Source organism: Mercurialis annua, linkage group LG7 (genome assembly GCF_937616625.2).
Source record: "Mercurialis annua linkage group LG7, ddMerAnnu1.2, whole genome shotgun sequence".
In the NCBI taxonomy this organism is placed as follows: Eukaryota; Viridiplantae; Streptophyta; class Magnoliopsida; order Malpighiales; family Euphorbiaceae; genus Mercurialis; species Mercurialis annua.
The window spans coordinates 11,686,769-11,758,857 of NC_065576.1; the positions used below are offsets into that span (position 1 = coordinate 11,686,769).

General features: G+C 32.5%; 3 protein-coding genes and 1 long non-coding RNA gene across 6 annotated transcripts in view; 2 read left to right on the forward strand and 2 right to left on the reverse strand.

The window, feature by feature from the left end:
* Positions 1-344: 344 nt before the first annotated feature.
* LOC130014816 (uncharacterized) lies at positions 345-2,303 on the reverse strand. The gene is made up of 6 exons (XM_056103755.1): positions 2,286-2,303; positions 1,389-1,647; positions 1,256-1,297; positions 891-1,163; positions 708-844; positions 345-593 (listed from the first exon to the last, which is right to left on the reverse strand). The coding sequence occupies exons 1-6, from the start codon at positions 2,301-2,303 to the stop codon at positions 345-347; spliced, it is 978 nt and encodes a 325-aa protein (XP_055959730.1).
* Positions 2,304-5,235: 2,932 nt separating this feature from the next.
* On the forward strand, positions 5,236-5,995 carry LOC126655096 (uncharacterized). Its single transcript, XR_007632892.1, has 2 exons — positions 5,236-5,287; positions 5,773-5,995. It is a non-coding gene; the product is annotated as an uncharacterized LOC126655096 (long non-coding RNA).
* Positions 5,996-31,566: 25,571 nt separating this feature from the next.
* LOC126656160 (UDP-rhamnose/UDP-galactose transporter 6) lies at positions 31,567-39,445 on the reverse strand. 2 transcript variants are annotated; one of them, XM_050350659.2, is made up of 6 exons: positions 39,252-39,445; positions 38,497-38,726; positions 35,103-35,287; positions 34,824-35,024; positions 34,295-34,456; positions 31,567-32,070 (listed from the first exon to the last, which is right to left on the reverse strand). In XM_050350659.2, the coding sequence occupies exons 2-6, from the start codon at positions 38,624-38,626 to the stop codon at positions 31,741-31,743; spliced, it is 1,008 nt and encodes a 335-aa protein (XP_050206616.1). In that variant the 5' UTR covers positions 38,627-38,726; positions 39,252-39,445; the 3' UTR covers positions 31,567-31,740. The 2 variants fall into 2 exon arrangements, with proteins under 2 accessions (XP_050206616.1, XP_050206617.1); XM_050350660.2 differs by having other exon boundaries at positions 39,248-39,445.
* A 28,870-nt stretch (positions 39,446-68,315) lies between these two features.
* Positions 68,316-72,089, forward strand: part of LOC126657497 (TSL-kinase interacting protein 1) — a 4,289-nt gene continuing 515 nt past the window's right edge. The window contains exons 1-8 of one of the 2 annotated variants that reach the window (XM_050352195.2): positions 68,316-68,490; positions 68,884-69,017; positions 69,321-69,526; positions 69,615-69,850; positions 69,944-70,187; positions 70,805-71,212; positions 71,810-71,929; positions 72,021-72,089. The exon at positions 72,021-72,089 is cut by the window's right edge and continues 515 nt beyond it. In XM_050352195.2, the coding sequence (XP_050208152.1) occupies positions 68,900-69,017; positions 69,321-69,526; positions 69,615-69,850; positions 69,944-70,187; positions 70,805-71,212; positions 71,810-71,929; positions 72,021-72,089 (1,401 nt within the window). In that variant the 5' untranslated portion in view covers positions 68,316-68,490; positions 68,884-68,899. The remainder of the gene's footprint in view (positions 68,491-68,883; positions 69,018-69,320; positions 69,527-69,614; positions 69,851-69,943; positions 70,188-70,804; positions 71,213-71,809; positions 71,930-72,020) is intronic. The other variant, XM_050352196.2, reaches the window with a different exon arrangement.

A 72,089-nucleotide genomic window follows, 5' to 3' on the forward strand; every position in this document is an offset into this window, starting at 1 on the left:
TGAAACCTGAAAAAACACAAAATCACCAACCTGAAACCCAATATCCTTCTACATAGGATCAGCATAACTCTTATTCCAACTAAAAGTAGTCTTCAATATCCGTTTACTCAACGATACCTTTTACAAGGTAATATCAATGATTTCTGCTTCACGCTCACCAACCTCCTCCAAATAAAATAAGAGACCAACAAAGACTCGGAAAGTGCCATCTCATACTAGCATGGTAACTGTTGTTGTAAGAAAATTCAATCAACGGAAAATGAGTATCCCAGCTACCCTAAAACTCAATCACACACTTCCTAAGCATATCCTCCAAGGTCTGAATCGTCCGCTTAGACTGACTATTAGTCTAAAGATGAAAAAGTGGTACTAAAATCCAACCGTGAACCCAAAGATTCATGTAACGACTTCCAAAACCTAGAGGTAAAAAGCGAACCTCTATCCGAAACAATCGACACTGGTACAATATGAAGGGTGACAATCTTATCGATGTACAATTGTGCCAATCTCGAAGCTAAATATGAAATCTTAATCGGAAGAAAATGAGCTGACTTGGTCGTACTGTCGACTATCACCCAAATAGAATCATTACCCTGCCGGTCACGTGGTAAACCAACCACAAAATTCATAGCAATTTGTTCCCACTTCCACTCCGGTATAGGTACTGGTTACAAATAGCCAAACGGTCTCTAGTGTTTCAACTTCACCTGCAGGCAAGTCAAACACTTAGAAACAAACGCTGCAATGTCCTTTTTCATTCCGCTCCACCAATACGTACCCTTAAAATCATGGTGCAACTTGGTAGAATTCGGATGAACACTGTAAGTTGACCTGTATGCTTCCTCTAGAATTTGAACACTCCAACTGTTATGCAAAATCTAGAACCATACTTGAGAACCCATCAACATTCACAAAATCAGAATTCCCATTTTGAAGAACCTCATCCATAATTTGTTTCAATTGTGGATCTTGAACTTGTGAAACTGTAATTTGATCAATGAAAACAGGTTGCACATGCAAATGAGCTAACAAGTTGCCACCCTGAGAAATCTGAGAACAATGATCTGTATCCAAAATATTATGCCATCCGTGAATTATAGGCATACGACCAACCTCAGAAATATGAGCCAAATTTTCTGAAGGCTTTCGACTCAAAGCATCGGCTACCACATTAGCCTTACCGAATGGTACTGAATAGTACAATCATAGTCCTTCAGTAACTCCAATCATCTCCTCAGTCTCAAATTAAACTCACGTTGATCAAAGATATACTTCAAAATCTGGTGATCAGTAAAAACTTCGCAAGTTGCACCATACAAGTAATGCCTCCAAATTTTTAAGGCAAAACTCATAGTTGCCAACTCAATATCATGAGTAGGATAATTTACCTCGGGCTTCATAACTAACAAGAAGCATAGGACCACTTAGAAGTAGATTTTTCTTGGACCATTTAGAAATGCCTTGCTTTGAACGGTCATGAATAGTCTGGTAGCGCTTAGCAAACGAATATAGAAAGTCATTGAAACTAGTGAACCTCTTAAGGGGAGTGCGAGCATGAGGAGGATTCATCAAATCATGGGTGGAACCCAATGAAGGAGGAATTGTCTTACATGAGTGTGGAGGAATTGCCGCAGTTAGAGGAGAAACCTGATAGGAGTTAAATACTCATATGTATTGAGTTGTTTTCCGCATGCTTTTACTATGTTTAATCGTGATTTTCTAGTATTTTGTATACCTTACAGCATATGTGAGTGTTTCAAGGATTGAAGCAAAGAGACGATGAAATCACATTTGAGAATCTGACCCGCTGCACTATTTCGCAATTTTGAAATAGTTAGAGACTTCTAACGAGTTTGTGTTCTTCATAAGACATAAAGTAGACATCCTGAGCATTTCAGGGGTTCAAGAACCAACTCATTTGGAAATATCTACACCGAATTATGAAATTTTGAAGTTAGTAGTTGTGCAGTAGACAAGGTGTCTCGGATCAAGACACCCCTCTTTGGTTTGTGTCTCGATCCAAGACACACTGGCTTTAGTTGGTGTCTCGGATCGAGACAAGGTAAAAAAAGAGGCTTTTCATGTTTCAAACATAGGAGACAAGACTTGGGACCGATCCCACTTTTGGCTAGACACAACTTGTACTTGGTATCATTGTTTCCCATTTTGTAAGCCTTATATAACGCACATTATCTCCAAATTAGGAATACACTTTATATAGAATATTTCATCTTGTTTTAGTTGTCGTATTCAGTTAGGAGTAGAGTAGTTTTAGAATTTTATGCCTCCATCTTTTCCACCATTTTTGTGGTTTTGAAGCTTTTATGGTTGTAAGACTAAGATTTCTATTATTGAATGCAAGCTTTATTAGTTGAATCTTCATTATCTTGTCTATGATTCATCGATCTACATTTCTACTCAAGGTAATTATTTGTACTTTTGCTATGTTATTCCATTGTTACTTTGTAGTTAATGTCAATTTAGTTATGGTTGGCTAAGTTCCTAGTTTAGGGGTTGTTTATGATTGCCATGTATGATGTTTAGGTGAATAGGTTGGGTTTTGGATTAGAGTTTTGTTGTGTTTCTTGGATCTAATGTCTAGATTAAGTTAATCCCTTAATCATTGATTTGTGTTTGATTAATAGAACGAGAGTAATCTAATTAAACGAATCTAGTTAAGCACAAACTTAAGACTTAAATGCACTAGGGTGATTTAGGGTTTAAGTGGTTGTTTGGTTGCGAATTAATCGTGTTGATTAGTATAATCGAAGTCTAAATGCGTTAGGGTGATTTAGATTTCTCTAGGATAGCTTGACCCGAACTAATGTCTATATACTCAACTCAATTAGCTAGGATTCGCTTTGGCATGATTAACAATCTCTAGGTGCCTTTTATCTCTTGTTTTAATTTGTGTTTAGTTAATCGTTGTTCAATTAGTCTTCTAAATTATAATTCAATAGTTGTTTAATTTTAGTTGTTTGCTTATTGAAAACAAAACAAATGCCATCTTTGTGCTAAACGAATTAAATAACATTTAAGTTCATTCTCATCATTGCTTCTATCACTCTTTGTGGGATCAACCTCGTTTTTATCGAATACTACTAGTTGTGTAATAACCCGTATTTTTTTATAACTTGTTTTGGTGGTTGGTTGTCCGTTTAAAGTTTGGTTTGTGATGGACTTTGGTTGTGTTTTAACTTCGACTTGTGCTCGTTGTGCTTCCGGCTTGTTTTCGGATTGATTTATGTGCGAATTAGCATATGTGGTACCTTGGTTGTGTCATGTTGAATGACTTATGTGTACCCCTTGAACCTTTAAGTATTTGATGTTGAATTGATTTATTTCCGGATTGTTATCGAAACAATGTTTGCATGTTTTCCAAATCTGCTATGCTCTAGTAAAACGTCCATATCTCCCAATTTAACCGTCGGATCGGGCTGCCCTTTGGATATGTTGTACCTAAGAGGATTATCTTTCATTCGACCGTTCGGATCGTCGTTTTGACCTCTTTTCGGGTCAACCGGACCTATAACCGGACCTGCTGGGTTGAACCGGTCGTAGGTCCGGTCCACTCTGATTTCTGCATTGGCAGTGAGTCAACCGGTTCAATAACCGGTTCTGCTGGACAGAACCGGCCGTAGAACCGGTTCATTACGAGTTTGCTTATAAAAACTTCGTTTCTCGACCAAATCAGCCCCCACTCGTTCCCACAAACCCTAAACTGATTTCTAAACATTTATAGACAATTCCCAATCACATTTTGGTGCCTCAAGACACTTGGTAAGTGTTCTAACATCCTTTCCATCATTCAATTCATAGTTTACGTAATCGAATTGTTTGGGTATTCATTGGTCCTTCGGTTTTTCATTGTTGTAGCCATTATTCCACTATTTTTCTGAGTTTTCCTTGCTCTTTTGGATTGCTAAGGTAATTAATCCTTCCTTTACCCTTTTAATTCGAATCGTTGGTGTGATGGTTGTTAGATTTCAATTTTAAATGTTAGTTTTGTGGCATGTAATTATATGGGCTGTTTTGATTTGGTTTTCTTATTATTGTATCAAATTCATTGGCAATACTTGTTGGGCATTTATTGTAGTCGTTTATGCTCTCTAGAATTCGGTTCGTTCATGCGTTGTATGGATTTCTTAAAAGGGGAATGTTAGGGCTGTCCATAATTTCATTGCCATGATGTTGTTGTTTAAAGAATTAGATTGCTATAAATTGTTTTAGTTTGATTTTGTTATAGGGCTGTAAATAATTGAATTAACCTGTGTTTGGTGATTAAAAATCAAATTGACAGAGTTGGATTAGTTTGGTTTGAGCATATCAAATTGTTTGTTATTTGGCTTGATAATCATGATCAATTGATATGTTTTGGTTAGAGGTTTTGAAACTGAAAATGTAATTGGTTTAAGCTTTTGAGATGAATTGGATTCATTAAAGTGTCATGGCATGGTTGTTTTGAGGTTGGCCTGTTTTGCCGATTTTGGCTAAATGTTGAATTTGTTGTCATGTAATGTTTTGATTGTTTAAATAAGTTAGTTGGGTTGTTTAACATTATTGATTAATATTGGATTGTTGTTAACATGTTAGTATGATGTATAAATTATTGTAAATCTTGATTGGGCATGTTTAATGTTAGAGGGCATGCTAAGGTGATTGTATATTTTATGTTGGCCGTTTGAACATGTTTGCCCATTGAGAACTTTTGTCGAGAACCTTATGAGCGTTATGATATTTTGGTTATTGAGTTCTTATTGAGTTCCTTGTTTTCAAAATGGATTTCATAGTTTATCAAAAGATGACCTAAATATTAAACTCTGGTTTTACTCTGGTTGGATTTTGGTTCGGGTTAGACTTGGGTCGCCCGATTTGTGAGAAGATGCCTTGCAATTGTTGTAACTTGGCTGACTCACCATGTTGGTTTTAAACTTGGTTTATGGATTTAACTAAGTTATCTGAAATGGATTTTCGGATCATGTTTTCAAAGTGGGAACTCAATTTGACTTAACTGATTGTATGACTCTGGTGACAGTCCGAGTAAGTATGATTATTCCACGTTGGTTTATGCTTTGGCATTTTGACTATATATGTATAATGGCGTTATGATGGTTTATATGTTGGCTTGATTGATATATGTGCTAGTCGTATGTGGTGTCTAGTACTCTTTAGAGTTAGGAGATGATATTAATTATTATATATATTTTCTTAGACCCGTCGACTGCTCGTGCTTCAGAGTCGGATCAGGTTTAGTTGCTTGTCAAGTTTTCACGTGGATTTGCAAGCAGTGAGTTTGTACTTACTATTTACCGCTTTATTAAGTAAATTGTTATTTTAATATTAAATATATATACTGTGCGTATATTTCGAACTGTTTTTATATTATGGCTTCTAGTTGGAACATGCTACCTAATGGGCATCATTAGGACTGCGTGCGCACCGGTAATGATCTGGGAAAGGTAATTATGGTAATGTGGTAACTCGGTGTGAGCATAGCTCTCGGGACCAAGTAGAGTAACTCGGTGTAGCTCAGCTCTCGGGACTCTGGTATAAGTGTGGTCAGTGGTAACTCGGTGTAGCTCAGCTCTCGGGACCAGACCTGTTGGATTATGTTTATTATTTAGAATTGTGGATTAGGGTTCCAACTATTATTCGTAATATCGTTATTAAATGTTTTAAACGGTTTTAAAAGGTTTTCCACTTAATAAATGTAGATAGTGGTATAAACTCATCTCAGTATATCTGACCCCGTTGTTTTCCCAATTTTCCCAGGGTTATGATCTGAGAGAGTCTGGTGATCTCCGCATTTACTTTTCTTCGGAGGTTCCATTTATTTTTGATAAACTGTAAAACTGTTTTATTCTTAGACCGCAGTAGTAACTAGACGTCTTTATTATTACTGTATATTTTGTCGGATTGGTTCAACTGGTTATATTGCTTTGGCATGATTATAATATTTACATTGATTTATGATAAATCTATATTAGTCTCGGAATTGACTAAGCATGTTACATTAATTGTGGAATATTATAACTGCTAGATTTAGGCTGAAGTCTCGGTTGCCCCCGAGCATTGGTTTCTTGCAGGCTTATGTATTTGTTGGTTATCCGCAAGGCTTGCTACGGGTTTTGGTACAACCATACCCATACCCTAGCGCCGGTCGCGATTCATGAAAATGGGTCGTGACAAACTTGGTATCAGAGCTTTGGTTTCAAACCAAGGCCTTATGCATGTTATGTATTATGTGTTTTGGCATGATAAGTTGATGTCGTGTCATAGGAACTACTGCGGAATTAGGATTCGTGTCTTGTCTTTTAAAATGTCGTCTTTTATTTTCAAACTTTCAGCCTACATCCTATAGGTGATGTCTGTCAGTCTTTATTTGGTGTTGATGTTATGATTGACAATTAATTTCACTTGGATGTTACTTGCTGTGTTTTATCATGTTGAGATTATTTAACTTGGGTAATTATAATTGCTTTCAATTTCTCGGGAAATCATAGGTTGGTAAATTTTTCTAAACTCATACTTGGGTATGATGTTGTTTGATAAATTTTGGCGTTTATGCCTGATGCGATTTAAAAAAATATGGTACGGATACGGTTATTTTGCATGATGCGTTGCACTGCTTTTGCCTTATTAATAAAGTACATCTTGTCTTTGGCCTCGATTGTTGATTTTAAATGTGATCGTATGTTGGGCGTTAGCCTTGTTTTTTTTTTCCTATTAAAGAGATAAAACGTGTTTGATGGTCATGCATTGTTTGACCACATGTTGATTTAAAGATTTTCATTGACAATATTGTTTTATCCAATTTGTGTTTCAACACAAAATCATAAGAGAAGTTTGATTTTAAATTCTTAAAAAGTTTGATTTTTGGTTGAGCTACCAGTAAAAAGAAATTCCTGTATTTTGAAATATTATGTTTGGTTTGGTGTTAACAAGGGATGATTTCAAAATGATATTTTATGAGATGAACCATTGTTTTAAGAATTTAACGTTGAAGTTATTTTATCATGTTGTAGTATGTCAACATTTTAAATTTTTTTTGGATTTACGGAATAGATGTTTGAAATCAAAGATTTCTCATTTGAGTTTTAAATTACCGTTTAGCGGTTGGTTTAAGTTGAGCTCCCAAATTTGGAAGGATGGAGATTTTATTAATATATTTTTCCGGATTTACAAATATTTTAAATACGTCTTATAAACGATTGGTTTGGGTTCGACTTGGGTCACCCTAATTTAGGAGTTGAGCTTGGCAGTTGTAATGACTCGGCCAACTCGATGATTTTATTGTTTGAGATACTTGGGTATCCATTTTAAAGCAACTGATTAATTAGAAGAGACTTTTACAAATTGTGATTCTGTTCTAACCTTGGGGCTCAGCAAAATTTGGAAGTTTTCGTATTTGATTTTAATTTCAAAACGAATTTTGGAACGTACTATTAAAGGATGATATAATTACATGGTAATGAGATTTCAAAAAAAAAATGTGTTGTGGCATGTCCTGATTTGTCTTTTAAGTATGTTTAGGGTTAATTGTGTTCAATGGCATACTTGGGTGAATTACGGTTCATAGAATTCGTAATATGTTGGTAATAAAAATTAGTTGTATAATTCGCTTGTCTGTTGGACTAAGTTGATCGTGTTTGTTGTCTCTACGTGTGGAGTAGCACGTGAGATGATTTACTCACGTGGTCAAGGTTGGTTTACCTTGATGTATGATTCTAAGATCGAAATCTTTGGGTTTCGATATCGAGGAAGACGAGGGAAATACTCCCTTGGATTGGCTGATGATTTCGGGTTATCCTAGAACGGATATTAGAAACTCTGAACCGAGAAGATAGACCATTGTATTAATACACTGGTGTTTCCATCAAGTCTGAAGATGCGATGCAGGAGCTGGCGGTAAATTTTTATAGGAACGTATTTTATGTGCTATTTTCTTTGGATATGCTCAGTCATGATTGAGATTAGTTAGATACTTTTTCTAGTAGAGGTGTAATGAAGTTATGAGGAGGAGTTGTTGTATAGCATCGAATTTTGGTAGGTTGCAAGTACGGAGTTTAAGAAATATTTTGAGGTTATCAAGTGCACATCTCACAGAGTGTAACGTCTAGCAAATGTTTTATTGTGAAATGAATTTCACAGGTTGATTTTTTAAAATATTTGAAATACTTTTAACACGTAATTGTGCCCAGACATATCATGAACGTGCATTTTAAAGGTTACGAACAGGATTGCATTAAGCATTGAGTATGTTCACTAAATAAAAGATAAATTAATAATTGATACATGCATCACGTGCATAGAAATGATTAGGGTTGGATGCAACTCTTTGGGGATGAGAGATGTCATCACCCTGGCGCACAGTTATGTAAAATGGATTTTGTCAATAAAGTGTTTTGAGGAAAGTATTTTGAATCAAACTCGCGAGTCCCTTTGGGGTAAATGTATCTTATAAAGTTATGGAATTTCAAATGATTTTGAACTGTTGCCGAGAGAAAGCTAGACAAATACTCTGTGATGATGGTGTTAAATTATGGTCGATGACATTGTTAGGGATCGGTCGGTGTTTTCAGAATCTTGTGCTTCATAGAAAGTAAGAATGATTTTGAGGTTGCGCTCGAGATATAGTTATGCTAAGTGCGGTATAGTGTAGTTTAGAATAGAAAGCTTTCGTGATAATTAAGGATTTTTGGATTAAGGATGTTGGTTATACTCCATGTGTGCGTATACACTATATTTTTGTTTTAAACGAAACTTTATTTTTCCAGATTTGAATTGTCCAAAGTATTTTGGTGTATTGATATAAAGGTATGTTTATAAACAAGAGATTTACATTGTTGATTTTACCTTTTTGAGGAAAGGAAGAAATTTTGTCAAATTGATTGAAAAGGGATAATAAATTTTTCGCTTGAGCGATTTCTTCAAATTGTGTTTTTGTTTGAGAAAATTTAAAAGCGACTTAAATTTTGAATGTTTGAAACATCAATGTGCATTTTGAATATGGGGAATCTTGCCACAGTTTGACTTTTACGAGAAAAGTATAAACTATTTAAAAAGTGTTTTAAAAAGTTTGAATTAAAGAGAACATAAATTTTGTCAGTTGAACTGATTTACAAATTTGCAAATGTATTAGAAAATAAAAAGAAATTTCGGATTTAAAATGTGAATATTTTGAAAATTTTCAAGGGTTTGCAAAATCGATGGTTTTTCAACTTAAAGGTATTTCGATTTTGAATGAAAAAGGAGGTGTAAGACGTAGACTCTTTTAAACATGGTGGAAAATTTTGTATATAAAATATTTTATACCCACAGGGGTTGGTTTTGAGCATAGCTGACAATCCGGTCGCAGTAAAATGGTCGTATTGATCTTTCGTTGTATACGAGATTATAGTCAATTGATTGAATAATTCTGAGAGTTTGAGTTCGATTTGGTTATGTGAGATAATTGATTCAGAATCGGGAATCGCGGTTAATAGGTTTCGACAACCATGATCGGTTGATCGATTTTGTTAATTAATGGTATTATTGTAATGTTTGTATATTGTTTTGAGCATGGTTGAACACTTGTTGTAAGAGAAATTTTTTTTAAGTTGTCTGATGCAGTCAATGTTCAGTGTAGTCATGGCGCTATGTTTTTGAGTGATTGGGAGAATCATTTTGATGGATATTGTTTGTCACTAATATAGAAATATTTGTTATCACAAAAGAGGTCCGCTTTTCTTTGAATTGCGATATGAGTTATTATGTTTTATGATTCACAAGTTAATTGCATTATCGAGTTGGTACTAAATCGTTTGGATTAAAGGATTATTATAATGTTAATTTTGGAACTGGAACATTATCAGAAGCTTATTGGGTTTTGTTATCGATAATTTTGATGTAGAGATGCTATAAGTGGAAGTAAGTAAGTGTTTTTAGAACGATAGATTTTATCAGCTATGTTTACAGTGTTATTGTTTTATCCGAGGCAAAAGATTTTGGTATTATAGAATTAGAGTTGAGCTTAGCGCTTAATCTTGTATTTGACATTGAGGATTTTATAATAGATGAGTTTCGAGGTGGTTCTGGAAGCCACTTTGGTATAGAGTAATTGTGACTCTCAGTTGAATAATTGTTTATTATTCACATTGTGTTGATCGAGTGATTGTTGAAGCACTGAGTTGATAGAATAGAAATTTGTGCATATGTGTGTTGTGACCATTTGAGTTGTTGATTTATATGAGTGGTGGTTTTGAGTTATCATTCGAGGAGCAACCTGTTAAGTTTGTGGTTACGCAAGTGCGTCGGTTGATGAATAACAGAATTCCTACGATTACAGTTTCAATTGGTTACTTGGTGGAGGAATGTTCTTGAGAGATAAAGTTTGTTATGCAAATTTGTTATTATGCTTTCCTTAATTCCTTTGGGTATCATGATTATGTGATCTTACGTTGGTCATGTACGTTTTGTATGGCTTGCTATGTAGTTTTATGTTATGTTTTACGTCGGTTGTTTTTGTGTTAAAATCGAGGACGATTTTGTTTTTAAGTTGGGGAGAATGTAATAACCCGTATTTTTTTATAACTTGTTTTGGTGGTTGGTTGTCCGTTTAAAGTTTGGTTTGTGATGGACTTTGGTTGTGTTTTAACTTCGACTTGTGCTCGTTGTGCTTCCGGCTTGTTTTCGGATTGATTTATGTGCGAATTAGCATATGTGGTACCTTGGTTGTGTCATGTTGAATGACTTATGTGTACCCCTTGAACCTTTAAGTATTTGATGTTGAATTGATTTATTTCCGGATTGTTATCGAAACAATGTTTGCATGTTTTCCAAATCTGCTATGCTCTAGTAAAACGTCCATATCTCCTAATTTAACCGTCGGATCGGGCTGCCCTTTGGATATGTTGTACCTAAGAGGATTATCTTTCATTCGACCGTTCGGATCGTCGTTTTGACCTCTTTTCGGGTCAACCGGACCTATAACCGGACCTGCTGGGTTGAACCGGTCGTAGGTCCGGTCCACTCTGATTTCTGCATTGGCAGTGAGTCAACCGGTGCAATAACCGGTTCTGCTGGACAGAACCGGCCGTAGAACCGGTTCATTACGAGTTTGCTTATAAAAACTTCGTTTCTCGACCAAATCAGCCCCCACTCGTTCCCACAAACCCTAAACTGATTTCTAAACATTTATAGACAATTCCCAATCACATTTTGGTGCCTCAAGACACTTGGTAAGTGTTCTAACATCCTTTCCATCATTCAATTCATAGTTTACGTAATCGAATTGTTTGGGTATTCATTGGTCCTTCGGTTTTTCATTGTTGTAGCCATTATTCCACTATTTTTCTGAGTTTTCCTTGCTCTTTTGGATTGCTAAGGTAATTAATCCTTCCTTTACCCTTTTAATTCGAATCGTTGGTGTGATGGTTGTTAGATTTCAATTTTAAATGTTAGTTTTGTGGCATGTAATTATATGGGCTGTTTTGATTTGGTTTTCTTATTATTGTATCAAATTCATTGGCAATACTTGTTGGGCATTTATTGTAGTCGTTTATGCTCTCTAGAATTCGGTTCGTTCATGCGTTGTATGGATTTCTTAAAAGGGGAATGTTAGGGCTGTCCATAATTTCATTGCCATGATGTTGTTGTTTAAAGAATTAGATTGCTATAAATTGTTTTAGTTTGATTTTGTTATAGGGCTGTAAATAATTGAATTAACCTGTGTTTGGTGATTAAAAATCAAATTGACAGAGTTGGATTAGTTTGGTTTGAGCATATCAAATTGTTTGTTATTTGGCTTGATAATCATGATCAATTGATATGTTTTGGTTAGAGGTTTTGAAACTGAAAATGTAATTGGTTTAAGCTTTTGAGATGAATTGGATTCATTAAAGTGTCATGGCATGGTTGTTTTGAGGTTGGCCTGTTTTGCCGATTTTGGCTAAATGTTGAATTTGTTGTCATGTAATGTTTTGATTGTTTAAATAAGTTAGTTGGGTTGTTTAACATTATTGATTAATATTGGATTGTTGTTAACATGTTAGTATGATGTATAAATTATTGTAAATCTTGATTGGGCATGTTTAATGTTAGAGGGCATGCTAAGGTGATTGTATATTTTATGTTGGCCGTTTGAACATGTTTGCCCATTGAGGACTTTTGTCGAGAACCTTATGAGCGTTATGATATTTTGGTTATTGAGTTCTTATTGAGTTCCTTGTTTTCAAAATGGATTTCATAGTTTATCAAAAGATGACCTAAATATTAAACTCTGGTTTTACTCTGGTTGGATTTTGGTTCGGGTTAGACTTGGGTCGCCCGATTTGTGAGAAGATGCCTTGCAATTGTTGTAACTTGGCTGACTCACCATGTTGGTTTTAAACTTGGTTTATGGATTCAACTAAGTTATCTGAAATGGATTTTCGGATCATGTTTTCAAAGTGGAAACTCAATTTGACTTAACTGATTGTATGACTCTGGTGACAGTCCGAGTAAGTATGATTATTCCACGTTGGTTTATGCTTTGGCATTTTGACTATATATGTATAATGGCGTTATGATGGTTTATATGTTGGCTTGATTGATATATGTGCTAGTCGTATGTGGTGTCTAGTACTCTTTAGAGTTAGGAGATGATATTAATTATTATATATATTTTCTTAGACCCGTCGACTGCTCGTGCTTCAGAGTCGGATCAGGTTTAGTTGCTTGTCAAGTTTTCACGTGGATTTGCAAGCAGTGAGTTTGTACTTACTATTTACCGCTTTATTAAGTAAATTGTTATTTTAATATTAAATATATATACTGTGCGTATATTTCGAACTGTTTTTATATTATGGCTTCTAGTTGGAACATGCTACCTAATGGGCATCATTAGGACTGCGTGCGCACCGGTAATGATCTGGGAAAGGTAATTATGGTAATGTGGTAACTCGGTGTGAGCATAGCTCTCGGGACCAAGTAGAGTAACTCGGTGTAGTTCAGCTCTCGGGACTCTGGTATAAGTGTGGTCAGTGGTAACTCGGTGTAGCTCAGCTCTCGGGACCAGACCTGTTGGATTATGTTTATTATTTAGAATTGTGGATTAGGGTTCCAACTATTATTCGTAATATCGTTATTAAATGTTTTAAACGGTTTTAAAAGGTTTTCCACTTAATAAATGTAGATAGTGGTATAAACTCATCTCAGTATATCTGACCCCGTTGTTTTCCCAATTTTCCCAGGGTTATGATCTGAGAGAGTCTGGTGATCTCCGCATTTACTTTTCTTCGGAGGTTCCATTTATTTTGATAAACTGTAAAACTGTTTTATTCTTAGACCGCAGTAGTAACTAGACGTCTTTATTATTACTGTATATTTTGTCGGATTGGTTCAACTGGTTATATTTCTTTGGCATGATTATAATATTTACATTGATTTATGATAAATCTATATTAGTCTCGGAATTGACTAAGCATGTTATATTAATTGTGGAATATTATAACTGCTAGATTTAGGCTGAAGTCTCGGTTGCCCCCGAGCATTGGTTTCTTGCAGGCTTATGTATTTGTTGGTTATCCGCAAGGCTTGCTACGGGTTTTGGTACAACCATACCCATACCCTAGCGCCGGTCGCGATTCATGAAAATGGGTCGTGACAAGTTGCGATACCGTATATTTACGGTAAAGGATCAATAAAATCACACCAACAAACATGTTCGTCAATGTCCTTCAAATTATATTGTAATCCACTTAAGATATTCATCTCTAAAAAAGCACAACATAGCAAACAAAATCACAAAGAGGAAAGTTCATACACTCAAGTGAGATCTCAAATGAAAGAATACCTTAAAAATGAATCAACAAAAGAATAAGAAGGAGAGGAGGAGCAAAATTGAGAATCAGAATTCTTAGAAAGAGTTTCATCAAAGTCAGGAGAAAGAAGGGAAATGTTAGAATACACACAATTCAAATAACGGAAAATAATAGTAGAGATATTTTCCAAATTAGCACGACAAACAACTATCAAATCATGAATTTTATCCACGTTGGCAGATTTAAGGCCACGAACATCAATCTCAGTAGGTCGGTACAACCAATTGACAAGGAAAGCTAAGTCACACCTGAATGATTATTCGGTTATAATAATTCATATCCCATTAAAATATGAATTCATTTAAGGATTAATGTCATAAATATTAACCAAATTTACATGTTTTCTCATTTTAATCACGCAGTTTAAATTTTCACATTTTTATGCACGAACTACCACTTTTTCTCAAATTCATGCACGGTGCTGAGGTGTCACGGCTCTATTGGTGTAATTCACTGAGGTGGAGGTCATTTTATACCAATTAATGAGTGCAACTTCAGCACCGTGCATGAATTTGGAAAAAAAATGATAGTTCGTGCATGAAAATGATAAAATTTAAATTGTGTGATTAAAATGAAGAAAACGTGTAAAATTCGTGATTGTTTTTGACATTAACCCTTCATTTCAAGATGTATATCAAATAATACTAGAATCATGCTACAATAGGAATACTAAATGAAAAACACCTATAAATAAACTAATGTGTACAATAACCATAATTTTACTCATACTTATTCATCGTCTTCTAAATACCCGATCACTAATTTAAGTATCATATTTTTATTGGACTCCCGGTCCGATTCACTCTAATCGTTTTAGGATTGCAGGTTTAAATAAAAAAAATTATCCAACGTAGTTAAAACCATCAGGACTTATTAAAAAGATCAGAGTTTAATTTGGTTTTTAATATTATATTTTTAATATGTATAAATGCAAATTATACTATTATAAAATTTAATGACTTAATGGATTCAATTCAAATATCAACAGTCCACCGGTAAATAGTGAATATAGCACATGTTGACCGAGTTGTTGATCAGTGGTGACCTCCATTGACCATCACCATTTGTAAATTCTCCAGTGAGAAACATGCTATTTTTTTCTGGTATTTTTTTAAATATAGATATTTGTAAATTAAATTAAGATAATGTTAAACTTTTAAATTTTAAAGTAGTGTGTAACTTTTAAAATTTATAGCTCTTTTATAAATAAATTTGAAAAAATAGTAAATGGTGTAGTTTATTTTTGTTTTATCCTATTTTTGAAAAATTTATTCAATAGTAATATTTTTTTTAATAAATAGAACAAAGTGATAAAACTTTGACAAACTGCAAGTTTATCTCTTTGTAATCGCCGATTTAATTTTTAGTTTTTTCTGCTAAATTAAAGGAGTGATATAAGCTTTTAGAAAATTTAGAAATGAAGGGGTGGTACACCACACGTGCACTAACACGCGTATAAAATTATTGATCGGTCCCACTTCAATATGGAGCCTTTTATGAGAACCAACACACCAAATAATATTATTGGATTATATGATATTGAAGACATATCTATTTTTTTTAATATAAGATAGATCTATTTTAATTTAGTTGTTAGTGGAGGTTAGCGGGAGTTAGTATGCGTTTTCTAAATATTAAACAAGTAAATCACGGCCTGTAAAGAGAGGCAAAATCGAACTCCTGACCTCTCCATGTACAGTTGAGAGACCTATGGAAGATTTTTTTATTTTTCTATATAATTATAGTAATAAATTAATGAACCATATTTTTTTATAAATTGTTTAGCTCAGTTCTTAAATTTTGTTGCTATAGTGAATTTGATATCCTTAGAGTAAATTTGGTTCTAATGAATTTTGTAATTTTAAAGAATTAATTTGAATTTGCATAGAATAAGTTATTTTTAATTCACATTATAAAAATTCAATGAAATTTAAAAATGAATTATAAGAAGTGAAATATATTTTTCTATGATAAAAGAAAATACCTTAAGTAATTTTAATAAACATATTAAATTTTAATAGAATTTATATTTGTCTTAAATACTCTTAAAATATCCATAAATTTTAGAGAGATTCATTATAAATTTTAATGAGAAAAGTTTTAGAGATAATCATTTGGAGAATGAACATTTATAATTTTTAGAGAGCTAAAAGTTTAAAAAGAGATAATTTAAATTTATAAATATAAAAGATAAGGTACTATGAGGGAGTGGGCGTCGATGCTCGCCCAGACCTATGGCTGGTCCCGGTCTGGTTAGTTTTAAAACAATGGAGTCGCCGCCTATCTCAGTTAGGAAATGTTTTCAATATTAACTAGATAACTTCACGTGCCTATGGATGAGATTATCGCGCATCAGACCAAAAGACTCAGGTTTGTGGACACAACAAATCTCTTAACTTGGCTTATTGATTTTATCAATTTGTTATCAAAGCAGTAAATCCAAATAACATCATACTGAAAAATAAATGGCTGGAAATGTAAATAGCTAAAAAATAAAGGATTGGAAAGTAAATACGGAAATGTAAACATGCATTATATTTGAGACACGCATATGATTCGATATGAAATTACATGGTGGACAACTAACAAACACTCCTAAACAAGCATAAAACCTTGAAAACATGTAATAGACAAAAGTGAATTTTATTCCATTTGCATGCATAAAAACCTAAACCGTATGTAAAATTAAAGTTTATTTTATTAATTACCGTCTTGAATACATATACAACCATTAATTACAGTTTCATGGTAGTCCTAGGATTTCAACGTGATTAGATTAGCTTTAAATTAAGTTAACGCGGTCATCTGATTAAGCCTGTTAAATAATGGATTTTGACATACTTTTAAAGTGTTAAACAATATAAACATACCTAATTACAGGTGTTATACATATAAGGTTAAATATATTTTTAAACCTCTTTCTTAAGTGTATGGCAGTTGTTTGATGTTTGTTTGTCAATATAGCCGGAGTCAATATCTTGTCAAAATATGAAAGTTTCTCCTCTAGTCAATACGAGTCCATTGGTCCAAATTGGAGTTGATTACGGGTCCAAACGAATCGAGAATCTTTACTTGAAGTTGTTGGGCTGGCGATTGGGCTTCAAAGCCCGTGATGACATGGCACGTGACGCCATTGCTTACTTGGATGAGAAATTTTGACTGCGATGGGTCTGGGTAATTACAAAAATAAAGCCTACAATAAATTACAAGCCCGTGGCTCAAACAAAGCTAAATTTCGAGTCCAAACAAGATCGGAAACACAAAAACTAAAAACGGGTCAGAACAGCTAGAGGAGATAGGTACGAAGAATGATAACTCTAGATAAAGCGTCGGCTGCGCCAATAGAAGTGGTGGCAGCACCCCTCCACATCGACGGCATCGCCAGAGAAAACTGGCAGCGGCACCAAACAGGCAGGGAACTCCTGAGTTCAAATTTCATATAAAAATATGCAAAACATGATTGAAACGTTCAATTAAACAGCTGGAATTTAAAAGTAATAAAAATAAAAATATGAAAACCAATAAAAACATTCTAAACATAAATCTAGAGTGACAATCATGGCAAATCATAGCAGTTTATACAATGATGATAATTTATGGCAAGAACGATAAAAGCCGCTCGACATGTATCCTAGTAATCATAAATGAACCAACATGTATAGAAAATGAAAAAAAAGTGTTTGGAATTGAAATTGAGTCCTACGAAGTACCGTTTTGAGTCCAGATGTTGTTTTCTGCTGATCCAGATGTAGAATCCAACTCCTGACCGAAGTGCAGCATTTTCTTAATTGATTAAAGAGTATAAGCTTGATTTGATATATTAAAATTGGCTGGGTTTGAGTGTGTGGGTATGGTATTGTTCGGCTAGGGCATATATTTTTCTAGGGTTTTTGTCCTTTAATACTGTGTTTGATTAATTGCCAAATGCCCCCCCCCCCCCCCCCCCCCTCCTCTAATTAGGATTTATAAAGTGGTATAAATAATGGTACATTAGAGTTTAGGGTTAGTTCAATGTTTAGGTTAGCTTCAAAATGTATTGTTAGGTGTCAAGGTTAAGTTAAAGGTTTATCTTAAGTATTTATTTAAATTTTTTGGAATTGAAAGTATATGTCGTGAAAAAGGTGGCAAAAGGACTATTTTACTCAATGGATTCAAAAACTAAAAATTGGCAAATGTTTGACAAGAATTTTGGTTTTGGGCAATTTAGTCCGTCAAATCTACAAATTGACCCATAAACTTTTAAGGCATTGTAATTAGTCCAACTTCTTAGACTTCTATCACAATCCCTTTGGATTTTAATGGGCTATTTATGGCAAATTACGCTTCAATCCTTTAAGTTTTTTGTTGCGCATTGATCTAGTCTGTTTAAATTCTAACATGCGGATCGCCAGCTCGTCACACGTATGGGTGTCTCATTAGATCATCCACTACTAGAAAATAGGAAACTAGCTACGGGTTTTTCCGTTACTAATCTCCTTTAATCCATCTCTAATCATGACTAGCGACTAACATGCTCTAGTGCTAATCAATTGGTCGCAAAAACTAATTGCGACGCCATCTTTTTTCTTTTGCTAATTTAGAGACGTAATTCTGTTGCCAAATTTTAAAATCCGTCGCAGAAAAGTCAATCCAGGACACTAAAATGGAGACAAATTTGCAACAGAAATTTGTGTTTAGCGACGGAAATTGTCCGTCGCCAAAAAAAAAAAACAATTAGCGACGGACAATTTTTGTCGCTAATTAGTTTCTTTAGCGATGGAATATTATGTCGCTAAAAACAATGTTCTGTCGTAAAACGCCAGTTTTTTCGGAAGACTTTTCCATTTTCTAGTGTTTTTTCTATTTTTTTCAGTCGATTTAAACTGATAATACAATATTTATAAATCATTTACGAAACTTAATTAAAGGACATTAAACCCTGAATATACACACACACACACACACACACACACACACACACACACACACACACACACACACACACACACACACACACACACACACACACACACACACACACACATATATATATATATATATATATATATATATATATATATATATATATATATACATACACAAAGAAACTGTTTGAAAATAAAACATAAAAGAAACTATAAAGTTATAGCGTTATCATTGTCTGGCAAGGCTTAATACCTCGTACTTTTAAAAGCACTAAGTTCAGTGCCACGTGATATAATTGCGAGAATTTAAATCGATGACGTTGGATCAAGTTAAAATAATAAGGACTTAAAACAAAGAGGGTCTATTTAAATTGTCGTGAAATAATAATTTAAATTTGAAAATTAATAGTCAAGACAGAATTTCACGGGATTAAGAAAGATTCATAAATTAAAATAAAGATTTAGGCCAAGGAAGTTCTATTCTAATTATCGGGAATTGATAAGTTAAATTGAAAGTTTAACTTGGTTACGAGCGGAATTAACAGACTAAAGAAAAATCAGAAATAAAAATAAATAAATTAAGGATCCTGGATAACTTTTAATATGCCAAAGTCCGTTAATTATTATTAAGAAAGTATCTTCAAAGTTTCGTTTAATTACGAAATTATTTTGGATCGAAGTGTAAGAAAAGTTGAGGTTTGAAGTTGATTCAAGATTGATTTTAAGGCATTTGCATATGCTTTTTGCCAACTTAGCCTTGCTTATAAATAGACCCATCGACTTCATCTTCCTCATTTCATTTTCAGATTTCAATTTAAACCCTAAAACCCCAAAAACTCTCAATTTCCGCTTCCCATATTCCATCACCATCAACTCACCCTTTTTCTTAGAACTACAAGGACGGAAGTCTAGAGAAAAGTACTGAGAAGAAAGAAGCTGATCTGGAAGGAGTTAAGGGATATGAGGAGAAGGATGGTGTAGATCAGGTGTCTGGAAGAGCTGATCCGATGTTTGAAAAAGCTAATGATGTGTCAGTTGAAGCTGTACATATGTCTGTAGGAGCTAGTCCTAGTGAAGTTAAGGAGTATGTGGAAGCTACTCCTAGTGAAGCCAATATCATTTCTTCTGAGGCTAAAATTCGAGCTCTACTTGATGATAAATTTCAGCTGATTGACAAAGTTGCAAAAGAGAGCATGGATTTATGGCTCTCTGATATGAAGAAAGATATTATAAATCTGATGCTGCCAACCACCTCTCATGTTGCTTTATCTCTATTGAAGCAAGTTGAGAAATAATCAAAATGGAATGATGTTGTAAAGGGAAATTTTGGAGTTAATCCTGAAACCACTGAGCCTTTGTAAATTGATTTTTCATCTCCTTCTAAAGCTGTTCAGTCCACCATACCCCCTTCTATTTCTAAAAGAGCCACCCGTTCTACCACTAAATTTGCAACCTCAAAGATCTCACCTGGTGAAATAGGTTCTAAAGACAAACCTGATGTTCTAGAAGATTAAGTCTAGTTGCTTTAAGTTCTTTAGGAATCTTTTTATCTTTGAACTTCTATCTTTATGTTTTGATGTAATTAATGTTTGCTGTTGTTTTCTGATCATGCTATTTTATTACTCTTCCATTCTCTTTTTGATGTCTGGCAAAAAGGGGAAGTAATATGTGCTTTTAATTTTTCTATATATGAATGCTATTTGCTTGCAGAATTAGCTACAAAATCTTTTCAGTATGGCTATTTCTGCTATAAGTCTTATTTATTCTGACTGATCTTCCTTTAAATCTTTCGTTGTCAAGATAATCTGAAATGGAGTTACTGACAGTTATTGCTTAGAAAAAGGTTAAAGAAATTTTTTTAAATTAGTTTGGCACAAATTCAGGAGGAGCTAATTGGAGCAGAAAATAAACAATTTTTCAAAAAATGCACTTCATTCATTCATATCTATATTTACTCCTTGGTACCTATCTAGCTTTACTTGTTCAAAGTTTTGTCATTATCAAAAAGGGGGAGATTGTTCGCTAAAGGTTACTCCTAATTTTGATATAACATAAACTTTAATCAAGTAAGATTTAATAGTGTTTGTTCAGTGTTTTATATGACTTGCAGAATCTATCCCAAGTTAATTCTGGAATCAGAAGAAAAACGAAGTCAAAAAAAGATCGATCCAAAGAACATTAAAACTGGGCTGTCAAGATTTATGGGCTAAAAGAATGTTTCTTAGAATCTCATGTAAAGGTAAATGGACTTAATAATATACTACAATTCTAAAGTTCAAATTGTTTTTACTCACCTACAAATCTTTCATCAAAATATTTTTTAATTGTGTGACATCATCAAGATGTCCTTTTCACTCATGATGCACACACAAACAGAAAAACATTCTTCCTGATTTTTTGGTAACGGTTTTTGCAACAATCATTTTTTTCTTTCTCCATTTGATTCTAGAAACTTTGTATTTGTCATTTTACACAACAAAATCTGTTTTGAAGGAATCTTTAAAATATCTTAGGGAATTTATGAGAAATCAGTTTTCAATAAATAGCATCATCTTCCTCATTCATAACTAAGCACAATTTCTGAGTAATAATGGTGCCTTGTTAACTCTGTTTTACTTATTAGTTTGATTTGTATTCAAAGAGTTTTCTGCACAAACAAAATTCTCTGTTTCCAAAGGTTTTGTAAACACCTAGGTGATAAGTTTACTGGTTGTGAGTTTCTGGATCTTGAAAAAACCAGAGGTTGAAAAATCAGATTAGAATGGGTAGTGTTTAGCTCTGTATTTCAACGCTGTTGTTTCTTGCCCGTAAAAGAAACTGGTTAGTAGAATTTCCAAGAGGTGATATCTTGGAGAGTGGATATAGCAGTTGCAGAACCACTATAAAAATCCAGTGTTCTTTACTTTATGCTTTATTGTTTATTCTCAGTTTAGCTTTTAATATATTCAAATTAGCTTTCATAATATATTTACAAGCTATTTTACGAAAGTTTCTTAAGTTCTCACAACCCTCCCTCCCCCCTCTTGAGAAGCCATCTGGACCAACAATAATTATTAGTGAACATTAATCCTTTTAATCATATTAAAACTCTATTTAATCAAGTTTGGTTAAATTCTACTTTCATCCTTCAAATTAGTAACAATTGGTATTAGTTTATTGAAGTTATTGTTCATCCACATATACTCTTCTTAATTTATAAACTTCAACTTTGAAACAGTTTTCATGACATTTCTAGGATCCCAATCAAAATCATTGCTATTACAACTAATCCAACTAATCAATTAATATAAGACGATCAATATCTTATAATTAGGTTTTTTGACTAATTAGGTTCATTTGTAAATGGCAATGAAAAATAATAGTAACATTTAATATCCAACTAATTTAATAATCCCTTACTTAATTAATTTTCATAAACTATTTGTGACACCCAACATTCAATATCATAGTTATCCAAATAGAGATTTAATATTTAATGTATTATGATGAACCCATAGTTACAAATATCGTACAATATAATCCTTGTTACAAGATCCCAATATCGACAAGAGTCATATTAGTTAGACTATTGATGTCTCAGTGGATCGTAAGAAGTTCTCCTTTTGGTATGGTCCTTGACCATATGGAAAAGTTTTTGTTGACATATTTCCAAAGATTATCATTCATAATCTATACAACATTGTTTTTTTATTGTTGTTATTCAAGTTTTATATGGTGCAAAGTTCTTGCATGCATAGGCTTCATTAGACAGAAGTTTTTGTGGAGAAAAAAAGATAGCTTCTTCATTAGGAAACCGAAGGAGAATTTTAAAATTGCCAAGTTTAGAAAGCTTTAGTTTAATGCAACTATTTATAACATTTGGAGAGTCAAGGGTCTTTCTAGAGATCATTAGCTTGTTTGTGGCTTTAGTTTTTGTTATGTTTTTTTTTCCTATTTATTATTTAGTTGTTGAGGGTGCTTGTTTATCAAAATTAGACATGTAAGTAATTATTGTATTTATTTTTGTTATCTTGTTTGTCAAAATTAGAAATGGGCTATATAACTGATGGCAAATCCTTGCCATTACGGAGATACAACATATAAGGATGTAAATGAATCAAGTCGAGCTGAGTTTTAAAGTGTTCATATTCATATCGTTTACCGAACAAGGTGTTCATATTCGGTTCATGTTCGTTAGAGTTTTAAATGGGGTGTTCGTATTCGGTTCGTTTAATATCATAGTGTTTATGTTCAGTTTGTGTTCAGCTCGTGTTCATACGTTTAGCTGATAAATGAACAAGTTCTCGAACGAGCTCGATAAGTAGTAAACGAGCTCGGCTCGTTTAGCCATGAAACAAACGAACATAATACAAGCTAAATAAATTGTAAAAAAATATATCTAATAATGATCTTTTTCCATACACATACTAAATTTCAAAGTATAACTGATAAATCCAACAACAGATTATTCAAATATAAATAACAAAACTATTTAGTTTTGTTAAAACTATGTAATTTTAGAATTATATAAAAAAATTATATAAATTAATTTAAATATTAGTTAGTTCACGTACATCTAATCGAATTTATAAATGATTTTGTTCACAAATTTTTATTTGAACTTGTTCACTAATTTATTCATGAACTCTTATTCGAGTTCGTTCACGAATTGTTGATCGAGCGTTCGTGAACGTAAACAAGCTGAACACCACTATATTTATGTTTGGCTCGTTTAAATTAACAAAATTAAAATCAAGATCGAACTCGGTTTGTCTAAAATACGAACGAACACGAACCAAATTTTTTTCGAACCGAAAACCGATCTGCTCGCGAGTAGTTCGGTTAGTTTACACCCTTAACAATATACATTGCCACAATAACAAACAAACCCAATCCCCAACCTTACAAATATTAAATACATAAATAGCTCTATAAATATTTATAAAATTTAATGGGTTCTCGCAAAATCATAAATTTTAATTTTTTGTCCATAAGCATAATAAATTTTCTTATAATAACAAAGTTAACATGTTTAAATTTTTCGAAATTTAATCTAATTATATTCGAATTTAAAATACGAAATGTTTGAATAATAATAAAAAGATTTAATATTTTCAATAAAATTTAGTGTAGAAGGAATAGATATAAGATGTACTTTTTATTTAATTTCCTAATTTGAAAAAAAAATTAAATAAAATTAAATATTCATATTTTAATAAATAATATGTATGGTGGTAGCTGTTGCCAGTCTGTATAGCAAAGAGTTTGGCATTTGATGGCTTGTTGTCGCATTACAAACAAAAACGTAGGCCCTCTTTGCAATTGAACCAAACTTTTTTTTAAGTCATTTATATTTTTCTTTTTACCATAAAGAAAATAAATGACTATTAAGCTAAAGAAACATTTCTGACATCATTTTGTTTTACAAAACTATACAAATGCAATCTAACCGTCATGAGCTAAATGATTGATTGATCTACCTCTTAGTCAAACAGCCAAACTCTTAACTTTGGCTTATTGATTTTATGGATTTAAGATAGAAAAAATCTCGTAAAAATAACAACATACTTGAAAATTAATGGCTGGAAATATAAATAACTGCAAAATAGAGGAGTGGAAAGTAAATATAGAAATATAAACATGTATTACATTTTTAACAAGCATATGACTCGATCTGAACTAGCATGGTGGACAAGTAGCAAGTACTGTTAAACAAACATCTAATCATGGGATTTCTAATATATAAGAGATAGAAGTGGATTTATTTTAAATTTACCATCTTAAATATCTATACAACCACTAATTACAGTTTTCATGACACTCCTAGGATTTTTATGTGATTTGTTAGTTTAGAACTAAATTAACGTGATTATGTGAATAAACATTTTTAATGGTGGATTTTGACATTTCAAAACGATAAACAATATAAACATACCTAATTGCAGGTGATCAATATATAAGATTAAAGATATTTTTATACCTCTTTATAGAGTGTTTGGCGGTCGTTTGTCTATCGATAAAATCAAATTTAGGATCTAGTTAAAACACGTAATTCTTCCTCTAGTAAAAACAAATCCACTACTTCAAGCCGGAGTCGATTTATGATCCAAACGAAGCTAGAAATGGCTCTAGAAGTTGTTGGGCCGATGTAAGGACTTCGAAGCCCATGATAACACGGAAAGGACCACAATTGCTGACGTGGTAAGAGGATTCTGACTCCAAATGAGCCGCATAATTTCAAGTATATAGCCTACAACTAGTTACAAACCAGTGGGCTCAAACATAGCCCAATTTCGAGACTGAACGGGCCCGAAAAAACAAAAACAATAACTGGAAGAGGGTTGAAAGAATATGGGGGAGCTGGGATCAAAAATCGACGTTGTCGGAACCACCGGCGACTGCGCCACCAAAACTGAGGCGCAAACGTGTTTCAAATTTGCCCGAAAAAAGCATGCAAAATAGGCAGAAACGGTCATTAAATAGTTGGAATTTGAAACAATTAAAATAGCAGTGTAAAACTGTTAAAAGCGCCATAAATATGAATCTAGAGTGAAAATCACGGAAGTTTATATGGTTATGCCATTTTATGGTAAGAACGATAAAAACAACTAAACTTGCATCCTAATAATCAGAATTAATACAACATGCATAAATAATGACAGAAAATTGATAGGAATTGAAATTGGGACCTCAAAAGTATTGTTCTATGTCATGAGGTAATTTTCTGGTGATCCGGATGTAAAATCCAGCTCTGGATTATGGTGCAGCAATATTCTTGATTGATTGAAGTGTATAAGTTTGATTTGTTGGACTAAAGTCGACTAGAGATTGGGCGTGTAGGGGCTAGTATAGTTCGGCCAAGGCATGCAATTTTCTAGGGTTTTTGTTCTTTAATACGTAGTGTGTTTAATTAATTGCCAACTGATCTCCCATCTTCATTAGGGTTTATAAAATGGTAATATAGTTGTAGATTAGGGTTTAGGGTTAGGTTACTGTTTAAGTTAGCTTCAAACTGTGTTGTTAGGTTTTAAGGTTGCGTTAAATATCTACCTTAGGTTATTTATTTAATTAATTTAAAAAGGAAGCAAAAGGGCTATTTTGATCCCTAAAAGTGTCAAAAAGGGCTTTCAGGGCCACAAAGGTTTGGTTTTAGGCAATTTAGTCCTTCAAATCTATAAATTGGCCATAAACTTGTAAGACATTTTAGTTAGACCAATTTCTTAAAATTCTATCACAATCCCTTTGGATTTTTATAGGCTATTTGCGGCAAATTACGCTTCAATTCTTCAAGTTTTTCGCTGCATGACGATTCGGTCCGCTTGAATTATAATATGCGGATCGCTAGCTCGTCACCCGGACGGGTGTCTTTGGAAATCATCATCAGACGTTTTAGTCTCTTATCACTTGTTTACCTTTCTAGAAATAGGTGTCTACGGTTTGCCACCTGTTTGACGGGAATTGACAAAATAGGTCAATTCTTATCAGAGAACGAGACTCGATGTTTGACAAGCAACAAAGATATTATCCACCACCTAGAGGTACTCACTCATTGGTGGTTTGGTAATGCCCTAGCATGAGCATCACTGGTTTAGGTGCGCGGTTCTGATTCCATGCCCCCTGCTTCTGGTCTACTCTGCGTCTATTCGAGAGTAATATTTCTCAACTGACATGAAGGTCGCTCATTGGATTCGAATTGCCCGTAATCCGCCCAATGGAATGAGGCTATAAACCCTCAGTTGTCCTGATGGTGGTTCAATGGCTTGAACCCCTGGTAATTATTATGTTTGATATCTCTTAGGTTTGTAGAGGGGAAAATATTCCCTCGGCTGTCCCAAGGGTCATCCTATTGTATGGATGCTTGGCAATTATCCTGTCTAGTGCCTCCTAGGTTTGTATAAGGAACATCACCCCCTTGGCCGTCCCTAGGGCCATTCTATTGCATGGATGCCTAGATTCCATAATTATTCAACAATTATCGGAAATGTCTGAAGTTTATGTAAACTGTTGTAGATAAGATTTGTGATGTCTTCTTGACAATAAAATTCTCCTTGGTTCAGAGTCTTACATGTAGGGTTAGATCACTGTTATGTTGCTTTCTATGTCGCATTTGCAAATTTTAAATATCTTTGGTTCGGAGTCTTACATGTAGGGTTAGACCACTGTTATGTTGCTTTCTATGTCGCATTCTGCAAATTTTGAATATCTTGGTGTCTATCTACCACTGGATGCTTGAAGTTGATTTTGTTATCTAGGGATGACGGTTCAATCTGTTGTTTATCTGTCTAATCTGTTGCGGATAGCTGTCCATTTTGATGTGGATAGCTAGCTATCTATTCCTCTAGGATAGATATATGTTCCTCTAAGGTAACTTTTTGATCCTGTGGGGTAACTGACTGATCCTCTGGGGTGACTGTCTGATCCTCTAGGTAACTGTCTAATTATCTAGGGTGACTTTATGATCCTCTAGGGTAATTGTATAATCCTCTAGGGTGACTATCGATCCTTTAGGGCGACTGTCTGATCCTCTGTGGTAGATGTTTAGAGATCTGAGAATCTAATTACTTATAAATCATAGGATTGCCATGAAAAAGTAATTAATGGTTGTATAGACATTCAAGATGACTTGGTAAAATCAACCTTGCTTATACATCAGATTTAAAGCTTTATGCATGCAAAATGGCAAAGATCCACCACTGTCTGATACATGATAGAAATCACCAGTATTAGATGAATGTTTAGGAGTACATGCTACATATCTCACATGCCAGTCCAGAGAGAGTCATATGCGCGTCTTGCTTGTTTACTGCTTTTCCAGACTTGTTTACTTTCTAGTATGATATTATGTGAACTGCTATCGAATATTGAGATGAGATATACCAGATATTCTTGTAAATATTTATATGATCGATAAGCCAAGTACAAGAGTTTTGGTAATGTCCATCGAACTCGGTCTTTTGGTCTGATGCACGATAATCTCACCCATAAGCGAGTGAGGTTATCCATCCGGTAGAAAAGATATTTCCTAACTTAGGTAGGTGTCGACTCCATTTTTCAAAATCTTTCGAGAAGCCATAAGCATGGGCAAGCAAGCCCCCGAACAAACGCTCCGCTCACAGTAATATTTAAGGCCTTTTAGTTTATGATTTTGGGTTTAGTTTGTAGGGTTTAGTTTAAGGTCGGTGGTGTCGGGCAATACGGGAACAAAGGTGCCTGACAGTGGCTATAGTTAGGGGTGGTGGCCAAACGGTATCCGTTGGTAGGGGTGGGCATGGACCGGTTAACCGGTCCACGAGGGTAATTTGTAAACCGGTCCATAGTAATACGATTTTTAAAATTAAAAATCTAAACCTAAAATTTTAAAAGGTTAACCATTAAATCGGTTAACCATTTAAAACGGTTCGGTTTTTCGGTTTGGCGGTTTTTAACCATATAACCATTAAAAAAAATAGATACAAAAAAGATAAATTTTTAAATATAGTCTAATAATTAAAATTTAATTTTCATTATATTTAAAATCTTATATATTTCTATTTCAATTAGGAAAATATTTTACTAAGAAAAATAAATAAAATTATTCTCCTAATTAAAAATGTATTCTTAAAATATTTTTTAAATATATTTTCGTGTTTAAATTTTTTAAGTGTGTAAATTATAGATATATATAATTTAAATAATTAAAAATGTATATATATATATATATATATATATATTAAAAAATATATATTATTTATAAACCGGTTAACCGCGGTTTTTAAAACTCCAAACTGTAAACCCAAACCATTAACCATAAAAATTAGAAATCAAAATCTAAACCTAAATTTTTGGACCGGTTAACCATATTTTCCGGTTTGGTTTTGCAGTTTCAGTTGGGTTAATCGGTTTGACCGGTTTTTTTGCCCACCCGTATCCGTTGGGGAGCTGGTGGCCGTTAGTTTTTGTCGGCGGACGTCTATAGGAGCTGGAGGTGATGGTCGGAATCGGCTTCCTGAGACGGGTGGTCCGAGATGGCTGTCCATGGCCAGAGGTGGTTTTGGTGGCCGGAAGTGATCGATGGTCGGTTTAGGTTGGTTTAGAATTGGTTTAGAATTGGTTTATAATGAGTTGGTATTTTTTATAAACTTACTAACTTTTTAGGCACCTATGCGCCTAGTTGATATTTGGATAGGGGTTTTTACACAAATACCGGAAAAATAGAAAATATTATAAAACTATTACCTCAAGGTTCTCTTTACAAACAATATTATCTTCTAAAAATATTTATAAAAATAGTATCTTTTTGTATACAAAAATTAGATTTTGTATACATTGAGTACAAATTTTGTATGCATTCAATATAAATTTCCGATATAAATCTAGATTGTATACATATACAATTTTATTTTATATAATCTGTATTATATACGAATTATATATGTTTGTTTTAACAAATTTCAGATCTAAGAATATGAGATCTGAAATTTCAAATCAGACAAAGGGTGGCGATGTGGAGGCCGACGAGTGGTGGTGATGTGAAGAAATGGCGAGTGGTGGCGACGGCGTGGAGGAATAACAGGCAGCGGCGTGGAGGAGAATCAGGCGGCGGCGGCATGGAGGAGTAGCGGGAGGCAACAACGTGGAGGATCTGACGCTGACGGGGCAATAAACACATTAAAAAGGGTGAGGGCAAGATTTAATAGGTGAAGGTTGATGGTGGACATTAATGGAGGAAGAGAAAGAAATTATGGTTTAAAGAAAATAAGAAATAAATAAGATGAAAAAATAATATTTTTATAAATATTTTTCAAAAGACAACATTATTTGTAAAGAGAAAAATGTAGTATTTCTATAAATATTTTACTTTTTATGGTATAGGATATGAATTTCCCATTTGGATAAACTTCATTATGTTCTAGGAAAGTTTTGTGGAAAGTCCTTATTTCCTCTATAAGCAGTAAGACCAATTGAACAAAGGATCACTTTACCCCCTCAACTTGGCATAAAATATTAAAAACGTCTAAATTAGCAAAACCGGATCACTTTTATCCCAAACTTGTCAAAACCTGCTCAAAATTCCCCTATGTTGATGTGGCACCTTAATTGGAGAGTGAGTTTTATAAATATCTTATTTTCTCTCTTCTCATATTTCTCTCTCCTCTCTAACTAAACTCACATTTCACACCAACTTTTTCTTCTTTTCCAACATCAGCCATTCACCTTCAAACCAATAGATCTGATTTTCAAATCGGTTCTTCGCGCTCCGCCTCCACCGTTCCACCTTTTCTCGCCGTTGAAGTTATTTTCTCCGCTTGTTGTCACTGTCGCCGTTTTCTATTTTAATTTCTTCATATATGAAGTTCATCGTTTCTCTTTTTCTTCGTTTCAGATCTGCAATTTTCTTTCTTTTTGTTTACTTTTTTAGATAACAATAATTTTTTTATCACTAAACATGTATAAATATTATCTTTTAATGTTATATAAAATAATTTTGTGATTTTAGGGAATAAAACATATGTTGTTTCTGCATTTTTACTGTGTTTGGTTGTGTTTTTGCTTCTTTTGTTCTGCAGCATGATTTTTGATGATGGTTGATTGATGAATTATTTTAATGTTACAGTGTTGTTGATTTTATGTTGATATTGTGTTGATAATCAGTTGATATTTTTTTGATTTTACCATTAACAAATAAGATAATACTGTTCGTGAAAAAAAAAACTGAGACTGGATAATGATATGTTAGCATTGAGTAAGAAGAAGACAAATAATCATGTTGAATTATTGTAATATTGCAGTGTTGATATTGTGTTGATTTGCGGTTGATATTTTGTTGATTTTAGCATTGTTGAAAAAGACAATAATTATGTTGAATTATTGTAATGTTACAATGTTGATCTTGTGTTGATATCGTGTTATATTATGTTGATATTTAGTTGATTTTATCATTAACAAAAAAGACAACATCATACGTAAATAAAATAAAATAAATTAAAAATAAATGGAAATTGAAATAATGATGAAAAATAAAAATTAGTGTAAAAAAAGATTTAAAAATTTAAATTAGTTAGTTTATTAAATGTTGTTGAATTGTGTTGATTTTATGTTGATATTAGAACTGACGAAAAACATCAACAATTAAAAAAGTCAAACTTTAAAAAAAAATTAAATATGTCATATATATTAAGTGCAGGAATATAATGATGAAAAAATAAATTAAGAAAATGAAAAAAAATATTAAAAAATGAGAGAGAATAGAAAGTAAAAAAATCTCAAAGAGTAGTATAAAAAAATGAAAATTGGAATGTAAAGTAAAAATTTAGAAGATGTAAAAAAATAAATGTTTAAGAAAAAAGTAATATTTCATATAAAAATCCCCAGTTTTAATCGGACCTACTCATGGGTCAAAAACCAAAAAACATTCCTGCTCTCCAATCCCTATCTTATTGCCGGGCTCATACATGCCCAGATCAAACTCATGTAAACTTACCTTTTAAATTTTTAAAATTTAAAGTTCAAACAAAATTCAAGTCTTCCGGTTCAAAGCCGGATTGATCACTATCTAAACAAAGAGTGTATCCCCATATGATAGTTGTCCTGTCGTATTTATAATAAACCAATGAATACTTATGATAGAATTTTTTTTTGATTAATAGTGGACTTTTTAATCATTAAAAATTACACATAACTAACGCAATTAGTTCATTGCACGAACGGTTGCATTAAATAATTTTTCCTAAACAAGTGTCCAAACTCAACACAAGGTAGGCACACCTGGACATATACTCGGACAATCGAACAGGTCTGTAAGCAGTAGACTGGAACCAAAAAGGTATTGAAATTGAATGTGTAAATAAATCACTAATGAAAAAGACTGGAAACGTGATGTTTATTTTATAACTTGCATCTCACTCAATAGCATCACATCCTTTAGCTGAACAAATTAAAGAAGAAAATTATCTATTGTGGAAAAATAAATAAAAATAGCTGGGGTTCCTGATATCAGCTGATCTAATGCTCAATTCATTTCCTTTTTGATCTGAAACCTAGACCTTATCATCCGCCTCGCTGGATTTTGATAAGCCGTCGTGTTTTTGCGCTTTATTACCATTCATTGAAAGACTCCGACGCTCTTTCCCGCCTGGCTTTGATGAGGCATTACCATACCAGATCATTCCAGCTACTGCAATGATCATGCCTACGATTACTTGAACATTCAGACCTTCTTTCCCAAAGAATATAAATCCTAAGATCAGCACCAAAATCGTTTTCATATGCCCGAGCACTTGGAATGACACTGCAGTAAACCGACCGATACAGATAAATTGGCTCAGATTTGTCCCTACTGCTATACTGCATGATACTACTATGAACACCTGCACACGAAAAGGACCACTTTAGATCGGTCGAAAAAGGTTTGCACCATAAAACATGCCTGGCAGTTCAATTACATGCATGCAAGAATATTTGCCACCAGGAAACAGATATATGAGCACAACTATGAAGAATATATTGAAGGCACTAATGTGCTGTTAAAGACTCGCTGCTCTGCTATAAATTGACTGAAAAATGTGCAGTGACAAAAATAACATGGTTTGCTGTTTCTCTAGTTCACCATAAACAAGAATCGTGCAACTCCAAATCTCTGCTATCCTCTCAAGAATACGACTTTTGAGGCCATTAAACTAAAAAAACTTGAGAAAAGGATCAAATGCTTTGACGTGTTGCATCTAATTATTTGACAAACAACATGTTTGATTTTTCTTTTCTTTGTGAAGGAAAGCCATGTAACGTCCCAAAAACACAGGTGTAACATACCGATCACCCTTTAACCCCATTCCTCCTAATCAAAATAATAATGGAAAAAAAAAACTAACTTACGGGTTGAAATTTATGTATACATCATTCAAGCCCAGCAAAGTCATAATTACAGTTGTATTTTCCCTTAATATTCAACTGTTCAAGGACTATGATTCCATCCCATGAGCCATGACCAAACACTCATTTTAGAGGTATTTTCTTTCTATTTCTTTTATTGGAAATCGGAAAGTAATTCAAACAACAGCTTTAAGTCTCACAAGTAATTTTCTATTTTTAAGCAGAGATGCTACACTTATAATTTTCCTCAGAGTGATTTTTTAAAAATCAGGGTTCTTCCAAGAAAAATAGAAATCAAAAGAAGCTCCATAGTTTTACTTATTTTAGAAGTTTGCAAAAATTTCATAAAATTTAGTGATTGATTTAATTTAATTAAAATTTAAAATTCTTCAAAATCTGACTTCATATGACATTTCTTATTAATCACAAAAAAAACTCAAATAATAGACTGAACTCTTTATTTTATTTTTTTATTTAGGCTACCCTCTTTTACATAACAGTAACTGTTAAAGCTATAACTTTTTCTTAAATGAATTCTTTTTTTGCTTTTACATCAACTATTTTGTAACCACGTGCAGGTTAATACTATCTATTTAATCCATATTAATAATTTAACATATAATTTATTTGTAATTTATAATATCTTGTAACTTGAATTGAAACCTTAATTTCTATGATTATAGTAACTTTTTTAATAAATTTTTTATATAAGTTTGTGCTCTTAACTTAACCGTTATTAATTAACATTTTTTGTTTATAATTATTTAAAACTGGATTTAAATTTGAATTTGAAATTTTTGATATTATATTAATTGTTGTAAAACTCCTATTAGTTTAATATTATTATAGTATTTCATCTCATGAATAATTAACAATGGTAATAATTATAACTATAATTCTATTATTGGATACTGAAAATAAATTATTAAAATAACCATAATGGATAAACTTTACTGGAGGTTATTAGTGTAACTTTATCTAATCTTCCCTCTACAATTTTATAAATTATAGCCTTATAGATATATATTAGAGATATATAATATCATAGACTATATATAGATAAAAAAAATAGAATAAGTATCTAAGCTAAGAACCCAATTATCATCTGAAATCCAAATCAGACCGTTACTTCTGCAAGCCTATAAGCCCTAGGATTCAAGAGCTAATGCTCTTAGAGTGTAGGATTAGTTTGAATTACTAAAAACAAAGACCAATTAGCTAGCTGTCAAGGACATTCAAGTGCATTTTTCTCTAAATATAGCTGCTGTTTCATCCTAAAAGCCTAAACTATCAAATGAAGATACCCGGACATGCAAGATTGACCAGTTTCATATATCATGTCACCAGTGTAGGGGATCTTCATTGCACCGATGCCTAAGCCTATCTATATTTTTTCTTCTACCAATTCCTTTCTAAAGATCTCATAATTTTCTTAGGTAAGAAATTGCTAGCAGCAAGAAATTATTCTTTCACTTAATCAACACTGAAGTGCTGGTTGCTTTTCTCATAAATCAAGCTTTGGCTTGCTGCCGAAAAGACCTGAACTGAGTCCAGCAATTATAGCCAATGGCCAAAATTTAGATGCAAACACATTGTCAATTTTCAAATAAAGCAAGGAGATACATGCAAGCGACAGTAACAGTGAATGGCAATAAAGGTGCTTTAGGTGCAATAAATTCTGCCTAAAACGTTAGCTATTAAAAAAAAAGATTTATAACTTACCACAGATATTAAACTATATGGATAGGCATCAACTCTTTTATTTGTTAACCAATAGTCCAAAAAGGGTCCTACTACCAGCAGAGATGCAGCTTGAGCTGGAGCAGTGTGCCCCAATAAGTTGAAAGATCCTAAAGAATACTTCCGTTGAAGATAATGTACATACTGCAGAGAAATAAAATCCAACAATGTCATAAACTGTGGCAAGTGAAACAGCATAATATTATTTTTCAGCAACGAAATGTGGACTAAAACAAAATTCTGTTTACTGACATGTCAAAATTACAACCATATGGGTGAAACACAGGTTAGCTACTTATTCTCGTCAAATAATAGATGATAGGTCTGAGGAACGGAGTAAGAGTGTATCGACAAGATGAAAGAAAGAAAAGGGATATACTTATAAATAAATGAAGCTGGATATTGACCCAAAACCCTGCTGCCTAAGTTTTTATAATTATCATCATTCATAGGCATTGGGCAATATCAAAATCATTTTAATTAATTGAGAGAAACTAACATAATAACTTACATATTGCTGCAATGAGGTGCTCCAAATCGCCACGATTGCAGCTACAAATCCTTTGGTATTGACACTCACATCTGTAACAGTACAGACTGCAACACCAAGGAGAACTACTGTTATACTGAGCTTTGTGTCCCTCGAATACCGCACGTTGTCCAAGACAACTTCGAGAAAACAAGATACTGGGATCATACTCAGCTTTGCAATCTGAGACAGAGTGGGGAAAAAAATTAAACCTCCACAATCTTCAATAGAGAAAATATTTAGTAGTTCACTGAAACTCACCTGATAAAATCCAACTGAATTCCACATCAAACTCACATTCATTCCAACAATAGAAAAGTTAGCAAATATAACAAACTTCACAAGCTCAGAAAATGGTAGATGAGATGTCTGAATATATCCCAACCACCGAAGAGCAAAGGTTAACAAGGTAGTCGTGGCAAAATGCAGGCCTGTTAACGTTGTAGCTGCATGATAGGATTAAATTAAGATAAAATCAGGGTTGATGCGAGTATGAAGATGCTCAAAAGCTTGACGGGTAAAAAAAAAGAAGAAATAATGGAATTTATTGACTTGCGAACTCATTGTGGTACTCGTTTTAGAGTTCTTCACATCAAAGGAGTTACATTTGCTGATTCTTAAAATTAAATCTCAAATAGATAATGTAAGTTAAAAATGATTCTTTTAGTAGAGTAACTTACATAAAAGTGATTATTGCTGTGTCATTTTTGCAACATGTTGTAATCCAGACAATATGATATAGATGCATAAACTTGAAGCCATTTATAATATAGTACAACTGATTTATACAATCAAGTGAAAGAAATTTTTTTCTTTAAATAAAAGAGAGTTGCATCCAATACCAGATCAAATGTTCGAGAGTTTATAAGATATGTAATGCCCTAAAATTGTAAGCTCCGCATGTATAATTGAATGAGTATGCATAGTACTGAGGCAACTGTAGCTGAAATTTACATGATGTCACATGATTGCCATACAAAACTGCATGTTTGCTTCAGGTCATTGTTTATCTGAACTTTACATAGTCAAAATTCATGATTAATTAAACTCCAAATTTTAGTTTTTAAATGGTCTTACATATATATAGTTGCACGAGCATCCAACATTCTATCAATTTTTATGATTTTTTAGTACATCTCAAGATTGGTATATGCCTAAATAAAATCCCTAACCTAAACTAAAAGCAGCAAACCCTGCCCCAAGCACTTGTTTAGCGAATGGGTTCAACATATACAACATGCATTATTTTTGCCTAAACCATCCTACAATGACAATATAAACTGATACAGATTTCTACAAGTTCTCCATTGCAAACAGAGACCTTCAAATTTTCTTCAATAACGAAAATGTACAACAAAACATAGACTGCAAAGACATATGTAAGGAACTGAGTCACAGATTTGATCTTCAAAAAACTAGAGGAAAAATTAATGAAGGATAGTGGATCCGTATAAAGATGTCTTGCTTTATTCTAATTGACACTCTAGGCGTGCTGTTACTGTTTCATTTTTTATTGGATATGCTTATTTATAGCATATAAAATGTCAAAACTAGTTAACAAACGTCTTTTAGCATAAGTGTGTTGCTAAATTTCGCACATTCTATAAGCAAACCATTATTCCCTTCCAACTGGGACAAATTTCAAAGGATCAATCAGTACTCCAGTTCTCATAATTATTCAATGTCGAAAACCATTTGCAAGCAAGAACCTATATGAAGCCATAACCTCTTACTCTAGACATTGTGTGCTTTTTCCATATGAAAGTTGTTATGGACTTATTCTATGGTAAGTCTTATTCAAGGAAAGAAGAATCAAGCAATTAGGTTTAAATGGCAGTTTATTATTTAATAGCTATTAAGTAGTATTATGTTTCTTATTTAGTTTGTTTCTTATTTAGTATTGTTATCTTTCCTAGTTATATTCTAATTAGGAATCTTCTTATTTAGTATTCTATTTCCTAGTTCTATTAGGAGTCTTGCTACCCAAGACTATTGTATTATATATATAGCTATTTCAGCATATTAATAAAGACATCGAAAATTACAAACAAGTCAGATAGGCAACTCTCTCTAACGAGTTCCCGGATAGGCAGCTCTCCGTTTGAGCTCCAACAATCACCATAGCTCGAAAACGTAACAAATCAAGAACAGGACAACCTTCAATAGAAGGTCATCGCCCTGTGACTCGATCCATATCAACGGGTCATAACAATTTGGTATCAAAGCCAACAGTCATGGGGGATACACATGCTCAGATGGAACAACTTTTGGAGATGATGCGCCACCTGTTCATAGTAATCCGGTAGGAGAGCTAATCTCACTTAGACAAACCGGGACTGTGGAAGAATATCTTGAAAAATTTCAGGGGTTATTATCCCGAACTAATTCTATAATTCCAGAACACCAAGTGGCAATAATGATGGCGGGATTATCAGAAAGGTTGCAAATTGATGTGGAGTTGGCTAAACCGGAAAATTTGGAGGAAGCTATGAGTCTTGCTCGAGCTTTTGAGAGACGTTTACAGCTGGAAAAATATTCTGAAAATCAAAAATTTGGGGCACCTCTAAAAATAACAGATGCTACAAAAGCAACATCAAGTGGAACTGCCTCAACTCTTCCTCATTTTATCAAACTAAGTAGAGCAGAGATGGCAGAGAGGAGAGCCAAGGGTCTTTGTTACAATTGTGATGAATTATTCTCACCAGACCATCAATGTAAAAGGTTGTTTTGGATTGAGGTTGCTATTACAGAGGAAGATGCAAACACTGTTCATGATGGCAACCATAATAGAGATCCTGAAATGGCCATCATTCGAGCTTGAGGGCAAGCTCGTTTTTGGAGGAGGGGAGTGATGTTATGGACTTATTCTATGGTAAGTCTTATTCAAGGAAAGAAGAATCAAGCAATTAGGTTTAAATGGCAGTTTATTATTTAATAGCTATTAAGTAGTATTATGTTTCTTATTTAGTTTGTTTCTTATTTAGTATTGTTATCTTTCCTAGTTATATTCTAATTAGGAATCTTCTTATTTAGTATTCTATTTCCTAGTTCTATTAGGAGTCTTGCTACCCAAGACTATTGTATTATATATATAGCTATTTCAGCATATTAATAAAGACATCGAAAATTACAAACAAGTCAGATAGGCAACTCTCTCTAACGAATTCCCGGATAGGCAGCTCTCCGTTTGAGCTCCAACAATCACCATAGCTCGAAAACGTAACAAATCAAGAACAGGACAACCTTCAATAGAAGGTCATCGCCCTGTGACTCGATCCATATCAACGGGTCATAACAAAAGTCTACGTATAAAGAATTTTATACCATATGAAAGTCTGTGTATAGAGAATATTTAGGGAACGAGGGGGAAAGAGGGTAAAAAAAAGATGAGCACCGTAAGCCAACAGCATTTGCAATCTAATTTTTCAAACAGCCAATACTTTATTATTTAATTTCAAATTGATAAATGTTAATGTCAGGCATATGTATGATGAAATTCACAAGCTACATTACATCCAACAAAGACCAATAAATCAGTACCAAATGATTTCCATGTGAATGACATAAATCTAAGAAATCCTTCGTCGCCAATTTCTAAAATGATTATAAAGAGAACAATATCAAACAGAATGACAGATCGGCAAAGAGGACGTACCAAAACTAAAACCATAGGTAGCCATCAAAGCTTTATTGACAATGATTATTCCCACAGAAGTGACAACATTAAACATCCAGGAAGCGGCATCAAGAGTTGCCTTCCTGTCAGCTTTACTCGGTGAAGACATGTTGATCTGTTGTTTCACTTAGCAACAAAATCTTCACTATTTGCTCTTCATAAGACTACGAAGAGCCTTAACTTAAGAGCTCCGATTCGCGATAATGTACCTGAATTCACAATGCATAACATAATTAATACCATATTTGCCCAGAAAAATTATAAAACATTCACCTATTTGATAAATTATACATCTGTTCAACAACAGAAAGCAAAATCAAGCATGGCCATGTAAAAATTACATTCAAATAGAAACATTTTCTCTTTAAAAATGCCTTTAGATCAAGCATTACTAATTCTTAATTTTGACAAAGATTCCACCAGTTTAACAACCAAACACAGAGATTTGATCAGTTAAAGCTCTTTTTAAAAAAAAAAAATTAAAGCTAGAATTGAAAAAACAAGAGCTTAAACAAGTTTTAAGCTTTATAAATAAACAGTAACACAATTAAATCAAGTAAAACAAACTGAAATCTTAGCAGATCCGTCACTGTTCAACACTTAAAAGGTACAAAATTTACCCAATCTTAAATCCACAGATCATAAGAAACGAGGAATCAGTATAATAATCAAAATCAAGAAAATAAATAATCATGTAAAACCTAACATGAAACAGATTAGCAATACTAACTTACTCAATTCTTCAACTAAATTTGCTGGTTTTTTCTTTCTCGTTGTTTGGTTTCTCGGGAAACAAACAGAAAAGCAAATCCAAGTTCAAGAAATCAACAACAAAAGGAATGATGTATAGAATTGAAAAGAGAGAATGAATGTTAAATAGAGGAATCAGCAGTTATGTAATGTTTTATTTCTTATTATAGATTTTATATAATTTAATTTAATATGAGTTTCAATTTGGCCATCAACACACCAATGAAACTCAAAAGGAAAATTCTCTATTTGTAAATTAAATATAATTTTAATATAACTTATGTTTTTATTATTAATTCATTTTAATCTAATTTCCTTATTTGCTTAATTTAATATCCATATTGAATGAATTGCAAGTTTTAACAAAAAAACAAATGAATTGCAAGTACAAGTTAATTTAAATAGTAATCTTTTTATTATTTCTTAATTCAGTTATCACTATAAAAGCATGATTTTGGATCTTAAATCTTAAGTTTTTTTTTTTTTGAAATCTTATATCTTAATTATTATATTGTTGGTCTCCACAGCTATTGTATTTCTTTTAATTATTTAATTATACTCCATGTGATTACTTAGCAAAAATATGTGGGAGGCCATTTGGTACATGACACATTTAAAGTTTATTATAATTTTAAATACTTCTTCCGTAATATATTAAAAGTTTCACTTTTTATTTTATTTTACGATATTTTATTTTAAAAAATTTGTTTTTATTTTTAGAATAGTTTTTATCTTCAATTTTTCCTTTATATATCTTCTAGTCATTTTAAAAAATTACGGAAATTCTACTGCTTTTAATGCGAGTATAATAAATATATTATAATAGTAAATATTATATAAATTTTTTCATAAAATAAAGAATATTTTTAAAATGAGATGAAAAAGAGTATACAATACATTAATTATTATTATTTTCAACATCGTAATGTCAAATTGTGAACTAGATTTATAAAATTTGGAATTTTTATTATTTTTTTGCTGTGATATTTATATTTAGAAAGGTACTAATGAAACATGAAACACCAAAATGATAAATATAATTTATGTAACAATATAGTCTTATAAAATTGCCTTATACATCTAAATTTACTACCGTTATGATATGCTAGTATTTATATATATTTTTATATATATAATTAGAAAAGAGTTAGCCCTTATGTGAAAAACAAAGCTGGCAAACTAAAACTCATTTGTACATTTATGTATCCTTTATAAGCCTTGTAAGCTCAATTTATATAGTCTAAGAAAGTAATCTACCACCGTTATAAATAACCAAAAATGGTATAAAAATATTGTAATATATAGTATTTCATTTAATTAATTTTTATAAAAATATAAAAACAAATAAAAATAATAGTTATTTATAATTAAACCTTAAATCACATTCAAATGGAATTAAAAAAGCCAATAGTAGTTTTCTAGCAGTTTAATCATCAATTATCTCTATTTTATTTTATTTGGACAGCAAAAACGTATGTAGGAAAAATGAATATACAACTTTAGCAGACTAATACCGCATATACCATTTGAACTATGCTTATGAATATTTATTTTATTTTTTCATTTCTTTAAATAAATATTTTTAATCATTTGGTTTCTTTATTTAATTTTCAGTTGTTTTTTCATTCTCATTTGTGTATCTTCTTTATTGTTGGTTTAGCCACTAATTACAATTTTAATGTATGCAAAAGAGAATTATTGTATTCTTTGATTTGAGCATCTTTAGTCCAAATGAACGTTTATGAAAATACAAATTTTATTCTTTGTGCGTTGGTCCAAATGTGCATGCACTTGAAATGAAAGAAAGAAATGTATTCATATCATTCAATTGACTATTATACGGTATTGACCAACCTTGAAAATGAAATTATTTGCAATTAATTTTTTTATTTTCTTTTGAGGTGGACTTATATTTAATTGATTTAGGCATAAGAAACTTCTATGTTGCTCAGACATAAGAAACTTCTCATCCGTTATTTTTGGCAAAAGAAACTTCCCATAATGTTATATTTTTGTTAATTTTATTTTAAAAAACTCCTAACTTTTAACATTTTTGAATATTATTATGACGTTAAAAACTAGTTAATTTTACTCTATTTTATATTTTATTCAATTGTACTCCAATTTTTCAATTTTTATTAATTTTTTTATTTAAATAATGAAATTATCCAATTAACTAAAGCTAAAGATAAAATTAAATTATTTCCATTCAAAAAAGTACAAATAAATGCATTTTTAAAAGTAACTAAAAATCATAATCAAACTAAAATTAATTTAAATTCTTAATTAACTTAATTAAATCTAAAAAAATTCTAAACACATATAATTAATATATGTTAGACACGGAAAATATTTTTAATTTTTTTTTCAAAAGAAAAAAAAACGTCAATTTAATATTTCAGAATACAATTAAAATACAAAAATGTAAAATAGAATAAAATTGACCAGTTTATAACGTCATTTAAAAATGAGGGAGTTCATATTATCATAACTAAACATTGAAAAGCCAAAAATCATGATAAAATATTTGATAAACTCTAACCAATTAGTAACCTCATGAAACTTTAATCCTCAATCTATAATACGAGTCCACTATGACCTTTACCTATTTAACAATCGAACAGACGGATAGCTATGCCAACCAAACCTCTTTACTTTTGATATGTTTCTAAGACCCGATAGCTAAGCCAATCAAGTATCTCGATAGCTACGCCAACCGAATATCCCGATAGCTCTTCCAATCGAGACGCTTCACTTGATGTGAGGTCTGATAGCACTGCTAATCGAGCACTTTCTATATCAACCAATTATGACCCGTCTCTTATGAAATATACGTTATACAATGTACATTAACCTAATCTTTACTAGTGCACATAATGTCCTATTGTAGTCCAACAGAAAGCTCGTTCCATCGAATCATATCGGTACTTCAAACAGGTCAAAACAATATATATATATATATATATATATATATATATATACTCATTTCTAATAGCCGTTATAAATTTTTGCATGAAACGATAAATCGGCGCATAATCTTGACCTAGGGTTTCGGCCCTAACACTCCAAAATCAATTTAAATTAAAACTCAACCATTTAATTCTGTAAGTTTTACCTTATTGATCGGATCGTAAAATTTTAAAAAAAATGCCAAAAACCTCGACGTACCAAAGACTCATTTTATCGGATTCTCAAACCATTCTTCGATTTGCAATCTAGGCAGTGATGTTTAGTTTTATATGTGATTGAATTGATGTTTTGATAAATATAATGGTTATAATATATTTAGAGAAGAAGATATCAGGTTTATGTGCTTCAAAACTACTACTCCCTCTGTTCCGTTCAAGAAGTCTCATATTCCATTTTGGGATGTCCTATTTAAAATGTCTCATTACTATATTTGAAATGTTTTTCCATTGAAAATCTTATTTTACTCTTTTTTAGTCATCTTAAAAGAACTCTTTAAAAAATTCACTATCATTAATAGGGGCAAAATATATAAAAAAAACATAAAAACACAAAGATAATAAATATTTTTTTAATCTGTGTTGAAGTGGAACAAAGAAAGTACAAATCAGAACAAGTGACATTTTGAATATGCTAAAGCCTATTTATAGGTCATCCATCGCCTTAGAATATTCATTTCATTTTTTTTGATCAATTCATCATGACTTATTTATTTATATATTTTCTTTTTCTAACTTTTATTTTATATATATATATATATATATATATATATATATATATATATATATATATATATATATATATATATATATATAATTTATTATATTTCTGTTATGTTTATATTTATTATAATATTTAATATTTACATTTAATTTTTTTGTAAGTCTAGATTGTCTAATTTTGATATTTTATGTTTCGGTGGTTTTCCCGCAATCTTTAACTCTCCATTTTATTTATTAATTTCATTATTATATTCGGCCCTTCATCTCCTATAAAATTCATGTTGTTCAACTTGGTAATTATTCGGATTTAATTCTGAGTAATTAATGAATACGGTTTACAGTAAAATTTTACTTTAACGTTTCTATTATATATCATTAGACCTTTCTTTTTTACTATGAAAATCCTAATCCACAAATTTCATATTCTTACTCATTCTCAATTTTGACAGTGATGATCTTATTTTTCACATTTACCACGTCAAAATTTTAATGGATTACACATTATCCAATATTCAAGCAGTAATTTTTTCTAAATATTAACTCTACATCTAACTTTTGGTAATAATAAGCAGAATAGTTGATCTTGTGTGCGCTCGAAATTTTATTTTTTTTACATTTTGGTGGTTAAATTTAATTTATTTTAATTTATACTACTAAACTTTAATTTTATTTAAACGCGAGGTTTTCCGGTTAAAAATGTGTACGTGACATTCATATTTTATTTTTATTTTACTTGATGCATAATTTGGCCTAAAAACTATTCCAAATGAAACAATGCATATGTTACAAGTTTTTAAGGTTCGGTCCACATTTCAAATCCGACAGCCATGCATGTATTTTGGCCGGAAAAACTTCATGTGAAATAAAATTAAAGTTGGTAACCGAAATAAAGAAATTAAAATTGGATCACTACAAAATATTAAAAAAAATCGAGTATCACATGATCAATTATCCCGATTAGCAGGAGCAGATAAGATTTTTATAGTAATTGTATTTCTGGCACATAGATTGTATATAAGAAATATGGATTAGGATTCTCTCAAATTCAATTGAACTTGAGAAGGTAAAGTTTATAAATACACCATTCATTATAGAATGATCAGTGCATATTAATCTATTCAAAATTGTATATTTTTTTTATCTAATCCATTTATTTTATAATGGGTGGTGAAATTCATTGAACTTGACTTCTCAAATTCAAATTAACTTGAAAGCATCCAAATTCAAGAATATAAAGGCATTTCTAGTGCTATTTTTTATTTAAAAACATATTTTATAAATAATAATAATAGTAGCTTTAATATTAACTCTTTTTTATTTTTATAAATAATAATAATAATAATAATAGATTAAATACTAATAACATTAATTTATTTTTGTTTTAAAATTATTTAGTTTTTATATTAAAAAGTAAAAAGAATTAAAAAATAACCAACATTTGATTTTTTTTTTAAATGAAGTATAGACTATAGAGTGAAAATATCTCTTCACATGTAGAGAATCCTCATTATTTTAAATTCAAATAATAGAAAGTTTATTAGGCTTTCATTTTATCATTTTTAATTTAAAGAGTTTAACAATTTTAAAAAATTGATTAGAGATGTTCTAAAAAAAGAAAAAAAAATCATTTACAATGCATGCATGAAGTGTACTAGTTTGGAGCATGATCAATTTCAAAAGCCATTCCTATCTAACTTTCACATATTTTTCATTTTGGAGTTCGATCCGTCCAAATAATATATAATAAAAAAAAAGATCAATCCACCCACTCAACTTCATACGAAATATCAAATGAGTAATTTTGAAATATTTTTGAACAAACGAATCCCTGAACTTTGCAAAAAATATCACATTGCACTTCCCCCAGACACTGAAACACATTATCCGGTTTTGAATGGTAAAAAAATCAAAATATTTCTTTTATTTTCTTATTTAATACTTATTGATTTTTAAATTTCAATTGTATCTCTTATATTTTAAAACTTCAAAAATCAATTTATCTTTTAATTAAAAATTTAGGGACCAAAATCCTTTTTTCCACCCTATTCCTCGTCGTAAATTGAGGACCAGCAGCTCCTCACCCGAAAAACGAGGAGCTCTGGTCCTCGTTTTGGAGGAGCTCATCTGCTCCTTAGGAGCAGATCCTCAAGAAATCGGCTTGGAAGGGTGGACAGCGGCGGCGGCGTCGACGGTGGAAGTGGAAGGTGGAAGGGAAGAAGAAGGAAAGGGTTAATTTTTTTAGATTAGTGTTAATTAGAATTAATTTTTTTAATTAGAAAATTCACTCTCCTTTTTTATGGCAGGGGGTGAAATTGACCGGTTTTGCTAAGTTACGGGTTGAAATGATCCGGTTTTGTTAAGTTGCGGGTTAGTTTGACCCAAAATCGTTCAAAATGATTCATTTGATATTTCGTGCCTAGTTGAGGGGGTGAATTGATCCTTTGTTAGTTACATATTATACCAGACGCATTTGATATAAGAACAAAGGGTCAACGCGCCCCCTGAACTTGTAACACAGGGTCATCTAACCCAATTTATACTTGTTTGAGCAACTAACCCCGAAACTCTTCATTTTTGGGTCAAATAACCCCATAATTTTTATTTTTATTTCAAAAAATAAATTTAGAATAATTATATCGCAACAATTAGGGAAGTATCTAATTATTTTTTGCATCCCTTACCTTCGATTTGTATTTTACGCGTTTTTAAAATATAATTATGGGTTATTTGACCCAAAAATGAAGAGTTTTGGGGTTAGTTGCTCAAACAAGTATAAATTGGGTTAGATGACCCCGTGTTACAAGTTTAGGGGGCGCGTTGACCCTTTGTTCTTTGATATAATCATGTGCATTTTACTCCTTTCTCATTCTGCATTTTACTCCTTTCCCATTCTGTTTAGACTAGTAAGTAGCCCACGCCTTTACCTTGACATTTGACTTGACTTCATTCCAACTATATTACAATAGAGAGTAATAGAGGTAGAATTATAAAAACAATATTTTCTTTTAAATTTTTATATTTGGATTAATAATAATTTATTAATAATATATAAAATTTAAATTTAATTAGTTTTTATTAATAAGAATATTGTTAGAAAATTATGATCTATCTGTTTATGAAGGACCTGAACCCAAATTCATAAACAAATAAAATTTCCTAATGGGAGTTTAGTTATAATAGGGACTAAGAAAGTATATATCTTAAAATGTTTAAATTCTTATACAACACGATCTATCAATATTTCTATGAGGAAATTTCACAGATTATCTATTCTTAAAACTTAATTATTGCAATATTATATTTTTAGATCCTTTTCTATTTCATATTTTTTATTTTATTAAAATAATCTTGTCTAATTTTTATTTTTTACGTATCATTTATTTTTTTTAATCGATCTTTATTTTTTGTGGTTCTTTTTATAATGTTTTTATAATGTTTACTATGGTGTATTTTACGGGTTCTTTTAGAATAAAAATATAAATATATTCATTATGTACGAAATCAGTAGGAAAAACAACATAAAAACACCATAAAAACATAAATCAATTTATTGTGTACGAAATCAGTAGCATCAAAACAAAAGAACAATTATATGAACAAGAGAAGAATTATATCAATAAGAGAAAAATAGATCTATAATAACATGTGTACCAAAAAATAAAAATAAAACACAAAAAAACTTAAAAATCTAAACAATCACAAAATATTAAAAAAACGACGTCGAGAAAACTATCGGAAAAAAGATGACGCTGAGAAAATCAGCGAAAAAAAGACGACGTCAAGGAAGCCACTGGAAGAAAGTCGACGTCGAGAATCCACTGGAAAAAAGACGACGTCGAAAAAACCACAGTAAAAAAGACGGCGACGAGAAAATAATCGGAAAAACGCCGATTTTTTGTGCTCGTAGATCGGAAGAGAGACGACGACAATGAGCATTCTCAGATGTATCGACGCCGGTTTCTTTTATTTGTAGACGTCATGGATTAACAGCTAGAGATTTGAGAGGAAGGGAGGAAGAGAAAAAGAGAGAGATTTGAGAGAAATACAATTGTGTATGTGTTTGTGAAAATGAAGTCCTAATTTAGAAAAAGATATTTTTGAAATTAAGTTACTAAAAAGGGTAGGGAGGAAAATTATAAAAAGATGGCCTAAAATGTTGTAATTATTTTCTAACAGTAGGGTATTATATAAATAATCCATAGTTTTATATCTATACTATATATAAAAGCACTATTGGGAGGACATGCACGTTTGTGTTAATGTTCTTTTTACTTTATAAAATTAAAAACTATTAAAAAAATTATTAGAGTTAATATTTTGTTAAAATATTTATCTAGAGTACTGATGGAGTTTGCCTGCTGATTCGGTGAATAACCTGCAAAACAGGAAAGAAGTTAATCGGATGGTAGTGGTCCAATTAACTTTCCGATGCTTAAGCCAGTTTAGGCTTGAGCAACGTTTTAACTATATGAATGTAATTGTGTTTTTAGGCATATCTCAAACTTTTTATATAGTAGTTGAGTGAATACCTTGTGGACTTCGAATAGGAAAGTGATTCCTATTTAGTAGGATTTTATGCTGAATAGAAAAGATGTTCCCTATTCAAGTAGAAGTCTTATTCAGGAATATCTTTCTGAATACTTATCTTTCTAAATTGGAGTTTGTATCCAAATAGAAAAGATATTTCGCAGATACGGGTCTTGGGCGAATCTCTCAGGCAACGCGTTTTATCCGAGTCTTTAGGTATTCCACCTTGTCCTGAAGATTCAGATAATTCTCCAGTGATCCTTCGGTTGAGGAAACTCTCATGGATTCGGTTGCCGATGTTATCTGGTTCTTGCCCTTTGGACGATAACTGATGTCACCTTTGGAGGATGCATCTCGTGCGACTCTGCTCCACTGTATTTATGATAGGATTCAGTATCCATCATTATCCCTCCCGCAAGTGAGCTAAAGTCGTTATCTATTCTGGCATGTTGTTTCACTTGCTTGTCAAGATTTTTATATTTCTTCTTTTTTTTCATGTGTCAATCATCTGCTATTATCTTTCTCAGACTGGAGACAAGTGTCTCGTGTTTTCGACATGTGTCGATCATCCGCTGCAATACTCAAGGTTCCGTCTCTTCCTAACCCCATCATTACAGTTTATGGGGATTTGGGTAAATATAGTCGTTTTGTCACTTCTTCATCTTTTTACTTCGGATTTTTCTTCATTCTAAGCTTCACCTTCTTGCTTTTCTTATTTGGCTTCATTATTTCAATATTCCTCGCTTCAGAGTTGCTCCATACCTTTCCTTAGATCATGCCTAACTGATTTCCAAGTATTTTTGGGATTTTAGTTGATTCTTCTTGCACGTTTTGTGTTTCTCTCAGTCTTCTGTTTTTTCATTTTCGTTCTTCATGTTTTTCGTTTTTCTGGATACTGATTCCTAGTTTTTGCCTTTTTTTTTATCTTTTTAAATTTAAACTTGTTTCTTCTTTGTTGTTTTCCCCCATTAATTTAAAAATGTCAGAGAAAGGTGAAGGGGCTCGGGGTGCTCGCCGATGATTTGGAGCATACTCGTAATACTTTATCTGCTGAGCAAATCATTAAGTTTGCTTAGGATTTCGATTTTCCTGAATCATACTTAATTTTGAAACCTGTGTCAAAGTTCAGGGCGAATCATAGTAATGGTTCGCCTGAAAAAAATTGTTATTTTTCACGAACATCTATTATCCGGTTTGCGCTTTCTATTAGAACCTTTGTTAAAGGATTGTGAAAACTTAGGTATCCCAGTCGGGCAGCTCCATCCCAATGTTGTTCGTATTATTTGTTCCTTTCTCGAGTCGTGTAAATGTCATGGTCAAGAACCCTCTTTAAGTTTATTCAATTATTTTTATTCTTTTTCTCGTCGAAAGGACGAGGAATTTATTTTTGCCAGCGGTAGGCCGAATCGTTCCCTTTTTGTTCTTAACTTTAATCTATTATCTTTAACAATTATTCCATCGTTTTATTATTTAGGTTTATGCTTGATTAGTATAAAACTTTCATTAGCATAGCGTTTAGGGTTGGATGAAATTAATGGCAATACTACAGATAAAAGGATGGATAATATGGGGACATATGAGATGGAAAGCACAAAATCCACGGTCAGTGAGAAGAGCTTGGGTAGTAGTTCCCAGCATAAAAAAATTTGGATATAAAGTCGTACCATATGAAGCTTTGAATGAAATAATGGAAAAAGATGATGGATCTAAACAAGAGATTAAAGAAGGGGAAGATTCGTGGAGATCCTTATTTGCGATAAATAGGGCTAAGGATACTGGTGCCAAGCTTTAATATCACACTCCTTCATTAAACGACGGAAGTATATTGGTGATATTCCATTCATTAGAAGCGAAAGATGGAGAGAGTAAGTGGAAGTATGCCTTAATCTACTCTATAATATGCTAAGAACCGAGATTCTATCTAAAAGTTTTGTGGTGAATCGATGGAGAAGTGATGGGTTACAAAATGCGATTCAGGTCAGCCCTAGGATGTTTTTATTATAGTTTGAAGATGAAGAAGGAAAACTTAAAGCTCAGTATGATAGGCCAATCTTCTTTGATAGGAGACCTCTGATATTGAAAGAATGGCAAAAGAAGACGAAATTTGAAATGGATGAGATGTTAAAAATCCCTGTATGAATTCAATTTCCTAAAATGCCTTGGAAATTCTAGTCATCTATGACGTCGGAAAGAATGGAAAGTTTATGCGGCAGCCAATATACAAATAATTTATCAAGTCTAGCTTATGCTAGAGTGCTGGCGGAGATGGATGTGTTTGGAGAGTTTCCTCAAGAGATTATTTCGGAGGATGAGATGGGTATTAAATTTAGCCAGAAGCTTGTTTACGAGTGCAGGCCTCCTACCTGTACTAAATGTAAAATTATGATGCATAACACACTATAAGGTAAAGTGAACAAGCCACTTCAGAAGAAATGGGTCTAGAAAGAAGGTGAAAAGGCTAAAGATGAAAAGGATGAAGTGATTGAAATAGCTAAGAAATTTAACGTTTTGGAGGAAGTTCAGGTGGAAGACCTTACCAATATGAAAGATGATGAAAAAAGAAACAGAAGGGGCAAGTTGAGCAATATAGACAAGTTCCTCCAAACAAAGGGAAAGGAAAAAATAAACATGGTTTCTCATAATCAAGTAGTAGCTCAAGTTAGCAGAACTGATATTTCAAGTAGTGGAAAAATTGGAGTAATAAAGGATAAAAGGGTGAAAAAGTTAACATAACCGCTGAAAGGGTAAAATAATTGATGTCTAGAATATTAGGGGTCTTAATAACCCCACTAAGCACTTAGAGATAAAAAAAATCGGGTTGCAAATTAGAAACTCTCTCTTTTTGCTATTATGCAGACCAGGGTGAGGAGTGTGAATGTTAATAAAATTTAGAGAAACTAAAGTTGAAAGGGTGGAACATGATCAATAATAATAAGTGTGGTGATCTTGGGAATCGTGTTATGTTTAAAAATGATGTTAAGGACTAGTAACCAAAGTGGTAATAATAGAGTTTAGAGGAAAATTGATAGAGTTATAGGTGTTTGAAAAGTGGCTGCATGTTTATGATGTTGAACAAACATATTTTAGGTAATTCCCCTTTAGTTGTCATTCTTAGTGATCTTGCGGAGGTTAGTTGTAAACCTTTTAGATTTTTTGATATTTGGACTGAGCATCCAATGTTTATCGAGATTGTTGGTGATAGTTGGAATATGTCTATAAATGAGTTAAAAATGTTTCAAATTGTCAATAAGTTAGCTAGATTAAAAAGGGCATTGAGGAATCTTAATAAATATACTTTTAATGATATTTCTAGTCAAGTGAAGAATATAAGATTAATGCTATAACATATTCAAAATTATATTCAGAGCGATCCTTTGAACCAGTTGTTGTAAGAGGGGGAACAAGATGTACTAATTCATTTCAAAAATATATTGGGATGGAAGAAAAAATTTACACGCGAAAATCAAGAGTCAAATGGATTGGTTTAGGGGATTTAAACACTAGATTCTTTCATAACTCTTTAAAGTAAAGGCAATCATGTAATAAAATCTCTTATTTGGAAGTAGATGTGGCTGTGATTAGATCACGAGTTGATTACAGAGAGCACCATTTAGTATTATCAAAACATGTTTGGAAGTAAGAAAAGTAGAATTAACTAGATTGACTATAATGTTCTTTTTGAGGAAAATTATGTTTTTGAGGAGGATACGAATTGGCTTTGTTAGCTAGTTACTGATAGAAAGATAAAAATATCATACTTGAAGTCGAATCAGAAAAGGCTCATAGAGTTAATGAGTATAGTAGCTTGTTTTTCAAGAAAAGTTGGTCTATTATTGGTGGGGAGATTTGTGAGGCCATTAGAGATTTCTTCATGTCTGGAAAGGTATTGAAATAGGTAACCGCTACTATCTTTAATTTGCTCCCTAAATTTGAGTATGCAAAGAATCTTAGTGACTTTATGCATATTTACTATTGCAATGTTATCTATAAGTGCATAACCACGATCATTTCTGATAGGCCGAGGGACTGTTTAGGGTTCTTGGTTGATTATTCTCAATTTGCTTTTGTGCCTAGAAGGAAAATTAGTGATAATGTCCTACTTGCTCATGAGCTAGTTTTTAATTACCATAATTCTAACGGTAGAAATGATTGTGCCATGATAATAGACTTTCGAAGGGTTATGATTCTATCCATTGAGATTGTATTCAAGAAATGTTATTGGGGCTTAGATTTTCTATTATGTTTATAAACTGGATTATGGCTTGTTTTAGAATTCCTTCTTCCTCTTTTATGGTAAATGGTAAATCTGAGGATTTTTTTTAAAGGAGAGGGTTATGGCAAGGGGATCCTATGTACCCCTTGTTGCTTGCTCTGATGATGGAGTATTTGTCCAAATTTTTAAGAACAATGTGTTATGGGAGTTTTGCTTATAATTCAGGGTGTAAGGATTTGAAAATTAAGCATATTTGCTTTGCTGATAACCTGTTTATTTTTTTAAAAAAAAGTGAACTGAATAGCATTAAGCAAACAGCTAGGGTGATTAAACACTTTATGAAGTCTCTGGTCTATAGATTAATGAGAATAAAAGTTGTATTTATTTCAGCGGTGTGAATGAGTATATTAAAAGTAGCATTTTGCAAGAATTGGAGTTTTCTAAAGGGACTTTACCTATTAAGTACTGAGATGTTCCCTAATTCGTAAAAAGCTGAGCAAGGAAGATTGTAATGGTCTTATTAAAAAAATTAGGGTTAATTCCTAAAAAAATCACGAACTTTACACGAAATTTCATTTTAATCATGACCTTTAAAAGTTGCCATTTAAAGGCACGAACTTTCATATTGTTTCAAATTCACCATTTAAGTGTGTTTTTATTAACTAAATTCTCCACTAAATCATTAATTAAAGACCCACACTATTAATCAACATCAAATCTTATTATCTTTCGGTTAGAGTATCTAGGATTAGGAATTTTTAGTCAGATAAAATACACCGAATTTTACTTTGGTGATAGATTTGAAATAAAATGAATGTTCGTGCCTTTAAATGACAACTTTTAAAGGTCATGATTAAAATGAAACTTCGTGTAAAGTTCGTGATTTTTTTAGGAATTAATCCAAAAAATTACTATGAGAATTTCTCATTGGTCTATCAGGCATCTGTTATATGCGGGTAATCTCCAACTGGTAAATGATGCTCTCTTCAGTGTGCAGGTTTATTTGTGTTCTATGTTTATCTTTTCAATGTCAATTATTAAAGGGGTTGAGAAGTTCTGTGAAAATTTCTCATGGAAAGAGACTATAGATTTTAAGCATATGAATTTAGTAGCTTGGAAAGAGGTTTGCAAGTTGAAAAGAAAAGGAGAGCTTGGGATGAAGGGTATTTCTCTCTACAACAGATAGTTAATATGAAGCATAGTTGGGAATGGTTGTAGTTAGGAAATCTCTTTTGGCTCAGTAAAAACAAGTTGAACCTTTTGAATTTTTAAAGGATTAATTACCCTTTGATAACAAGCTGGAGTTGGAGGAACTTGTTCAAACCAAGATATGAGATCAAAGCATGTTTTGATATATTTTTGGGAGAAGAGGTCTATCCATCTGGCAATGACCCTTGGTTAAATGGAAAAACTATTTTTATATTCTCTATAATATCTCAATTGTTGATACTAAAATTTGTAAGCAAGAAAAAGTCAAAAGCCTATGGCAAAAAAATAGATGGAGACTGCATGATCCCCTTGATGATTAAATAGTGGGTATTTGGAGGATAATTAATGAGCAATTCTATATTAAAAGTGAGGAGAAGGATAGAATTACTTAGAAGCCTAATGTAGAGGGTGTTTTTTCAATCAGCTCTGCGTGGAGATACTTCAGAGAGTAGCAGATTAAAGTACCCTGGTGGAGATTCTTTTGAGCCCTAGTCATGTCCCTAAGCATAGCATTATAGCTTGGCTCACCACTAAAAAAAAAGCTAAGGACTAGAGATAAGTTGAAGGAATAAAAGATGGTGATAGCTTTGTTTTGTGTAATTCAGGCAAAAAAATTGTTTAGCGTCTGTTTTTCAATTATAGTGTCTTCGTTGCTGTTGTAAAAAAGGTTTTCTAAAATTACAGAATTAACAGAGAGGTGTATCAATGGAGAAGAAAATGGTCCTGGTTTAGTAGAGAAACATGAGAAAAAATTTACTTTTCAAAATGAGAAAAATTGCGTTTATTATTGCCATTTATCATATATGGAAAGGAAACAAAACCAAGTAATATTTGAGGAGAAAAAGACCAGTGATGATATTCTGAAACTCATTCAACATGATATTCTGCTGAAATTGTTTTCCAAGAGATGCAGTTCTGATAACATCATTCGACTATACTAGAGTTGGAATTGTATAGAATAGTTGTTAGTTAGTCTCAGTTGTATAACTTATAGCTTCTTGATTTTGTAGCTGTGAATTATTTGAATTTTAATATGAGCTTTTGGTACATTTTTACTAAAGAAAAGTACACTTATATTATGGATTTAAGGTACATATAACAAATATTTTTTTTCAGTCATCGATCAAACATAAAAGTAAATAACACATCATGTGCAATTGTCTGGTAAAATTACTGCATAATCAATACACCCTTGTTATTGTCTACATGACAAGTTTTGGTACCTCCAATGCTAAGTCCTTTTGTCATGTTATCTATCATTTTTTTCCATTTTGTATTTTTGTGGCAAGTACTAATATTAACGACATTCAATATTTAATGCAAGCATGTGGTACCTTGGCATTATAGGAGGAGTTCTAGGGGATTGTTTTTAAAGGAGACGATAGTGAGGCTATTGAACAAAACTACAAATGGTGCATGATTGGTCATTTCTTGATTTCAAAAAATGCATCCTTAAAAAATATATATATATATATATATGTCAATTAATTTTTATTTGATGTAACCTGGTTCTTAAATTTATAAAAGTCAGTGTAAATCAGCCCTTATCGAGATAAAAAAAATAAGCGAAATTAGTAAGAAGAACTTATTTGCATCGATTTCTACAAATTTAAATACCGTATTGCACGGAAGTAAAATTTATTGATATAAATATAATTTCATAAAAATTTCAAGGCATATATAACTTTTTTAACTTATTTTAAATAAAATTAAGAGTATGAAATGTTCTCGATGTTGAATTTTTTTTAAATATTCTTAAAATGTAATCAATATCATACATATAAAAATGAATTTTAAATTAAAATTTTAACTAAAGTTAAAATTATTTTTAAATATAAAGTAATATTATGAGTAGTAATTATTTCAAAATAATAAATAATCAATTATTTTGAAAAATATAATTGCTCATAATATTTTAAACCAGATAAAAACAATTGGTTGAACTGAATTAATTAGAAGCATGCTGACTATAAAGTCTTACAAGATATAAATTCTAAAACGGCAAAAAAAAAAGCTCAAATGCACCAAAAATTACCAATTTTAGTATGTTTTTTGTATTTAACATAATCTTTTAATTTTGACATATTTAATATGAACTTCCAAAATTTTGCAATTAAAATCACGTGTGCGTTTTCTTTGAAAAATAGCGTCATTTTACATCCAAAACTGTGTTGTTTTGCATCCAAAATTGTACTGGTGTCTTAATTGCAAAAGTTTGGAATGTTTATATTAAATATGCCAAAATAAAAAAAGACCAAATGTACAGATTGGACCCTCACGTTTGGTTCGGTTTTGAATTTGGACCCTAATGAACTTTTTTTTCCGATGAAAGTACTTAATGTTATAAAAAAATTCAAATCGGACCCTCCGAACCTAAAATGCCACGTGTCTGTTAGTGACTGGCATACTTAGCGCTGACATATTAGATTCGATGGTTCACATATGTCAATCATTAATGGACATGTGTCATTTTAGGTTCGGATGGTCCGATTTGAATTTTTTTATAACGTTAAGTATCTCCATCGAAAATAAAAGTTCATTAGGGTCCACATTAAAAACCGAAACAAACGTGAGGGTTCAATATGTACATTTAGCCATTAAAAAAATTATGTTAAATACCAAAAATACGCAAAAGTTCGAGATTTTTATTGCATTTAAGCCAAAAAAATCGGATTAAACATATTTAACCTATTTAAACAAGAATTCAGACAAACTTGATTTTTATTCCAAGATTCATATTAAATTTAGTTCTAATCACTAAACAATATTATACCTTTTTGACTTTTTTTTATTCATATTTCAACCTTTAAAAATATCAATTTTGGAATAAATTCGATAAGTACACTTTAATTGTATCCAATTGTTCAATTTTTTTTTAAGATCAAATATTTTTTATTTTATTTTCATTTATGACCAAATCTTTCAATTATATATTAATTTTGGTAAATATATCTCTATTAAAAAATAACATATTGGACTATAAATAAAATTTAAAAAAAATTGAATAATCGGCTACAATTAAAGAGTATTTATTAAAAATTAAGCTAAATTTAAAGTTTTTAAAAGGTTAAGATGCATATAAAAAAAATCGAAAAGGTGTTATGAAAATTATGAAAATGTAATGAAAGATTTTGAAATGTTTATTAAATGAGGATCATTTATAGACAAAGAGATATTATTACAATATTATGAAAGGTTATGAAAATGTTTGATTTTATCATGATTTGATTTCACAGACAGTGTGACAGGTGCTAAGAAATGAGAGTAGTAATTTCGAAATGCTAGACACCCTAAAAATGACAAATAATCCATAACACGACAAACATATAATATTCCAATGTTTTGGCGCAAACTGAATCTCCAATATCAACCATGAACACATTTATTATCAATTTCAATACTCGACAGAAGTATGATATTCTAACTGTCACGACCCAATTTTATGAGCCGTGACCAGCGTTAGAAAATGAGAGTAGTAGTCCGGAATTTATAGCAAGCTTGAAAATACAGTAAATTTTTCGCTTTTTAAAACAAACATTTATTTATAATCGTATTTATAAAATACGTATAACCCCATTACAAAAAGTTCACCGCTTTCACATAAATACATGGTCAAATAAACTCTAGTTTATTGCGGATTGTTATAATAAAAGTCTTCTTTTACATCTCGTATTAATAACCTCTGAGGAATTAAAACTACAGAAACTTGCTTCTTTGACTCATAATTTATTAAACCTGAAAAGTTGGATGAACAACGGGGTCAGTATAAAATTGAGTGAGCTCACGATATTACAAATAATATTACATAAAGGGAAAAAACATTATAAAACCACTTTATGTAAAATAGCGTTTCTTTTCAAATCATAGTTTATATCTCTTTATTGTATAAACTTACGAACAAAGGGTCAACGCGCCCCTAAACTTGTGTCACGGAGTCATCTAACCCAGTTTATACTTTTTTGAGCAACTAACCCCAAAACTCTTCATTTTCGGGTCAAATAACCCATAATTGTATTTTTAAAACGCGTAAAATACAAATCGGAGGTGAAAGATGCAAAAAAGTAATTAGATACTTCTCTAATTGTTGCGATATAATTATCTTAAATCTGTTTTTTAAAATAAAAATATAAATTATGGGGTTATTTGACCCAAAAATGAAGAGTTTTGGGGTTAGTTGCTCAAAAAAGTATAAATTGGGTTAGATGACCCCGTGTCACAAGTTCAGGGGGTACGTTGACCCTTTGTTCATAAACTTACTATATCGTGTACTTTTAAAACGATATATAAAGTGTAGCGTGAAGCATACATATTGTATAATCACACTTCATACTTGTAATATTTTAGCCTCATCCGACTGACATCGATAGCAAAGCCAACCGATGTAATCGAAACACCTGACATCGATAGTGAAGGCAACCGATGTAACTAAACGCCTAACATCGATAGTAAAGCCAACCGATGAGTTCTAATCACCTGACCTCCATAGCCAAGCCAACCGATGTATTCTATTCGAATCATACGAACCGCTCTCACATTACTTATCAAATAGTTTGACTTTACGATTTAGGTGAGTTTTAATTCAAATTATTATTTAAACCAAATTGACGTAGTATTTGGTCAATAAGGTCGTACTTTATTATTAGATCCAGTCCCAAGATAATTCATTGAGTTAATTGGTGAAATATAGATCTCGAGATAATTCCACCGAATTAACCTCACATCTCAAATTGATGCAAGTCCCGAGGTAATTCCACCAAGTTAACTGCATCAATACGATTATTATTGGGTAATACCTTAGAAAATTTTATTTGTTACTTTATAAATTGCTTTCATACATTATGTATGTTATTGTAATATCTTGAAAATTGGGTATTTTAAAATTAACGGTCTCTCATTTTAAGAGATTAAAATGAGAAAAATAAAAAATTGAACGGAAAATTAAATAAAGGAAAACCCGAGTAGGTCGACTTTGAAATTTTAATAAGAAAATTTTTTCAATAATAATATTCCATAAAAGAAATGGAATTTAATTTGTTAAGGGAAAATTTGAGAAAGTGGGTAAAGTCCACTTTAGCTCAAAATTGGAAAATGAGTTTTTAATTTCCGAAAAATAGATATTAAATATATAATTGACGGGATTTAGTATTCATAAAAATAAATCGATAAAATGGTTATCGATGGTTATTTAAATGAATTTTGGACGAAAAAGTTGGAAAAGTGCAATTTAGCTCAAAGTTGAAATTGAGCGTTTTTGGCCAAAATTGCCAAAATAGATTGACGGAAAATGGAATTATATGATATGGGATTAATATTATTTATTTAAAAATAAATAATACGGAAATCATCGGACCTAAAAGATTTAGCGTTCGACGGACTAAATTGGACGAAAGAAAAGTTAGGAATTGACATATAAGGAGGTGGCAAACTCAAGGACTAAAGGGAGACATTTTCCATAAGTATATAAGACATTCAAATTGAGTTTTAACTCAGAATATTCATTTGATATCAGCTCATCATCTTCAACCTCAAGATCTAACATGCAAAAAAAATTCTAAACACCATAACTCCTTAAGGTCCAATTGAGGCGACTCTTGCGGCCACGGAACGAGGAGAGCGAGCTCTATCCATCTATCCCAGAAAATCAAGGTAAAAATCATGATCTGAAGTTAGGGTTTAGGGCTGTTGATTCGCTAATAAATGATTGAGATGGCAATGATGGGTTTAAGTGTTATAATTGGTATTTTTAGCATGAATTGGTTAAGGAAAGCTAAGTTTAGTGGTTGTTTGAGTGAGTTGTGAGAGTTGTGAATTGGGTATTTGAGGATTAGGGTTTGAGGTAGGGCTGCCGACGGTTATAAACACCGTGCCTACTGGAAACGACGTCCAGCAGGCGCTGCCATTGTGCCCGGCAGTGGCACGATGGAGCTCAGCTCCATCAACTCTGGTGCGATGCACCAGAGCTGATTACAGTCGGTCCTTCCCCTTGAAAAATCAGGGGAGGTCAGTAAAGAGGAGAGGGCCAAAAACCAACCCTTTCTGATGGCTTAACAAGATTGAATTTTGCATAAATCGAGTTACGCAACTAGTTTTAGTTTGAATGTAAAATACGTTCGAAAATGGATAAAGAGACTAAGTTTTTAATGAATTGTAATGGATAAAAATGGAGTATATAGGATTTTTTGAATGTTAAAGTGTGAAGGAATGGAAGTGAAAAGTTAAGCGTTTTACGTTTAAAACGTAAACTATAAATTGACGCAAAAATACGAAATGGACGTAAAAATGTTATAAGTTGAATTTTAGTATATAAATTGGTTATAGTTGGTATAACCATCAAAATTATAATTGGTTAAGAATTTGAATATAAGATTTAGGTCTAAGATTATTAGATATAAGTTTATTATATTTAAACATATTTGGTTATGATTTTGTTATAGGCATCGACGAGCTACGAATTTGACGATTTTGGCTAAGGGGTTCGGCGAAGACAAGGAAATTGTAAAAGATTGGAATAGCAAGTTGTGAGTATATTTTACTCATTCGTATTATCGTACCAAAAATAATACTTGATATATATGGTATAAATAGAAAGAAATGCATCGCATGATTTGTTTGTGTTGATTGAAAGCGTTATACGAATTGATTGGACTGGCTATATGCATATTTGTTGTTCTTGATTATATTGAATTGGTTGGATTTGATTGGTTATTCGAATTGGTTGTATTAAATTGGATTGCATTGTTTTGCCTATTGGATGATTGTTTGCAAAACGTGAATTGTGTGCGATCCAAAATAGTTACGTGACCACAAAGTCGAGTTGGTCTAGACGATGAAAATAGATCGAAATAGACTAATTTACGATGCGTAAGACATAGGTTGAACTCGGTGGATGTATCTCGGGACCTATGTCTAGGGAGTTGAACTCGGTGGAACTATCTCGGGACTCACCTTGTAATGTATGGATATAAGTGCAACACCAGTTTATAACTCGATTGAATTATCTCGAGACTGTATCACTAGGTGTAAGTTAAACTCAGTCGAACTATTCTAGGATATTATCTAAAAAGGACATGAGAAAGCAGTACTCTCGCTAAGTCTAGGAATAAGCCTAGGTTAAGAAATGTCCAGAATTAAGATTAAGATTAAGATCAAATCAAATTGTTTGTATATGTGAATTGATTGAGTTCAATATGATTGTATTGATGTGATTGTATATATATGAAAAATAATTTTCAAACGCGATGCTTAATTTGATAATGTGTTTGAGTAACATATATCTCACTCAGCTTATAGCTGATCCCTTGGATTTAAATGTTTTTCAGGTGCCTACATCCAGGACTTGACTAGAACTCTGTTTTTGCTCGGAAGTCAATTTTGCATGTACAGTACCGACTTCCGTAGTTCGCTCCAGTAGTATATGTCCGACCAGTGTCGTAGCCTAGCGAGGCAACGTTTTAGATATTGTATATAGTTGCCGTCTTGATGTATATGTATATGGGCCATGATATTTGTCTTTTGTCTATGAAGGTAGATTATCGTAGTATGACCCTAAATATTAGTAGTTGTATGCCGGGTTAGTACGTACAAGATACGGAAACAAAAACCTGAGGCAACTTGTATTATTTCTACTAGTGTATGTATGTATATGTGTTTGATAAATGCTTCCGCGTATAGTGTCAGTATTTGATTGTTAAGTGAATGATTTTCGAAAAAGTTCTAGTGTATTTTAGGCTTGCTACGGGTTCCGGAACTACCATTGCCATTCCCTAGCGCCGATCTCGGCTCGCGATTTCGGGTCGTGACAGTTATTTTGATCCTAACTTGGACCATATGAAACACATTACATCCTACAACATACATCTACAGAGCATGCACACATAGAGTATTCATTATGATTAATAGTACATATAAGAATGTATTATACTTCTTTCATATATTGTTCGATATTCGATTTCATATCATATTTACTTTATCCTTCCTCATACTCTAATTATTTGAATCGTTTATAGAATTTTGGGTTAATTACACCAAAAACTATGACCTTTACACCTTTTCACGAAAATAACATGATCTTTCAAACGTGACAAACAAAGTCACAACCTTTCGTTTATGTTCAAATTCAACATTGGCACATTTTTCGGTGGAATTTTGCTGATTTGGACACTTGATGGGTGTGCCGCGTGTCCTGCCACGTCATTGAAAACGCCCCTTATGTTGAATTTGCAACAAAATGAAAGTTGATTCCTTTGTTTGCCACGTTTTAAAAGTCATGTTATTTTCATGAAAAGGTGTGAAGGTCATGATTTTTGGTGTAATTAACCCTAACATCTTTAATGTTATTTGAACGTAACATATCAAACATAGATCAAATATATGTTTTTAAAACATATAACCAACTAATGTTTGAAATCATATTCTAACATATTTTGCAAACGTAAATAATAACATGCTTATCAAAACATATAACATATAACTTTTAATTCATATAGCCTTTAGTAGTATATAATATACTTGACTTTATGAATATCGACAAGTGATAAAGTGTACTCGCCACTTACTATCCAAAATATTTCAATATAAGTAAAGCGATGTCACGCTTCTTAAATTCTGAGCCCCGTCGGTAGTTGTCTCGCTGGGTCTACACAAATACGATAATATCACGAATTAATAAAAATTCTAGTTATAACTAACTTGTCCAAAACTGTTTTTTTAGCCAACTTCGGCTATCAAAACGCTTATCTAAAACAGTCTGACCACTTAATAAAATTAACATTCTTAAATTTTGAAATGTCGCCTAAAACATTCATTTAGACCTCGGACTGAAAATAGCACTCGAAGATGTCAATAACTAACCCGCAAGTAAACCTTATTAATCACAAACCTCTATAAATAGACCCCTTAATTAACTGACTTGGGGTGGCACTAGACATATAGAAAATCATAATCAAACCTAAAAATACTACAAGTGGCCAAACCATACAGCCCCTCCACACACACATCACAATCGATTCTAGTCCTGAAAACAAGTTTCTACACTTTAATTACTCAAGAACGCCCTACTGCGCAAAGATCCGAAGCTAGATTCCACATCCGAATCACCAAAAAACGAGTCAAGAACTTAGAACAACACTTCTGAGGACCCGGTTATACTCTCTTATCACTATGCCATGCATAATATTGAACTACTAGATTCCATATTTTGTAATTGCATGTTTAGCTGATTTCTAGTGTGTTGCCATAAAACTGTCATAATTTCCATAAGGCTAATCACCTCAAAAACTACCGACCTTTCATTTTTTTTTTCAATAACACCCCGATCTTATAATTTTGTCAATTGCACCCTATTTTGTGTTTTTATGTTTCAATAGCACCCTAAAGTATTAAATTGAACTCTTTTTGTTTGGATAAAGTTCAAAACAAATTCTTCATATTTTAAAAAAACTCTAAATGTCAAATGATGTTTTAAATTATACATATAAACCATCTTCTCTATAACAAAAAATATATAGATAAATAAATTAAATAAAAAATCACCGCCTCCCTTCGAACCCTCCGCCGCTTTCCGTCACCCCGTCCGTTTAAACTCCGTCACCGGTCTTCCATGGAAGACGAGCACCGGTCTTCCATGGAAGACCAGATCTGCTGGTCTTCCATGGGAAAGACCAGCTCGTCTTCCCTATGGAAGACGAGCAGATCTCGTCTTCCATGGGGAAGACGGCTGGTCTTCCCCATGGAAGACGAGCAACAGATTCGCTGGTCTTCCATGGGGAAGACCGGCTCGTCTTCCCCATGGAAGACGAACAGATCTCGTCTTCCATGGGGAAGACGAGATCTGTTCGTCTTCCATGGGGAAGACGATCTGGTCTTCCCCAAGGAAGACCACATCTGTTGGTCTTACATGGAAGACCAGCTGGTCGTCTTCCATAGAAGACGACCAGCTCGTCTCCGGTAGAGACCGGAGAGCGGTGGGTGGCGGCCGGCGGGGATGGCAGATTTCGTTTTTAATATTTATTTAATTTTGAATTAAATAATTAATTATATATGTATTCAATTAATTTTTTTATTTAGGATTTATTTGAAAATTTTTAAAGTTAAGGAACTTATTAGAATTTGTACAAGTAGAAAAAGGTATAAAATGACCCTTAAATTTGTTTGTTTTATAAAATTTAATCCTTATAATAGTAAAATCATCTATTTTTTTTAAATTAGGGTGCTATTGAAACGTAAAAATACGAAATAGGGTGCAATTGACGAAATTGCAAGGTCAGGGTGTTATTGAAAAAGAAATGAAAGGTCGGTAGTTTTTAAGGTGATTAGCCTTTCCATAACTGTCAATTTCAATGTTCTTGCTATAATCACCATGAAAATTGATTAGAAACATGTTATTAGGTTGTTTTAACACATTTTGTAAATCATATCTGGTTTTTGTTTGATTCTGATGCTTAAAACACATGTTAGGACGTGTTTTACGAAATAGGGTGCAATTGACGAAATTGCAAGGTCAGGGTGTTATTGAAAAAGAAAGAAAGGTCGGTAGTTTTTAAGGTGATTAGCCTTTCCATAACTGTCAATTTCAATGTTCTTGCTATAATCACCATGAAAATTGATTAGAAACATGTTATTAGGCTATTTTAACACATTTGTAAATCATATCTGGTTTTTGTTTGATTCTGATGCTTAAAACACATGTTAGGACGTGTTTTACGCATTTTTTTGCCATAAACGTGCTCTTTCTAAAATTGTCATGATTTCATACCAAACACATGTTTTCAGCTGATTTTGTGTGTTTTATTAACTATATATCATTTCCAGTACATGCCAATGTGTTTTTTTGTTCGTTTTAATGCGCTTTTGAGCGTTTTGCATGAAAAATTGAACCAAACGACAAACTCCCGCCCTTCCTTGCACTTGCGTCGCCACCGGAACATAGTGGCGCTGCCTCCACTATGGAGTGGCTCCGCCGCCACTCACTTTTGCATCGTGGTGTCCATGTTCTTCGATCTAGAATCTTTCGCAGATCTTCCAAACTTTGACCAAGATTTGTTTTTGTGTTTTCGGGTTCGTTTGAACTCGGAATTGGGTCCTGTTTGAGCCCACGTTTATATAATTACTTGTAGAATATTAATATGTGTTGTAATGTTCTTATTGCAATTTATTTCGAGCCTCAAATCCTACACTTATAATCTTCCCAATCAACTGGCCCTAAAGCCTATATCCGACGAAACTAGCGACTTCCAAATGTGATTCCAAGTTTGTCAGATCTCGAATTCAACAGCGGTTCAAACCAGTGAATTTGTATTGATGAGAAAAAGAACTTCCATGTTTTGACGGTGTCCTAATTCTGACTTTATCGACGGCCAAATCGCATCGAGTGTCAGACACTCCGGTCTACAAGGTTAAAAGAATCTTTAACCTTGTATGTATATCACCTGCCTTATGTGTACGCTTGCAATGTTTATACGCTTTCCAAAAGCATGTACAATCCATATATTAATAGGCTAAAGGACTTAATCACATAAATTAGTATTCAAATCCATCAAATCCAAGAAATCACCTAGAAATCATAGGACTGTCATGGAAATGTAAATAGTGGTTGTATAGGCATTCAAGATGACTTAATAAAATCAATCTCACTTAGACATCTGGCTTTAGGCTTTATTCATGTAAAATAATCCAGACCATCCATTATTTGTTATTTGATAGACATTCCAGGGTTAAATGTATGTTTAGGAGTACTAACTACTTGCCTCACATGTAGTCCACATAGAGTCATATGCACGTCTTATGTGGTTTCCTCTACTGCTTCCATACGTGTTCAATTTCCAATATATTATCATATGAATTGCATGAATGCCAAGATGAGAATAATTGAATATGTCCTAAAAGTAAAAATATAATCGATAAGTCAAGTACACGAGTTTTAGTAGAATGTCCACAAACCCGGTCTTTTAGTCTAATGCACGATAATCTCACCCATAAGCAAGTGAGGTATCCAGTCGGTAGAAAAGGCATTTCCTAGCTGAGCTAGGCGGTGACTCCATTTTCAAACCTTTCTAGATTCGAAGTCAGCCATAAGTTTGGGCGAGCGGCCCCCGAACCCTGCTCCGCTCACAACACTCTTTTTTCAGACAAGTAGAAAATGATAAGAGGCTGAAGCGTCCAATGATGATTTCCAGAGAAATTCATCTGGGTGACGAGCTTGTGGTTCACCTGGTTGAATTCAAGCGGGCTAGACCAGTGCACATTGACGAATTTGAGGGATTGAAGCGTAATCAATCACAAATAGCCTATAAAAGTCCACAAGGGTTACAATAATATCTGGAAAAATTGGATTAATTGCAATGCCTTAGAAGTTTATGGGCCAATTTTCAAGTTTAATGGACTAAATTGACCATACCCAAACCCTTAGAGTCCTCGAAGCCTTTTTTGACACTTCTAAGCACCAAATAAGCCATTTAACCCTATTTATCACCTCATGCATGTATTTATCCGAATTTAATTTATTAATTATCCTAATTAGACTTTTAAACTAATATGTATACTCACTTGCGCACTTTCCACTCAACTCTAACACCTCACTTGTAGATTCTTAATCGAACTTAGACTCTAACTAACCCTAAGCTACCCCTAACATAAATAAAACCTTAGCACACACTAATCAGTGGTCGGACCAGAGGAAATTAATCAAACACAAAGAACACGCGCAAATCTTAAAAATACTAGTGTTGGCCGAACCATACACCTCAAGACACACACACACACACAAACCAGTAAATCAAACAAGCTTATACACTTCAATCTCTTCAAGAACGCATAAATAATGATCAAAACTTAGCTGGATTCTTCATACAGACTGCCAGAAAATGAGTCAAGGAATCATAACGGTACTTTTGAGGATCCAAGTTCATCTTTTATCATTTTTTTCATGTTCATATGTCAATTATGCATGTTTATGTTAAAAGTTGTCACTAGAATCACATTATTTTCAGCGCTCTTACCATAATTGTTGTGTTCTTTGTCTTTTTCCATGATTGCCATGAAACTGACTTGGAAACATGTTTATAGGTTATTTCCATCAGTTTTAATCATTGCATGTTAAATATGTTCAAGTATGATGTTAGAATCGCATGTTTAGATATAAACTGCAATGTTTGCCATGTTTTTAGCTTTTTGCCAATATTGGCATGAATTGAACCTAGAAAAAAGTGCTTAGGATGTTTAAATCAATTATAATCGTTGTGTTTGGATCCCAGAACGTTCCAGTATGCGTTTTTTCTACGTTTTTGCTCGTTTTTGCATGAAAACCGAATCAACCGACGAACTGACGTGAACCAGTCGCGAAGGTGACTCCGCCAATCATAGTGGCACCATCTCCACTCCAAATTCCGCCATTGTTCTTCAGTCTAGACTTTTCCAGATCTTCTAAATTCGATCCCAATCCTGTTTTTGTGTTTCCGGGCTCCTTTAAGCTCGGAATTGGGTCCCGTTTTAGCCCACGGTTCTGTAATTAGTTGTAGGATATTTTTCTATGTTTTAATGGTCCAGAACTAATATATTTAGGGATGCAAAGCCATTTTTATAATATGCCATGCCAACTGGCCCTTGAAGCCCAAGTTCGTTAGAGACTAAAATATTCCTGAAGCAATTTTGGGTTTGTTTGAACTCGGAATCGACCTTGGTTTGAACCAGTGGATTGTTACCGACAAGACTAAGAAATTCCGTGTTTTGACCGATTCTAGATTTTGATAACATAGACTGCTAGACGAAAGACGAGTGCCAGACACTCCGAGTCTATAATGTATGCATATCAACTGCTAATTGTGTATGTTTACAATGTTGACTGCTTTACGAATCATGTCCAAATCCAAATATTAACAAACTAATAACTTAACCATGTTAACTTAGCTCTGAATCCAACAAGTCCAACAAATCACTTAGAAATCATATGACTGCCATGGAAATGTAATAGTGGTTGTATAGGCATTCAAGATGACTTAAAATAAAATCAATCTCACTTAGAGATCTGATTTAGGCTTTGTGTAAGCCAAATGACTAAAGACCTGCCTCTGTCTGCTACATGATAAAAACCCTCGGATTAGATGTATGTTTAGGAGTATTTTCTACATGTCTCATATGTCAGTCCAAGATCGAGTCATATGCGCGTCTCACATGCTTTATTGCTTTCCTTTACCAGCTTATCAAACTTATTTACATTTCCAACACATTATCCTACAGACTGCATGTATGATTGAGATAAGATAACAAGATGTGTCCTGTAAATACGATGCAATCGATAAGCCAAATATAAGAGTTTTATTAGTGTCCATCGAATTCAGTCTTTCGGTCCAATGTAAGGTGGCCTCACCTATAAATGTGAGAGATCTACCCAGTCGGTATAAAAGGCATTTCCTAACTTAGCTAGTTGGCAACTTCATTTTTCAAACCCTTTATAGATCTGTAATCAGCCATAAGCTTGGGGAGCGGCCCTCGAACTCCGCTCCTCTCACAATAATTAATTATTTTTTAAAATTTTATTAAAAGTTAAATAAATTAAAAACCGACATGTGTCAATGCCTCGAACATTGATTTTTTAAATTTTATTAAAAGTTAAATAAATTTAAAAACCGACATGCATCAATATCTCCAACTTCGTCGCCCTCAGACCCGCCTCCGCTCTCAGACTAGAAGTCGAGGAGATCTGGCTCGTCTTCCTCAATGGAAGACGAACCGGATAGGGGCGGCGACGACAGATTCAGAGGCGTGTATTTTGTTTTTTGAATTTGTGGAGAAAAAAAATTTTTGGTTGTATTTCTAACATCAAAGAATAGTTAGAATATATATGAAAGATTTATTTTGAACGTTGTCCAAGTGAAAATAGATCAATTTGATATTTCGGGGTATAATTGAAAGCCGAAAATGTAATATATAGTGCTATTGGCGGTTTTACAATGTCCCAGTGGTATTGAAAAACATTTAAAGCTCAATAGGTTTTTTTAACATTTTGCCTTTTAATTAATATATTTTTTTAGGTAAATATATAAATTTCTAAATTGAAAAAATAAAAAAGAAAAAATCCAAACAAAAGAGATTTAAGTAGAATTTTTTTCTTCTCAATTTGTAAGTAACACACAATTAGTATATAAATTAATTTTATGGGTAAATCATTTTACAATTAGTGGTTATAGTCAATTGATTTTATTTTTACTAATTAATTTACAAATTGAATGAGTAAATTACTAATCGAAGGGGCAATTACCTTATAATTTAAGGGAGAAATTTGCAAAAATGAAAATAATTGATCATAACCACTTTTAAAATTAATTTATTCACAAAATTAATTTATATGCTAATTGTTCGTTGCTTATAAGTTCGCGGGAAAAATAATTTCTTAACTTGAATAAAATAAATAAAAAATGGAACAAGGGAAAAGGAGAACCGGGAAGGATCGATTATTTTGCCACATACAAATTATTCCCGCCAACATTTTCATACTTTTTTTGTTTCTCACTTTAAGTTTAATTACAATTTGTTTCATAAAATTTTACTTCTTTATTTTCTTTGTGCAAGCGAGACAGGTTTGTGATCGAGGTAAGTAGAACTAACCTAACTTCAGATTATTCTTAACCATTTTGATTTTAGTTTCTCCTTTTAGATTTGTTTTGTTTAATTTTATGTTGGGTTCTTAATCCAACCCTAATGGAATTATTATAGCAGCTTTATTAATCAGATACGTATGCTATTGATTTTATTTGCGAAATTGGTCTCTGGGTTCTGTTAAATTTATAAAAAATGATAACTTTTGAATTCTGATTGAGAGTGTATAGAGCCCATTAAGTCTAATTTTCTTTTAATTCTGAATTTCGAGTGTCAAAAATTGTGAATTAAGCATTTAGATGTATGTAAACAGCAGATGACTGGTGGAATTTTAGAAGTTGATATTGTAGATAATTGGGTTTTACAGGCATTCTGATAATTGTGCAGGAAAGCTGTGACTCCCATGAAAAAGCAGACGGCGAAGGCCGGTGAAGCTCCCAGGAAGCTCAAAGTGGGGGCAGGTCAGACTCAAGTTGGTAAATCCGCTAGCAAAAATAGGGGACCATATCGCAAATCAGCAGGTTTTAACAAATTTTCATGTTTATTACTGCTTCAAGTTAGCTATAAGATTGACTGGATTAATTTATATATGGTTGGTGCTATTTCGCATGGTGCTCTATTGATTTTATCATATGTAGGAATTTAGTTATATGATTGAGTTCTTGCAAAATCTGGTCATTTGTGACATAATTTCATTTCTTTTAGAATGTCTTCTCATATGGCTTGTTTTTAAAGAATCAAATTTCGGCAACTATGACCTTTGGTTTCTTTCATGTTAAGATTTTCCAGACTTTATGTTAAGTTCTAATCTTTCTATTAATCAGGAAATGGTGAAAAACTTTTGGTCGAAAACAACAAACATTTTTCACTGTTTGGATCAGCTGTTGCATCAGGACCAGTCCATTTAAATGATGGTAAATGTCCTTCAGAAACAAAAAAGCCTGAGAAATATCCAGAACAAGCTCTTTCTGGAAAGATCAAGCTGCAGCTTTTTCCTTTTAATGAAGTTACTCAAATGGGATTGGAAAAGGTAAAACAATCATACATATAGTGTTAAAAGGAGATGATAAATGGCTTCTAAGACTAATGTATTTGAAATGTTACTTTTTTTTCCACAGGACGGGTATCATCCATACTTGGAGCTCACTTTAAATGCTCGGAAAAAAATTTCTTCTGTGCTTAAGCATCTAAATCAAAAGTGGGGCAGTTCAAGCATTGCTACTAAGGATCCCTTTCTATTGCCGTACAATCTGTGTCAAGACTTAGCTAGCTGCAGATGGACATTGAACGACATAAGTGTCAGTGCAGGAGATGTCTATGCAGCTATTGGAAGACCTTCTGAATTCCGCTTAAGGTCTTGGGTCTTAGTCCTTTCTCTTATACTTTGGAATTTACTCATTACTTTTTCAATCTCTGACTCTACTCACAGTGAAGACCAATTTTGAAGGTATGGCTGGCTCTCCAATTGTCAAAATGAATCCTCTGAAGTGCCATCAATGTCAACTTCATTTGAGACTTTTTTACAACCTGAAGGCATGCAGAAAGTGTGCCGTTATAATGATGAAAGTACTCGTGCTAAGGAGAAACAAACTGAGGAAACAAGTAAAGAGTTTAGACCAACCTTTGTCGGTGGAGCAACAGATGTGAGTGTAGCAGATAAGTTCCCTTCCATTGGCATAGTTGAAACCATGGTACCATTTTCGACTTCCATGTTTCTTTATACTTCATTAATCATGGTCTGCTTATGATTATTATTGGAGTTGAATGAACAATTTTTCTGCTCCAACACATGTCATGAAGGAGTTGGGCTAAAATAAACTCCATCGGTCCTATTTAAGAAGTCTCATCGTCACTTTTATAATGTTCGACTTAAAAAGTCTCATTTGAATTTTAAATACTTATTTTAGCTTAAACTTACTCTTTTAATGTTTGAACACAATTCACAAAATAACTAATTACTAAGTAGAATTCTAAAGCAATTAATAAGGGTAAAATTAGAATAAAAAAGTATGTATTTGTATCTGTTTAAACTGTGTAAAGAAAAATTATTCTTAAATGTGATGGAGGGAATATATTTGGGACTAAGACAAATGCTTAAAAGATAATTCATTAGGATGATTGGGGCTCTGTGTTTGTAGGTTTTGAAACAAATTTAGTTCTGACTGACCTGATACTTCAGTTTATATCAACTTTGTACATATCATAGAAATATCCCTTAAACAAAACTGATATTGTACTTTTAAAAGTGTACTTCGAATCTGCATCATGAATGTTGCGTCTTTTTGAAACGTGGTTATTTGGTAAACAGTGTAATGACGGGAAAGTGCATGTTGGAGTAGGGCAGTCGTCACTGTGGGATGATTCTCTAACTAACATAAGCATTGGAGGCCTGCTATCTGAAGCATCACTGCAGGGCCAATTTGGAACTTATGATCCAAAATCAGATGGAAGCAATGCAGGCTTACACCCATCTCAGTTAATTTCTGATTCACTTGATGCTTTTATCACGTCCCATGTAAATCATTCCCAAGCTCCAAGGCTGCCTCATGGTACAAGTTCGTCCATTTTGGATGCAGAAGATACTTGCCATGCCTTTGCATTTCAGAAGTTCTCTTCCTTGGGTAAAGAGGCTGTTGCTGCAGGTGGAAGTGCTTCTTCTCATGCCCCCAACCAAGATGCTGTTTCCAGATTACTTAAAGATCCAAATATTAACGAGGTTGGTTCATTTTGTCTAGTGTTGTACTATTATTATCCATATATGTCATCATATGAGGAAGGAAGTGGATTGCTATGGACTAATTTTACATGGCTTAATTTGGCAGTTGACTGTTGATGTGATGTGAAGTTTAATGTTGTTCCATTTTGCAATTCATGGATTTAATCAGAAACTGTTTGTTGCTTATGCGTGAAGTGTTGTTTGATATTAAAATTGATTAGAATCGGGTTCTTAAAATGTTAGGTAAATGAAAAATATGATAATTATTATGAAGAATTTTCATTTTTGGCTTAGAACATGAAGATTTGTTGGACTGTTTTCTGTGTAATTAGCATCTGTTAAAAAAGACTCATGATAAAAGTTCTATTGCGATGCTTCTCAACTATGTTGCACGGAACCTTATCGAGTTCTACATTTTGACATTTCATTTATGTTTTCAAAAAGGCTCATGAAACTCCAAAATCTTATATTTATAACTCTGTTCTTATAAAATACATCGTTTTGCTGTTTTCTGTTACAGCATATCCCATTTCGGTGTTTCTATTTCCGTGCAATAAGCAATCAGCCCATGTGGTATTTAATGTCTTTCTTTTGCAGGTCAACAACCAATCTGGCCTTCCACAAAGCCATGGTTGTCAAGAATCTGAAACTCCCTTGCCATTTTATTCTCGATTGTACAATGACGAAAGCAGCCTTGGGCTATCTGGGATCAAATGGGTACTTGAATTTGTAGTAACACTTTTTTCTCTATGAATAAAACCAGCTGGGAAAAAAATATCTAACTTATTTAATTGGTGGCTTTATGCAGACGGATTCTTCAGGACCCTTTGATCTTGGTCTTTCTTCTTCCAGAAAGATTATTAACGGTGACAGTTTA

What these genes read in the sequence shown, in the direction of transcription:
- LOC130014816 (XM_056103755.1), bottom strand. An exon ending in GAAGTATATCTTTGATCAAC is followed by an intron (nt 1,164 to 1,255) that starts GTGAGTTTAATT and finishes CTAATGTGGTAG; the next exon opens with CCGATGCTTTGAGTCGAAAG. An exon ending in GAATGTTGATGGGTTCTCAA is followed by an intron (nt 845 to 890) that starts GTATGGTTCTAG and finishes TTCAAATTCTAG; the next exon opens with AGGAAGCATACAGGTCAACT.
- LOC126656160 (XM_050350659.2), bottom strand. Translation starts at nt 38,626, where the DNA reads ATGTCTTCACCGAGTAAAGCTGACAGGAAGGCAACTCTTGATGCCGCT. An exon ending in ATTCAGTTGGATTTTATCAG is followed by an intron (nt 35,025 to 35,102) that starts GTGAGTTTCAGT and finishes ACTCTGTCTCAG; the next exon opens with ATTGCAAAGCTGAGTATGAT. An exon ending in GCACCTCATTGCAGCAATAT is followed by an intron (nt 34,457 to 34,823) that starts GTAAGTTATTAT and finishes ATTTCTCTGCAG; the next exon opens with TATGTACATTATCTTCAACG.